General features: G+C 48.3%; 2 protein-coding genes across 3 annotated transcripts; one reads left to right on the forward strand and one right to left on the reverse strand.

Annotated features, from left to right (window-relative positions):
- Positions 1-21,115: 21,115 nt before the first annotated feature.
- On the forward strand, positions 21,116-43,570 carry LOC146232797 (ras GTPase-activating protein 1-like). Its single transcript, XM_084690318.1, has 25 exons — positions 21,116-22,339; positions 33,698-33,850; positions 35,305-35,440; positions 35,739-35,809; positions 36,634-36,751; positions 36,955-36,986; positions 37,242-37,294; positions 37,618-37,768; positions 37,960-38,038; positions 38,170-38,293; positions 38,412-38,568; positions 38,653-38,740; positions 38,977-39,057; positions 39,172-39,329; positions 39,546-39,622; positions 39,851-40,023; positions 40,227-40,386; positions 40,633-40,775; positions 41,088-41,203; positions 41,343-41,429; positions 41,540-41,607; positions 41,716-41,804; positions 41,929-42,006; positions 42,115-42,249; positions 42,633-43,570. The coding sequence occupies exons 1-25, from the start codon at positions 21,810-21,812 to the stop codon at positions 42,714-42,716; spliced, it is 3,141 nt and encodes a 1,046-aa protein (XP_084546444.1). The 5' UTR covers positions 21,116-21,809; the 3' UTR covers positions 42,717-43,570.
- Positions 43,571-43,754: 184 nt separating this feature from the next.
- On the reverse strand, positions 43,755-48,689 carry LOC146232798 (cyclin-H-like). 2 transcript variants are annotated; one of them, XM_084690319.1, is made up of 9 exons: positions 48,306-48,689; positions 48,072-48,194; positions 47,911-47,984; positions 47,401-47,614; positions 46,962-47,125; positions 46,516-46,586; positions 46,208-46,316; positions 44,114-44,177; positions 43,755-44,001 (listed from the first exon to the last, which is right to left on the reverse strand). In XM_084690319.1, the coding sequence occupies exons 1-9, from the start codon at positions 48,420-48,422 to the stop codon at positions 43,972-43,974; spliced, it is 966 nt and encodes a 321-aa protein (XP_084546445.1). In that variant the 5' UTR covers positions 48,423-48,689; the 3' UTR covers positions 43,755-43,971. The 2 variants fall into 2 exon arrangements, with proteins under 2 accessions (XP_084546445.1, XP_084546446.1); XM_084690320.1 differs by lacking the exon at positions 44,114-44,177.
- Positions 48,690-70,994: the final 22,305 nt, after the last annotated feature.

The following is a 70,994-nucleotide window of genomic DNA, read 5'->3' on the forward strand; positions in this document are numbered from 1 at the left end:
TTCTTTGTCTCTCCCCCTGGTGAGATGCTCTCTCACAGGAGATGCGACCCACAGCAGCGTCTCTCCCCCTCACGTCTACAGACATCCACCACACAAACAGACAAACACACACACAGTTCGAGACGCGGTGTTAGACAAACAAAAAGCTTTCTTCTCAAGCTAAGCAAGAACTAGAGCTCAGAAACAGGCCTTCATACAGTAAGGGAAAGGAACTCATTAGACACCCACAGTCTAAGGGCCTACAGAGAACATTGCGATCCAGCCCAGAAGAAACATCCGGAGTTCTCAGAGGGCATCTGGGCTGAGGATATTTGTCGAAATTATGGGAACAAACCAAGCAGACTAAACGCTGCTGTTGTAGAATCAGAACATCCCCACAGGGTGATGCTGAAAAGAGTCCAAACATGCAGATTGGGAACGCCTGCCACAGTTTTTTGTGTAAATGTACTGCAGCATTTCCCAGGATGACGTGAGGTCAGGTAGCAGAAGGGGTTACAGATCCGGGTGGCTCGATAGCTCCACCAGCTGGTCAAGTGGCTGACCTGCCAGTGACGGACATTCATCCAGAAAAAAACTGTTCCTGTATATATGAATATGTCAAGTATTATTACAATGTGTTGGGTAGAAGTGGAAAGCAGAAGTTAGCAGTTTGTGTCTAGGGAGAGTTCTTTGGGACTTGACCGCGGTCAAGACAGTGGATGAAAGCCAAATGAATGTTTCCATCAGGGAGAGATATAGGGGATGGGGTTAAGAGGGGGAAGGGGTGGGAGATGTATGTGCACAAGGTGGTTTGGATCTCTGCCAACCGATGACTTCCAAAATGTTCATTGATGAAAGACACAGACTTTCTTTGGGTTACCCGTGGTTCAGTATTGTTCTGATCCTACCTTTCAAAGTCTATTGAGCACAAAAGCTGTTTGGTTTTGTATTTGTTTTCCCACCAGTGTGGGCTATGACGCCCTACATGAATCATCTTAATATACTATCCGATCTCTGTATCCTTGCTGAGTAATGATGGAATCTGGGAGAAGTTGGCTGGACACCATTGAAGAACCCTAAACCCTCTAACAAACTCTTGAACTCAGGACATCGCAACCCTCATGTGAAAAAAGGTTCATTTCTGTTTAATGCAAATAATTATACAGGAACTGAAAACGCAAGTTTAAAGTATTTCGTTATCTTTCTTTAAAATACTGTGGTGTCCATTTAATGAGAACATCAACTCTCTCTGGACAGGAACTGTTCTTTTTGGTGAAGCTGCATGCTTTAAACCTTTTCCACAGTAGAACTTTCTTCACACAAGTGACCCCCAAAACTAATAGATTCAAGCAATTAACATTTTTCGATGCAAGGGATAATATTTGAGCTGAAGATGTTGCTCTCAATCCTCCAGGATTTATTTTTTTATCTAGCATTCCCACAGATGTGAATCAAGGTTCTCCTTTTCCTTTGCTTAATTAAAAAAGATATTAGAGTGAGACTGTGCTGAAAAAAAAAAAGTTCTCTCATGGAATCTGAAATGAAATCAAGCAACTTGGCTCTCTAATCAAAACCTGCTGATCCGCAGACAGCAGTGGTCCACCACATACAGCAAGGATCCACTTCATACTGCCTCAAGAGTTAGTATTAGTATGAGAAGCCCTCAGACCAATTAGAGGTGATAGGTCATTTTCCACAGCCTTGGCAAATCACAGTAGGTGCCGTGGTAAATTGAAACAGTCACCGGGTGAACAAAGTCCTGTTCGTTGTGGGTGTCCAGGGGGTAAGAAAGGAGTAGAGAGAGCAGAAGAAGCAGAAGGGAAACCAAGGAACAGCTAAAGGAGAGACAAGGACAGCCTTCGAGGACAAAAATAAATAGATTGGCGACATCTTGATTTTTCTCCATGTTGTGAATCATTTCTTTCAGCAAGTCTGAAAACATCCCCCCCCCCCCCCACGGGGTCCTTGAAGTCCTTTTTATTCAGCGTATATTTTTGTGTTATCTATCAACTCCAGAGAGGCGTGTGATCTCTGTTGCTGTGATCCACACAGGGGGCCATTGTCATCTGCATGTTGGCACGAAGCAGCAAGCCGTGGAAAGCATCTCTCTGAGGCCTGATGTGGCTCTCTTTCCCCCCTCCCCAGACAGCCTCACAGGAGCCCATTCAAACACATCAGTCACTTGACTTTACACCAAGAAAAGCTCTCGCCTATCCATCCCCACCCCTGCGCGCCCGCTCGATCCCGTAACCCCAAAGTGAATTCTCCCGCGTGCGTACGAGGCTGATGGATGTGACAGTAATGCTCTGTGTCACTTTGTCGACGCTGAGAGCGGGACCCTGCTCGTTGGAGAAACAACCGCGGAGGACGTGCGAGCACACCCACGGGCGCCACGTTCACAGGCCGTGTGGCATCTGCGGTGTCTCGCTGCCTGACAAAATATTCACGCCTTACCCTCTCCCCCTCCTCTCCCCCCTCTCTCTCTCTCTCTCTCTCTCTCTCTTTCTCTCTGTCTCTCTCTCTCTGTCTCCCTCTTTGCCTCTCTCTCTCTTTCTCTCTCTCTTTCTCTCCCCCACTCTCTCTCTCTCTCTCTCTCTCTCCCCATCTCTTTCTCATTATCTTCTTTACCCAGCACCTTCAGGTAAATCCCTCGCATCGCTCACACTTTGAATTGTAAACCCACGCCAATGGGAGGTACCAACTTACAGTAATATATGGAAACCTTGCATGCAGCACACTTCCCCTCCTGGAGAATGTCTGGACCAGGAAGAGAAAGACAAATGCACACAAAGTTTCAAAGCATATGGTTTGATGACACGCACATAACATAGTGAGATTCCCGGATCATAATTTAAGCAAACACATATGGCTACAGAAGAAAACAGGACTGGAGAAGCAGACAGACTGAATGCTACATTACCATCTTTTTTTAAAGTTCTCGGCAAGTTACATTTTGGTGTTTCAGCTCAACTCCAGCAGCAGCTATCCTCTTACTGGGCTCTCTGCCTTTTCTTCTTCAAAGCAGTCAAATCAGTTCATCACAGTATGTTCACGTCACCTGCAAGTGACCTAGTTCTGCACAAGTTTTCTCTCAAATCTAAAAGCTTCCTGCAGTGCAATATCTTATCGTTTCATAACTTTGATGTTATTTTCACAGAAACGAATTGTATAAAAGTATAGACTTAATTGAATGTTCATAAGCTCTAAGACTTTGAAACAGAATTTCAATTACCTTCAAAGTCAAATATCATTTTGAGGCACTATACAGTTCAGTTCTTTTATCTCAGATAAGCTGTTCTTTTGAGTCTCTTTGTTTGAGAAAATAAAACTGTATTCTGAGTTAATTACTTTTCTATGGGTGCAATATTAAATGCCCATTTATGATTGTGATGATGATTATCAATCTAAATTGTGTAATTTTAAGAAATCTTCACAATCATTGAAATCTAGGATGGAAGCCCCTCTGTTGTGACATGTGACCATTCCCTTGGTTTGACAAAAATGGAGTCTGTCCCCAAAATGGGAGATGAACATTCCACTTTGATAACTACATGAGTACAAAACTGACAATTTCCTTTAACTAAGAATAGTAAATGACTTGTTGCTAAATGTAGCTTTTTGTTCAAGTGTGGACCCTGAGGATTCCAGTAGTCCTTCTCGACGATGAGGCTTTAATTTGATTGCTTTGGCGTCTGGCATTTCAAAATTGGCTGTGTTTCCCATAACATAAAGGAGAGGTAATTGCAGTTTATAAAGGTCTACGGTAACTCTGCTTTCCCTCGGCACACTGAATTAACCTGTGGTCTACTCAAAGCAAATTGCTCACTTTGAACAGGTTCAATTTATAATACTATCAATAAAACATTCACACACAGATGTGAAAATGTGGGGTTAGTCATGTTGAAAAACATAATCCTTGTGTATAGTATTTTGCTCCACAAAACTGGAAGAAAACATGTGCCATATGCCTCTGTGGAAGAAATTGGGATTTCCTGTGAGCTTACATTATTCACTGATCAATCATTAGTCACTGGATACTAGTTAGTGTGTTCTCATGTGAGCTTGCTATTAATAAGAGTAGATTGTGTCTATGTGTCAGGGTTAATAGTTCGGTGTCAGGAGAAAGTATTGGGTAAGCGTCCCATGTCATGACTACAAGGAGAGCTCCAACTATGATCTCTCTAGTCTGAGAGTGGTCATGGGTTGGGAGCTGTGAATCTCTTTCTCTGAGACTTTTGTAACGTCATTACTGCCTGACTGTCACTATCTATATTTACATTCTTGAGCCCTATAAAAGACGGTCCTCCAGCCTTCAGAGCGGGGAGAGACATGACTGAGACACAAGACTGGGTTGTGTCGTCATTTTTTGTCTGAGGTCTGGTTTTGTCTGAGGTCTGGTTTTGTCTGAGGTCTGGTTTTGTCTGAGGTCTGGTTTTGTCTGAGGTCTGGTTTTGTCTGAGGTCTGGTTTTGTCTGAGGTCTGGTTTTGTCTGAGGTCTGGTTTTGAGTTCTGGATGTTATTAAGTTTATGCAGTATTATCAATCTGCAGATTGATAATACTGCATAAACTTGATAACATCCAGAACTCAACTGAACTTAGTCACTCTGTTTTGAAGAGATGGACAAAACACTTTCTTCATCCCCTCTTAACTCTTTAGCATTAAGAAGACATAGTGAACACAAGCTTGCACATTCAAATACGAATGACTGCATCCTTGACTTCCTTCATCAACAAAAACCTCCAGAGACAAATGGTACTGGAAGATTCCCCATTCACTATCTTTTTGGGGGGAGAAAACAATGGGTGTTGGATGTCAAAGTGTGTTTCAGCATCATCTGGAGCAAAAACACAAACATCGACACTGAATGAGAGAGAGAGAGTGTCTTTTATGCAGTGAAATACTGCAGAGAGGGCGGATGAGCCTTTGTGAATGCACCGCGGTCTATCCAAGCCAGTGTCCCGGGGGGCTCTTCTCCAGCCATCTGCAGACAAGAGAGGGGAGAGGGAGCGAAGGGAGACCAGAGCCCACTGGAGCTCTCCAGAAACGCTGAATCAAATCAGCTCGACCAGCTGCGAGACGAGGAGGGGAGTCGGGGAGAGGGAGAAGGAGAGGGAGGAAGAGAGGAAATAGCGGGGTGAAGAAAGGGCAAAATCGACGAAGGGTGAGGCCGTTACAGGCCAAGGGATGAGAGGAAATGGTGCATATATAGAGGAGCTTGGACTCACCTGTCCCGATGGGAGAAAAAGGCCAGTCAAAAGAAACAAAGAGCTTCTCCTGACATTAGGCAGGGTTGTTATGTAACCCACTGAGGGCCTACTGAACCAGACGTGATATTAACCATATTATTTTACCCCAGACTGGAAGTGTAAAGTCATAGACCTTCAGCAAGATGAATTATGACTTTACTTTTAAGTGGGTCACCTCAAAAACTCTGAATTGTGAAAAAAAAATGGAAAAAAATGAGAATAAACTCACACACTGCTGAGATTTTTATACATGCGAGAAAAGTTCAGCAACCAATTATAGCGAGGGGTCTAATTGCAGAGACGGGCAACTGATGAAACATTGGTGTTTTTAATGTACATGTACACATGTTAATGGATTTCTTTTGGAAGCCATCACGAATAGCAAACAAAATAATTGCTTTGTTTTCCTCCAGCTGAAGAAAGCCTGGAGCGAAATCTGAAGAAGGCAGAGGCAGACAACGGTGAGGCGAATGAGGTAGTGGAGGAGGAGGAAGAGGAGGAAGAGGAGGAGAAGAAAGAGGGTGCAGGCAAGTCTGTAAGTAGCTTAGCTGCCAGATGAAATGCTGACTAACAACACCTGGGCTTTGAGGGACGCATCAAGGTGGAGAAAACAAGCTCTGACACAAGAAAACAAACAACTGACGACCAGCTATTCACTTTCACTTAGAAACATCCCGGCTCAGGTCAACCCACGGTCAATATCTCCGGCTCCAAACCATGAAGTGCTGGAAAAAGATTCAACGTTGTGGGCAGAATGTGGAAGGTGCACACAGTGAGACCACACAGTGAGACCAAAATGGCACTGCATGGGGTATGTATCTCTTTAAGAGAGTTAGCACGTTTGCTTGATGGACCGGGCACTAGTTCTGTCACTGTGGTGTGCATTGGTCTCTGATCTACACCATTCTAGACTTAAAGTGCCTGGGCACGCCTTCGACTGGGAGCTGTAGATGTATTGCTGGTAAAGAACTATTTCTGGTGGTGAATAATTCATCTGTTACATTAGTGTAGAAATGATTTAGAACTTCATAGCGTTTGCAGCAAGCCATTTCTACCTGTGAAATTCCACAATCAATTTGACCACGTCTGCGCCTGGGCTTTTGAGATAGCTTCGTGGCTGCAGTTCACATATATTCAGAAAAAGAAAAGCTATGGACAGAAAGTCCACAATTATTCCTCTTGGTCTCAAGTTTGTGTTGATGAATGTCCGTCGCATTGGTTGAGTGAGCTGATCACCTGCTTGGAGACAAGCGCCTCATCACCTGTAAGAATGAATCACCGTCTTTAATCAGCTTCAGACTTTCTCGACAACGCTTATTCTGCATGTGGGGAGAATAACACAGCCCTTGATGGAGCTCTAATGGTCCACAGCTGATAGCCTAGGAACTAGAAAACCGAGGGAGAGACGCCGCCGCGTCCTGTAGTATCACTAGAGAGCAGGCTCCGGTCGGTTCAGTTCTGCATCGTGAGCACGTACATTAATAAACGACAGTCTCCGAAATGACTTATGAGGTTGTGTAAAGGCATCATCCCCCTGAACAGTGTGCTGTACAACATAATCAATTTCAGTTGCGCACAAACACATGCCACTTCATTATACAAATAATAAATGAACATTAGGTTGTTGGTAATGCAACCAATTTGTCTTTCTGAGTGCCGCTAATGGCAAGAGGCACACCGGGGTGAACTCGAAAGAGAACTTCAGTTATTCCAGCACCTTCTATAAAAAAAAATTGAAATACAATCAGTGTTGTAATCTCCGAGTGCAACTCTGCTGGAGTCAATGGTGCTGAAAGAACAGCCAGTTCAATCTAATATCAATCAATCACAGGAGCTGCTCTCACTGAGTAAAACTACTAAGAACAGGCCAGAGAGACAGCGATGTAAGGATTTCCATAGCTATACATTTGGCCCACAGCTCAGTTGGTTTGATGAAGCAGGCCTCATATATGCCATTTCCTTTCTAAAAGATGGATACCAAAGAATACGAACTGTTCTTCTAAAGCATACTGAGTTACAGCTAAGATAAACTGCTGTATTGACTCAGTTCTGGACATGTGACTGTTAATCACCAGAATGTCACCCTGACCCTCCACTCCATGATTATTAGCCTACCGCCGTTTCAGAAACTACTTCATAACCCCGGTATAGCAGGGATTTAGCTTCACTTCAGCTGAGTGTCTGGAATTTGCCCACAAGTTCTTGGAATAACATATCATTTGTTTCCCGCGACTACTAATATCCATTGAAAGGTCATAAGGACACAGAGAGTGGGCTGGTGGTGCGACAACTCTGAACTCTGTTCTGTTCAGGTCTGTGGTTGAGTAATCAAGGCTACTATAAATCCTTAAGAGGCAAGTTTTTGCCCATGTATTATTTCCATAGTGTGTTTTCTTTCATGGTTGTGCAGCCTGTAACTCACGTGTTGGTAGCGACAGCACTAGGCATGCAAAAAAGCAAACCATATCGAAAACAGTATTCACTCTGTGTGCAGACAAGATTTGCGTTTGGTTTCTCAATAAAATCAATGCGTGTGTGCGAATGGGTGTGTGTGTTTGTGTAATTCTTTACCCATATGCAGGAGAATGCCAGGTGGGTCAGAGAGCCAGTCCCTGAGGCTGTCCCCTCCACAGGACAGTATCTCTGGACTAGGCAGAGCTGGGCTTCCCTGGGCCAGACAGAGCTGGGATTGTGCTGGGCTGGGCTGGGCTACACTGGTCTAGCCTGATCCTGCCCAGCCTGGCTCAGCCCAGACCTCCCTGCTCACTCAGCAATTGAATGAAACTGATGAATCATTGCTGTAAGTCCCTCGTGTATCCAAGATGCAGAACTCAGCACAACATAAGCCACAGTGAAGCCAGCTTTGCCTCAGACAAAAAGAGAGAGGGAGGGGGGGGGGGAGAGAGAGGGAGTAAGATATATACATACACATATAGACAGAGAGATAGAGGGGGAGTAAGATATATAAAGACATATATAGAGAGAGAGAGGGAGGGAGAGAGACCGATCGACACACCCTCCTTGGCTGGTCCAGTCCAGTGGCTCTGGAAATGTTTCCTGTGCCCAGGCAATCGTAAACAGGATTTATGTCATTTAATTAAGCATTTGTACAATCACCTTTATTTACAGCTGCAGACTGCCTGCATGCTGCGCCTTGGAGATCAGGCCAGACCGACTCGACCAAGAGGGTCGTAATTTCTGCCCTCTACCTCTCATTGTTCCCGGGATGGGAGAGTAGGACGCCTATGTCTGTATACTCTGTGCTTGCTCGTGCATTGTATTTACATTCATCAGAATGGATTCCTTTTTAAGGGCGTGTCTTGTTTTGTTTGATTTGAAAGTGAACGACCTTTTAAGGCACTGAGATATGCAGACAGGGGATGTGGTCTTATCGACATGGATGTTTGATGAGCTGTGACGTTAATTGCTCTGTCACGTGACTGTGCTCTTGTACTAGTAGTACTAGCAGTGGACTGGTCAGTACACATAACAGTGTGTGTCCTTTCCTGGTTCTGGAATAGCCTACTTGTTTATTGTAGCATAATATAAGTCGTTAGAGGCAAGTTTTGCTCTATGTATGTTCTCCATCGTGTTTTCTTTCACGCTTGTGCAGACTGTTTTGTAGGGGGTGTTTGGAGACACAGAGATGAGCCATTGCATGTCCCCATTGTCTGAATGTTTTAATACTGCCCTAAATGGTCAATCATGCCAAGGGAAGACGATCGCCATCTCTCTGTGCTATAGTGACCTCTACTGGACAAACTCATTAAATTGAGAAAGAACGGTAAAGGCTGTAATACAGCCTTTATCCTCATATATATATATATATATATATATATATATATATATATATATATATATATATATATATATATATATATATATATATATATATATACATTTAGGTATATATATTTAGATACATAGATATATATTTAGATAGATACTTTATTAATCCCGTGGGGAAATTCAGGTATCTTATCACAGCTCTTATACCAAAAACAACCACAGACAATATGCACAGACGACACGATACAATACAAACAGACGACACAAGAAGGCCATGTACAGTGTAGATAAGATGAAAACGTAGAACGTTTTTGAGCTGCCCGCTACGGAGGCTGCTGGACTGTGCTGCCAGGACACGGTGGAGGGGATGACCGACACGATGGCCACGATGGCCCAGAGCTCGCCCCGCATCTGTATCTTCACAACAACAGCTACCGCCTTCCTGACCAGTCGCTCCAGCCTTAGTGTATCTTATATTTATATATATATTGGCTATATTAGGATCATTTTTTATATTGTATATACATTATAAAAGATGATCCTAATATAGCCAATATTTGTTTATTTTTTACTACTTGTCATTACCTCCAGTCTAGCCTTACAATAACCATTTCAGTGAATTTTAAGCTTGAGAGTATGCACACATGCTGGTGTTGCTGGTGTTTTTGTCTCGTTGCATTTCAACAGTTGGCCCTTTATTTGATGGTAAGTCCTCAGTTGTATGTCTGTTTCCCCCATCATGGCACATGACAATCCATGTGTCCGGGGCTCGATTCAGTAATGCACAAACACACTGTCACCATTGTCACTGTTACAACAGGACGACAGGGTTCTCTATCAACACCCTCATTGTCAGCCAGTGGCACACATCAATACAACTATCTACTGTTCCTATAAATGGCTGCTGGTTACCATACTATTTCATTAGTCACATGTTGCTGAAAACGGAGGTCTCGGTGCTAACTTAATAGGCTGTTGGTAAACCAAAGATATGTCAGACCTTGAATTGCAATGAAGATTGTTATTTCTACTGGCTGGATTTTTGGGGAATATTATGTTTATGTGGAAATGAGTATGATAAGGATATTGTGATCCTTATCCTTATTGTGAGTCCTCACTGTATCGTACAACATAGTGTAGAATTGGATTAGTTCACTAGAGGGTGCTCTAAACACATTTCCTTCTTTTGTCGCCTGATGCTCTAGCATTCAAATACTATAGCCAAAGCCGTTTTCTGAAAACATTTTAATGAGTTGGCCCTGGGTTGTGAATCTTTTACAAACTAATTTAGACAGAAAATAAACAGTTGTTTTTTTCTGAAATAAAATTGTAGAGAAACAGTGCAACACATACTGGGCAAAAGCCATTATTTGATGGTAATGAAAATTCTATTTATTGTTCATAACGTTCACGGAAGCAACAGAAATGCACCTCGTGTTAGATCCGAACTAACATCATTACAGTCCACCCAGCCTTCCTCTCCCTCGCAACAAGCCCTGCTCCTGGCTCCTAAGAATAGCCCTGCCATTTCACTTATTTGTTTATGTGCATCATGTCCCTTTTCCGACCATTTGTAAAGGATGATGGGAGACGAGTCTGAGCTGGAACATGCCACAGGCCCCGAGGCTTGATGGCTGAATACAGAACTCATATTCTTATTATGGCTTCTGTGAAGAGGCTCTTGGTAGCTCTAGCCTGAAGAGCTCTGCGGGGGAAAAAAGAAGACCGAAAAAAAGAAGAGAAGAAGAACTGAAAATGATGTTGTTGCGGACCATTGCGCTCGGATTAACCAGTCACGAGACCCCACTGGCACAGAAACAAAGTGATGGGGCCACAGAAGCAACGTAAACAATGACAACAGGTCAGCTACGGGACGTTTACTCTCATTTACTGCCAATTTGAGTGCAGTGATTCAGCCTTTCGAAATGTCTGCCTTTGAACTAATCGCCATGCGTGTAAAGTGAATAGAAGTGTAATGGGTTTTAATGATAATGTTAGTGGCAAACCGTCTGTGAAGAGTTCAGTGCGCGGAGCAGACTGCGAGCAGCGCACGCACCCCGCCCATCGATGTTGAACAGACGGCCTGGGCAGCCTTCCCTCTTCATGGCTCCATAACTTCCTTCTCCACAGATGGGATCTGTCACCTGCAGTCAGTCTCACAGGCCTCACGGCTTTGTCCATTTGAGACTGATCTCACACACACACACACACACACACACACACACACACACACACACACACTATAAACCTTATGTCTGCCTCACACACAACACATCCATCCTAATACTTAAGACAGTGACATGCTACATACCATTACATTTTCTCAATAAGTCAAACCTCTGCTCTAAATAGTTTCAGTATGTGGTGTTGTGGGATGGTACACATTGAAATTGGTACGCAAGTTGACGCTGTCACATGTACGAAACACTTATTTGAAGTCATAATGGAGTAATTCTATTAACAATCCTGTCCTTTCATGGTGCGTTTGGAGACAGTGAGGGTAAGAATGGATAAAAATAATTCCTGTCAAGTCAATAATGACAAAACCAAACCTGCTCATCCAGAAGCTAACCTTCGTAGAAGACAGACAGCCAAGAGCAACATCAAGGATTTCTGGTTCATTCAGGGATGTACTTAATACTGACTCCCAAATCTGGGGAAAGGGCTTCAGTACAGTTCTGTCCTTCTTCAATTCTTGAGTACTAAAGTGAAGGAGTACCTTGAAGAAAAATAAAACTGAAATTGTATTTAATTATGTAAAAACGTTTTTCAATCTAGAAAGCAAAGGGTAAGTGGGAGAAAGTGATCAGAAGACAACCAGAAGTACTCACTCATGAATTAATTCATTCACACCCCAAGCTAACAAGTATGCCCAAACCCTGTTATCAAAATAAGTTGCTGGAAGTGCCTTTGGGGAATTACTTGTACTGTGCCACACTGCAAAGGCCTCCTCCGGCCTTTTTACAGTAAAGTTGAGACCTGTCCAAACATCATCACAGGAGGTAACTATCATTACAATAAGTACCAGAGTTCACGAAGAGTTTGCATGGCTATTTTACGTCACCGTAAGTACCAAAGTAATCGTTGCTTGCTTACATTTTTCACGCGCACGCCTTTCTTTTATCTGGAATAAGTGTAATTACACTGTATATGTTTAATCATTGTGTTAATCAGACTGTGTTTAGTAATTAGACTGGACAATGATTTGTTAGACAATAGATATTTCTGTGCATCAAAGGGTTAACACATTAAAACGTCATAGTAGCTTGAAAGTAATCCCTTTTTTGTTCTCTTTAGTGTCTGTATATGCGGAAACTATTTAAAGGGCAGCCTAGTTCTTTTGGCTGGAATGTGTTCAATAGTTAGATAAATATCCAGCCTCTTCTAATGGCTTGGCCTAGATTTTCCACCTGCAGAGCTGATATTTTTGAACCGTTTTATCTAACCGAAAACATTTTCTTCAGTTCACGCAGAACTAAATCTCCCTGTGTTTTTCACTCTAGGCTACCCTTGAGAGGCCCTTTGAGTTGAAACGGAACTTGATCATGTTGAAAGACACTGTAACAGTAGTACCTGTGCTCCAGGCTGCTTTTACATCCTCTTCTTCAAACTTATTTTGCAGGTGGTCACCTTTTCGCTTGAGTCTAACGGGAAGGTTTATCATTCATGTGTACTATGTTATTGTCAAAGGTTCTTGAATACCTACTTAACAAGTAACCTGATCTGTATGTGAAATATCAGAACATAGCCTAAACATAATTCACCGCCCTTTGACTCAGGTCAGGTTTACTAACATAAGAGCCCTTCCTGACCTCTCTCTCTCTTTCTCTCTCTTTTTCTCTCTCAGTCTCTCTGTCTCTCTCTCTTTCTCTCTCTCTCACACAAGTCAGCGCAGCATGTAAGCTTCCTTGCTTGAATCCCTATTCCTTGGGTGGCTGGTAGCCGCAGAGGCAGATCAAGCAGAATGAATCAACATTCACTTCTGCGTATGTCGAGCTGCAGGGGGCTGAATAGGTAATTGGAAAACAATGTCTGCGTAAGTGAAAGGTTTGCTAAGCTCAGCGCAGATCAATTGAAGCCACACGGGAGGTGAGTCTTGTCAGTCCCATTGGATGTTTGTGCCAATCAGCTCAAAACAGCATGACATTTACACTTCTCTCTCTCTCTCTCTCTCTCTCTCTCTCTCTCTCTCTCTCTCTCTATATATATATATATATATATATATATATATATATATATATATATATATATATATATATATATATATATATATATATATCTCTCTCTCTATCACACAGCATTGCACTTAGGATTCACTCACACACAAACATGCACACTGCAGTGACAGTGACAACGAACGCATGGCAAGGACAGTCCCCTCCAGAGGGTACTTCCTGCCGGCACCAAAGTGCAGCCACACCAGCGTCAGTGGACACCAACCCTCGCGGTCCAGGGTCCTGCTGGGTAGCATGACCTGGTGGGGGGGGCTTGGGAGTGGGTGGGGCTTGGGAGGGGGGGGAGGGTTTAGGAGGTTTACCTCCTCTCCATCGTATTTATGTTCTTTTTTTTTTCTCTCGCTACAATTGATCTGTGAATCTCGTTAGGAGCTTGATTGGAGAGAGCCCACGGACAGTCATGGATGGCTTGTTCTTAACTGCTCCTCGTTTTTTTGGATGAGGTCAGTCGGATGCTCTGAGGTGATCGATGGCAGCGATTGGGGGGTCAGGGTGGAGGGAGGGACCCGGCTGTATTTGATTTATGCATGTCTGGCTGGGTCAGGTGACCAGGGCAACGTCAATGGTAATTGAATTGCAGGAGGAGGTTTGCAGGAGAAGGGTCTAAGAGATCTGGAGATGTGTCGGTGCCTTAACTCACATGTGTCGGTCACGACCGCGTTAGGCGTGCTTGCATGCATTCGGTTTTGCAATCACGTCAACGTGTGTGCGCATATGGGGGTGTGTATGTGCACATGGGTTGGTGTCCTTCTTGACGCCATATGCAGAAGAATGCCATGTGTGTCAGAGAGCCAGTCATCCACCCCCCCCCAACCCGAGGCTGTCCCCTCCACAGGACAGTGTCTCTGGACTAGGCTGAGCTGGGGCTAGGCTGGACAAGCCTGGGCTGGGCTGGGCTGGGCTGAACGCAGCCCCATGCTGGGAGGCCCAGCCCTGAGCACGTCCCTTGGGGACTCTCCATTATTTACACTCTGCTTTCCTGTGGCCCCGATGAGAGTTGACAGGAGGAGCCATAGGAAGCTCATGAATAAAACAGCCGGGCCTAAGAGCAGGAGGGGGTGGGGGACGTCGGAGGCGCTCGGGGGGGGGGGGGGGGGGGGGGGGGGGGGGGTTAGAGGCGCTGATTTACAGCGCACGTGCCAGGAGGTGCCAGAGGGAGGAGGTGAGAGGGAGGGAGACGCCCTGTGTGTGAGAGAGCGAGAGAGAGAGAGAGAGAGAGAGGTTAAGGGTGAGGGAGAGAGAGGGAGAGAGAGAGAGAGAGAGAGAGAGAGAGAGAGAGAGAGAGAGAGAGAGTGAGAGAAAGGGGAGAGAAAAAAAGTGCAAAGGACTCGAGGCCACAGGACACAGAGAGCGAGACAGTAGGGGAATCCAGAGGGCGGAGTGGCAGAGGGGAGGAGGTGAAAGCTGGCGGGATCCAGGGAGGTGTTGGAAACAGACGCCCGCTGTTGTATCGTACCACAGAAGAAATGACGATGACATCATCGGCCAGATGCAGGGGGTCTTTGTTATTGTTGTGCCTGCTCACGGGCTGGGTGGTGAGCCAGGCAGGTTCCTGTTGACAGTGCCTCCGGATGAATGGCACAGGCTCGTTTAGACTGCTGCATGCTGTGAGACCACATTTTCTCCATCATCCTGTACAGTGTTCATGACATTCTCTCAAACGATGCTGAAGTCACGGATGACCGACAGTCTGTGATGGCCCCTGCTTTTTGCAGCGTGTTGTATGACATCATCTTCATGCTTCCACTCCTGCGTAACCTTTCTTGTCTTTGACGAATGACACACTTTTCCTCTCTCGGGTAAAACCGTTGCCGTTGCCGTTGTCATTGATTTTAGGTGACTGCTCCTTTCCAGGGAAAGATTCTCTGTTGCGGCGTGACTGATATTCGTGGTGACTTTTAACAGGAAGTGGAAGTACCTTTCATAATAACTTCTCTCATCACCAGCCCCCCTCCCCCCCCCCTCCCCGGAGAGTCTCCGTCCATCTCCCAAGGCAACGCCCTGGCTGGCGATACCCGATGACATCATCCGATGAAGCCATCATCCTAAACGTCAGCCGGATGCCAAGCAACAGACTGCATTTTTATAGGTTGCCTCATTATTTTGTGTGTGTGCCTCACTCGCAAAAATCGATCTGGCTAAACGAAGCAAATAACCTTGAGACACGAGAGAAGGAATTACGAACGCCTCCCAAACGAAGCGCGATCCCCTCAAGAGCAGTGGCTAATGACAAGCAGTAATGACACTAATGAACTTGGGGTCCACATGCTCTGTCTTTGCTTGCCTTACTCCATTAGGTGGGGGAGGTAGCGGGCTGCTTGTCTGTTGTATCAGATGTCATTCACGATGCGCTTGAGTGCTTCTGCTCCCACTGGGGTCCATCTGGACAACCATCTCTCTCCAAACAGGATAGAATATGACAAGGCCCATTGACAATACACTCGAGCTCGTGCACATATTTGAAATCCCCCTGGTTTGTAAAAAAAAAAAAACGTGTCTAACAAACAACAACAGACAGAGAGCACTACAATACATCATCATAATCACGGCCGTAATCATCCCAGCGCTTTAAACGACTGATACTGTGCAAGAAGCAGAAGCTGTTTCAAACAATTGTCTGTTGACGGCTCATGAAGTCTTGGCACAGGAACCGTTCTCACACATGCTAGACTCTGTTTGGTTCTCACAATCGTGATGTGCACGTGTGGCTGGTAAAAGGGATAAATGAGATTATCACACTTAGCTTGTTTTCCGCCCTTCCTCTCTGCAGCCCTTTTCAAGGGAATTCCGTGAGAAAGAGAAAAACGCGGCTGGGAAATGAGTCTGCGTGCGGGAGAGATGGGGGGGAAATGAGGAAAACACAGGGCTCATATTTACTGACTGTCTGCCTGCACTCTTTTAACTGTAGATGATGATGAGGGATGTTAAGGTTTGGCTGTTGTCAGTGGTGGCCTGAATAAAAACGTAATGTATTTCATCTTCTCATAACCCATGGGCTTCACTCAGAACAGCAAGACTACTGTAAAAAATATGTTGAATTTAATTTGGGTCTTGATCTGTTAAAACAATTATGAAGGGGAATAGTATTTGTTGAAAACACAAACTCTGTCACTTGCAGCTAGACACACACACACCACGCACAAGCACTTTCTGCCCCTCTCTCTCTCTCTTTCTTGCTCTCTCTCTCTCTCTCTCTCTCTCTCTCTCTCTCTCTCTTTCTTGCTCTCTCTCTCTTACTCTCTCTCTCTTTCTCTCTCTGTCTCTCTGTCTTTGTCTCTCTTTCTCTCTCTATCTGTCTCTGTATGTCTCTCTGTCTTTGTCTCTCTGTCTTTGTCTCTCTCTCTCTCTCGCAGAGACAGTGGGTATCAACCCAGTTCTCCCTTCGTCCCTCTCGGAGGTCTGGGGAGTGACTGAGGGAGCCATGTGCGCCCTCCTCCACCGCCCCCACCCCACCACCGTCCCTCTCATATGTGCCATCGAGTGGCAGCTGCAAACTCCCCCGCTCCCCATCCGATAAAAAACAAAAAACAGAAACAGCCGTCCAGGCTGCCCACAGAAAGTGGATCTGTTTTACAGCTTTGTGTTATGACCGACAGCGGACAAAATGGCTGAACGCTGAGTGCAGGAAGACGTCGCACAAAGGTTAAGGGTCTGTCAAGGGTTGGTTCAAGTGGGAACTTTACATGCATGCATGCTTGGGGTATTTCCTTGCTCATTTGCTTGTATGAAATATAAAATGAACACAAACAACAACAGTTTTGAAAAAGGTAGAGTGTGGATGGATTTGTTAGGAAGGCAGACCGTGGATTGGTTTTTAGCATTTGTGCACTTTCCCATCTGCCTGCTGCCCTCAGGGAACTGTGAGAGGTGTGGAGCAGCCTGTGCCATACGTTCTGCTACACATTAGTAACTCCCTGACACAAAGAGGGCAGGCCCTTCCCGGAAAAAAAAACAACATCCAATTAGAGAAGGGAAAAACAGACAGCTACGAGACAAATACATGCGCATCTGTGTGAATGTGTTTGTATGTTTATGTGTGTGTGTGTGTGTGTGTTTGTGCATAAAATAACAGAATGAGACACGTACTTGCACACAAACAATGTGTGCATTTGCACAGACACGTACAGTATGTACACAAATACACACGTCTCATTGGCTTGTCGTCTCACACATGGGCACTTGCACATCATGTTGGTCCACAGTGCTGTGGACAGACAGACCTGTTTACCAGGCCAGAGGAGCGTTACCTATGTGTTTTAGATGAGAGGGAGGCTCAGGCAGCACACAGGAAAGATCTTTATCAACATCTACTTGAGAGAAGTTGGTGGTGCCAAGCGGTAATACCCACATTTAGTTGTCAGGAACTTGTTTTCATTTACACATGGGCCTGCGAATGACCTGCACACGTCAATTACAATAGCCTGCTCACGGAATGGAATGCTGAATTCAATTATTGAGTGCTCATCTCAAACCTGTACCACACAGAAACAAAGTGTGAATAACATTTTGAGTATTGTTGTCATGGCCGTGTGATTGTGTGCGCAAGCTAAATAAATGAGCGAGGAAATTATGCCATGTCATCCTAGCATGCTCCCGTTCAAAGAGAGTATTCAGAGAAACTCATTCCTTTCAGTTGGTTGATGGAAGGCTACTTAAAGATTTATAGCGGTGAACCTGAAAAAGTGCATTCCATTTATTTTTAAGCAAGAGGTTAAGATTCAACATGGTGTGATTTCATAGTTCCTTGGATGTCAACGTTGGACAGCCAAGCACAAAGTCCCAAACAACCTCTGCCCATCCCACTCCTGATATGTCACCCTGTTTGTAAATGTTTTATGCTAATGCAATCAATTATTAAAAATGCTTACGCATCCATCCCCAATTCCTTCGGGGAATTAAGAGCCCCTCTGTTGAGTACAGAGGTCCAAGGACTTGTGTAAATGTGTGGTTCGAGGATTTCACCTCAGAAGAGCCCACTTAGGCACTTAAATAACACGTCCTGAGCTCAGATGGACATGCACCAAAGTCTGGAGAGAGAGAGAGAGAGAGAGAGAGAGAGAGAGAGAGAGAGAGAGAGAGAGAGAGAGAGAGAGAGAGAGAGAGAGTCTAAACTTTGTTCTGACATCCTCCCTGCACTGTAATGATCCAACCACATTAATGAAAAAAAATGCGCAAGCTCAAAGCTCCAACCTTAGTCAGAGGGATGACTCAGTAGCCATGGGAAGAATAAGGTCACATGACAGTCCACGTCATTGGTTACAACCACAATGCGGAACACAGGACCGGGGGCCAAATTAGGCAAAGGGGTGAAGGAAGCAATCGTGTGAAATCACTGTAGATTAAATCATCATCGAGTATCCATGATGTCGACGTCAATGGTTCACTGCTCTAAACCTCATCTTCGAAAAAACGGGTTCATAATCTTCTCAGGTGTGTGTATAGGTTGATAAAATGAATTTCTGCTGAAGAAGGCACTATGATAATGTACCAATGAATATGAATGTGAACGCATCCATATCCAGTCAGGTTGTTCCAGCTCTCAAAGATGAGAACGTATGTTTTCTGACATCCCCGTTACCGTGAAGGCGGGCAGGGATTTTGCCCTCTCGCTCTCCTTCGCACACCCTTCCACCCTCAAGTTGGCTGTCAGGCACACACACACACACACACATCCACCCCCACACACACACACACACACACACATCCACCCACACACTTCCATCTCCGTCCTCTCATCCCTCCTGGTCCTTGCTCTCTTCCATCCATCAGAGAGAGCGAGCAGGAAGTTCTCCTCCTCTCGGCAGGTGTGGGTCCTCTGCCGGTCCAGCGTTTCGTCCAAGGAGAAGCGATTAGCCTTATGCTGGCTCAAATCTCATTACCTAGAGCCAGGAGGTTCCACCACAGGATGTGGCCCCACACACAAGCATAGAAGCAGGGGATGATCTCACGCTCCTAGATTACGCCACCAAACAGAGCCAAAATACCACAGAGCTGGCTGGCAGGACTGCCAGATTTCTCCCCCCTATGGCGTTAGCCCTCGTGTTAGCCCTAGCGTTGGCCTACAAGCATATGAGGAGTGACAGCTGAGGGAAGCTCAACCTCTCTTGCCTCTACCAAGGATCCAGTTACAGTGTCATGTGGAACATTCTAGATGTTGTGTGTGCGTGTGTCTTTGTGTGTTTGGCTCCGGCGTCCGATTTGTCAAATCAATGTGAGACGTCTGGTTTACAGTTCACCGGCCTTCCGTGTCAAGGAAGGTGGGCCGCACCGATGTTTTACCCATAAACGCAGGCGGTGTTTTCTTTAAGTGACCCGTGGAAGAGAGAGGGCAACCTCCCTCTGAGGGGCCCAGCGTGGCTCTCCACGCCGTTCCGGCCACCTCCGTCACAGCCGGCGTCCGGGTCGGCCCCCGTGTAACGGGAGCGCTCAGAGGAGTCGCTGGAGTGGAGGTAAGATGGGCCAAAGAGGGGCCAAAGAAGACGTCCGTCACATGAGATCAGAGAGCGCAAGGGAGCGGGGGAGGGGGGGCGGCAGTGTCCGGTGCCTGGAAACCGACGGTAACCGCAAATGTCAGCCTCCCTTTTGTTGACGCACCCCTCCTCTTTCCTCTTTCTCTCGCTCACTTCATCTCTTCTTTCAGGCTACTGCAGTGAGGCCGTTATCAGGAGCGCTGTCGCAGTGAGAAAAAAAAAAACAAGTGTTTTTAAATATTGGATTAAATGTGGCTGACAGTATACCTTCTCACATCCTCGCCTGCGGACAAAAACATGCTGGAACGATCCATTTTGAAAGAGGAAGGAAGAAAACCATCAATACGGAGAACCTGGAAATGTTCTATCATCCAAATAGTCTTAAAAGTTAACTGTATGTCAGTAGGACTAGCTACAGTGCGTGAGTAGGGCTCTGTCAGCGAACGCCCACAGGGAATAACAGGAGGGAGTGTGGGGGGGGGGGGGGGGGGGGGGGGACAGCTCCACAGGAGTCCAACACCCACCTGCCCAAGTCTTCCATTTCACCTCACAGCTATCCTGCTCCACTGTCACAACCATTCTTATACTCTGACTGGCATCTTCAAATCTTTTGTCTGTGTGGGATAAGTGCCATATATATACAGTATACTGTATAATTTAGATACAGGCCTATGTAGTTGGGTTTGTGTCTATCTGCATGTACCTTTCATGCGTCCCACCTTCCCACTGTAAATGCCTGAGTACTGACTGATGTGTGCACAGTCTGACGTGTTCTGTAGCTAATGTGTATTGATGGTCATTCGTGAGATGACTGGAGAGGGAGAGGGCCGTGTTATCAGATCAAACCCATGGGTTGAGCAGATGCACACAGGCAGCTCCCTGGTTACTATGACTACATTGCAGTACTGTGTTATTGGTCACTTCCGGAAACATCCAAAGGCAAGTCAAGGGCAAAAGTAGTATTGGGAAGCATAGGTTGTGGGAAGCAAAACGTGGATGTGGCAATGTATACTGTATATACTTTTTTGATACACTTAAACTATGATATTCTACAACCTCTAGTCTTCCATTGTTATAGACTTACCTGAAGGCCAATGCATAAATGAGTTAGAAAGTGTATTGCTTTCAATTATTATATTTTGGGATGAATGAAATGGCCACATATTTCATGTTCACATTCCTTTTAATGAATATACCTGTCAAAACTATAACACAATACATGTTAAACATGTGCAAGTCCAAAACAGTAAACCTGTGCCATTAAGTCGATATTGCAATGTACTACTTTGAAATATAGCTTTTTAAAATGACCGATAGCAGATATCATGGATTAGACTTGGTTCTCTCTGTGTTCACTTGGCTAGGCCTGCGCGTGTGCGAGCACGCGTCCCAAAGAGGAGTGGGAGAGGGAGGGAGATATCAGCAGAGCCAAGCAAGCCACCAGACCCTGGAGCCGAAAAAGAAAAGAGAACTTACGCAAGACAGAAATATAGCAATCGTATCCCTTTATATGAGCTATCGGCTAATTAAGTCCAACTTAGGTTCGGCTGATGAAGGCGAGCGGCGTGTGCGGAGGCAAACCGAGGGGTTTAGGAACTCGGTGGAAACAAAACAACAAGAGCGGAAAATACGGGATTTGAGAGTGACAATAAAACAACACTCCCCGACAAGTGGACAGATGCCGAGGGAGCAGGCAGAGCAAAGAAAATAGGAAATTAATACATCATCTGCCTCACCCTTCTGCTATTTGACTAGCCAAACGTTGTCAGTCAATTCTGACGGTAACTTCTAACTCAGGAAACAATGAAGACCTAGAAAGGCAGCGAGAAAGAACTCATCAAGTGTCCGAAGAAGCTAGCTAGCAAGCTAGCTCCGCTAGCAAGCAAGCCTAGGCATTTACAGCGAGAAGCTAGCCAGAGCTAGCTTCCGCTAGCCAACAAGCTAACGTCAGCTTGAGAAACGTGTTGTTTTCCAAACAAACTTTTGGTGTTGTTCCCGTAACTCAAAACAGTGAGGGAGTGTTACAGCACTAGAGGGGAAGGGCAGGTTCCCTTTTTGACTTTCCCCCCCTCTTCTCGTTCATCTGAAATGATGGCTGCGGAGGTCAGTAGCGATGAGACGGGTTCGGTCTCGGCAGGGACAGGGGTGGCAGGCAGCGGAGGGCCCGAGACAGCCCTTTTTCCGTTTTATCCCAAACCGAGCAGAGTGCGACTCCCTGATTTGGGACAGGGAACAGGATCAAACCTCCTTCACCCGTCGAACACCTCTCCAGACGCTCTCATCGACATGAGCATGGTTTATTCCGTATCTGGAGGAGATCCTACTGGACCTGGATTATCCGTTACAGGGAGTGGCGGACAAGCAATTATTCTAGGAACAAGCTCAGGGACCGGTGGTTCAATATGCTACTCCCCAACCTCCGAGGGACACGGCAGCCGGATGTCACCCACCTCGGCTGGCTCAGACGGGCCTACAGTCTTCCCCCCATTGCCACCACCACCTCCACCACCCCCAGGCTATGGTGGGCTCGGCACTGTGGATGAAAGCGACTTGCAGGATGGACCGGAAAACGAGGAAGAAGAGGTGGTGTTCCCCCTCTCTGCACCGCCCACGAACCAGTAAGGACATAAATTACTATTACTAGGAGTTCTGAATTGCTCTATTCTATTGTGTATCATGAAATCCACACCTACCATTCATCTGAGTGACGTCTTTACTTGGACCCATTTCCATCATCAAGTTCTATTCAACTTGTTGACTCCAAGTATCTGGCCAGATATTGTGGGGTAATTCTGGCTGAAGTTGCCTACTACAGTAGGTTTATGCCCTACAAGATCCTCCACCCAGTGAGTTGCAAACGCCACACAAAGGTTACCCTGTAATCTGTATACGTTCTTTCACTTTAAATTACTGTGGTATCACGCAGTAAAGTTTGTTTTGGCAGGTCCGCTCATTTACAACTCCAGATGAGTTTTATAATCGATTACACTTTAAAGCAGTGCTGCATTGTCCATTGAAATGAGATATTTGGGGTTCGTTCACAACGTTTTAAATAATTTATACCTGTTCTTTAGCTGGTCTGTTGCATTTTGATCAACGTGCAGGCCTTAGCCGTGTGTGTGTGTGTGCGCACTGGTAAGAGAGAGCATGAAACTCGTTTGTCACAGTCTCATTAGAGAAGTGCTGAGCTCTATCATTTGGGGCCCCATGCTGTGAGATATGGAAGTGACTGGGGCTGGAGTGTGGATTCAGCTCTTATTTTAGCAGCTCCATATCTCCCTGTCAGACTGCAGAGGAAGGGGGAAGGTCCGGGCGCCTCCCTCGCCCTCACAAGTGATGAGCCGCTCCCCTGGATGAGGAGCCCGGCGGAGAACCATCCAACTGGCCCCGCTCCGCCAGCACCTCCGCCCTGACAAACAGGCTGAACACTCAAGCCTTTCCACTCCGTGACTTTTTCCCCCAGGTTTCTTCATGTCTGCCTTTCATTCCACCCCCTTTAGGAAGGGTGCTTATCACCATGGTACCATGTCTGGTTTGCGTACCATTAGCGTCGTCTCACGCTGCAGTGAGAGCCCAGCGTCTCTCAGCCCGCTCCATCAAAGTGGGGGAAGTTTCCGCAACTCTCCGGCTGATGCAACTCGATTGCTTCCTCTGGATGTGTTGTCACGGGGCTTTTAAAGGTGCCTGTGGTTTGTGGGCAGCCGACACAAGGTCACGACCAATTTTGCGACAAATTCGTGCGATTCGCCTCACAACAAGCCATTTGTTTTCAGGTGACCTCATTTCCAATCAACGGTAGGCTAGCCTGTGTTTTGTTTCTTTTGCCGCACATGTTGTCATTGTCATTGCCGGCTTATTATGCGTGTGAGCGTACGAAGAAATAACATTGCTACTGTTCACTCAGGTCTGCTTGCCTAGCAGAACCAACCTGCGTTGTGCCAACATCTACGGAGTCTTCATCCGTCTCCTTGCCTACATAGCAGCCTTTGCTAGCCACTAGCCGACTCTTCACAAGTTCTAAGTTGCTGCCCACAGGCCTATCTGGCACTTCCAGAGCCGGACTTCCTGGCTTCCCTTCACAGGCAGTGTAATGGACACCCCTGGAGGACAGTGTTCACTTGCGAGGACCCCGCCCCTGCAGTGGAACGCTGACCCAGTTAGGGCCCAGGGTCTCCTCCTAGATCTACTCTGACAGACAGGCCTGCTGACTGTAGCCTGGTCTGGGAGCCTGGTCTGAAGCAGTGGTGCTGGCCCCGCAGATGACGCTTAATCTGATTCTACAGGGAGACAGGCAGGCAAGCGCTCGATGCCTCCCAGGGCTGTGTGCTCGAGTCAGCCTGGAGTGAGTGAACTTCACCCCCCAGGGCCAGAATGAACCCAGTGGGTGCTAACATATGATTTGTGGACTGATATGGAAGCTTTCTCTTAGTCTGCCTTCGCCCACTTATTTGTTGAATAACTACATTTGTGGCTTTGTTGTGTGTGTGTATTTTGGCAGGCTAAGAGGGCACCAATGATGTTTTATTGGTTTATTTGTCGACGAAAGTGCTAAAAATTCTCAGTAGTCGGTTTGAGGCGGATACCGGCTTAAGAGGTTTATCAGATGGATTTGTAGCCGCCCCAGTATTCCCCCCTGTGGGTTGGTCAGTAAGAGCCCCGAGGTCACATTCAAGTCCTGGACACATCGAGTATTCCTCGCTGTCGTGTTAGCGAGTGCCCACAAGCAGGGTGGGAAAGCCAGGTGTCGGAGATGGAAAACATTTCCAAAGCTGGGAAAGGGATTCCTCGCCGCTCTCGCCCAGAGAGTGTGACTTTGTCGAGGCTAAACTTAGCCACCGTTGTAGAACGCTCCGAGAGAAGAGAGATTGAGAGGGAGAAGAGGTCCCGCAGTAAAACTCATTTACACCTCTCCTCTATGCAACAGAGCCTCATTCATAAACAGGGCTGGGGATAAGCATTTCACGACTAACGGCCGCTTAGCGGAGAGGAGAGGGGGTGGGAGGGGGGAGACGTCAGGTAGCCTAATGCTGCCCCCTCCCTCCCTCCGCCTCTTAGAAAACACCATCCCTTCGCCGCAGCTAAAACAAACAGCGCAGTGGGAAACGAGCCGTTGATTTCGAGTTTCCACGAAGATTAGAGAGGATTTTTGAGCCGTAAACGATTTCCCCCGAGAAGCAGAGGAAAGGGAGGGAGAGGGCAGAGGAGAAAGAAAAGGGGATGGAGTTGGATTTGAAGATTAGCCCCTCGGCTGTGGGGCATGACGGGGCGGCAGGCTGCAGTGTTCATTGAGCACCCCCGCTTCCTAACGGCCTTTTCGGAGGGACAGGCGGTGCCCGTCAAATCTGAAACGCCGCAAGGAGACGCAGGTGACCTCACTAGCCTTTCACCAACCGTCCTACACTGTCACCTTGCACTTATTAAAGGCAGGATTGTCGTCCCCCCCCCCCCCCCCCCCCCAAAAAAAAAAAAAAAAAAAAACTGGTGATCCCAACAATTAGAATTAGGGGCTTGGAGTGGTGTAGCCTAAGCGTGTGATTTCCTGGACCTAAGTACGATGACGAAATGGCAGCAGTGCGCAGCCTTAACGACTAAAAAGCCAGATTGGCTACTGCCACTCTGAAACAGGATTACCTCTGCGCCCTACAGGCCTGGGACGGCCGTGCCCCGGTCGAGGTGGCGTTCCGGGTGCTCAATTTCCCTCGTCCCAAAAAATTCAAATTGTGACAGTTGGGCCTATACTCATGCCAGCGTCTTGAGTCTGCGACCCCGACCGTCCCAGTCATGTTCGTGCGAGGACACGCGCACCTCTAATCTTTTGCCGTCGCGTTGATAAGGCCCAGCTTTGGGCTTTCCATGCATTTTTCTGCACGTTATGCAACGTCCTGTCATGCCCCTCCAATACCCACCCTGCCTGGCCGCCTCTCTCCTGCATCCTGTTTTCAAGACTCCTGACTTGGGCTCATTGTGGCCTTTGCAGGATCCTCAGAATACTCCACAATGGCTTTGACGACAGGGAGTTGAAGGAATTCTGACAGTAAATAGTGGACCGGGTGCCTGAGGCCACATATTTGCGCTGTCGTCGCAGGTCGGCGCGCGCTTTGGCGCAGTGAAGCCAAACTGTCGGCGCGACGGATTTGAGTTTTGTCGTGCGAAAGAAAAGAAAAAAAGAGATGCGTTAGCGCGGAGGAGTCGGGGCATATTTCACGCTGTACGTTTCAGAATGCTGTTTGGCTCCGTGGCAAGCTGGAGGCTGTCGCAGGGTTTTGGATGCAGATGTAGAGATCTTCGCCAGCTGGGAAGAAGGAACGGAGGAGGCCCGAGGGTTAGCTTTCCTCATTAGCCCTCAATCAATTCCATCTGATAAGAAATGAATGGAGTCCTTTTGGAGGACACGAGTCATGATTCCATGTCTCGTTAAATGGGTCAAAGTGTCATGGAAACCTTCCATGGAATTTTGAGTGTAGAGTTAAAATGACTTTGGGGCAAACATTGCCTATGTTTTTAGTCGTTTTAATCATGTTTCGCTGTGATAATAGTAAAGACTATCTTACCCCACTAAGGCATTGGATTTCGGGGGGGCCTAGTTTACAAGATCTCAAAATTGGATTACTGATCCAGGATCAGGTCCATACCTGACCACATGATCTCATTCATAAAGGTACCACTGATTCTAGATCAGATTGTAGAGTACTGGCCCTTGACTTAAATACACACTGCTGGACTGGAGGCCTATTACACACGACTCTGAGAACCTTACAGTCACTAGAGGGCTATAGTGGGGCCCAATTCAGTGGACGGTATCGCCTGCACACAGAATCTTCCAGAAGCGGTGTTTCTCTGCTTTGGCCCAGTGCCTGTGTGTCCCCTATTACTGTTGTCTCTCCCCCGCCCCGATGGGGGTAGGGCAAGCTCTGACACTCTGTCATGTGTGAAGAATAACAGTTATTTCACAGCTGCTCCTGCTAGCCCTCACTACACACACACACACACACACACACACAAACACCTTTTATTTTCCGCTGTGGAAAGTTTGCTGGAAACAGAAAGATGTGGCTTAATGGGTTAGGGATGTTACATTAGCATAATGGTCGGTTGGTGCATTAAAGCCATGCCGTGTTTTCATTTGAGGCTGTAGTGTTTGTTCATTTACCAAAAGAATGCTGGGGGGGGGGGGGGGGGTTAGCCGGTAAATGAATCTCAGGGTGAAAGGGCTTCACAGCAGGAGGTGTTTCTGTCCATGTACTGGGCTACAAGTGTCTGTGTGTGTTTGTGTGTGTGTGTGTGATGTTTTGAGGTCAGTTGTGTTTGTACATACGGTGAGTTTGTTTCCAAGATGCCACTCCCTTCCCAGCCGGCTCCTAAAACCAGTGTGCTGGATACTCGTGATGCATGGCTTCATTTTAGACTCAGAGAGAGAGACAGACGGAAGAGAGAGAGAGAGAGGGACGGAGAGGGAGAGAGCGAGGGAGAGAGAAAGAGAGAGAGAGAGGGGCATATCCTTCCCCGAGTTCCCTCCTGGATCACGCAGAACGACTCCCGTCTTCTCATCCTGAGAGAAGGAAGCTCTCATCCCTCAGAGCACGCGGACGAGAACACGACGGCCGAGTCCTCCGCGTAATAATCCACAACTCGCTCGGCAGCCACCTCGACATATGGGAGCCCGGGCCAGGCTCCCGGCCAGCCGGCGCTCTCCCCTCACGGACGCTGCTCGCTGACCCCAGACGACAGGGATGACCGCATCGGGGCGGCACGCTCAGCGCGCGGCTTCCGACTTGCGTCCGCTCCGCTCCCCTCTCCCGAGCCCAGGGTCTCCAGCCTCGCGTTTGTCCCAGCAGCAGCAGCCGCAACAGTGGGGAGGAGGACACTCCTCGTGAGAGAGCGCAGGGGGGGGGAAGAGAGAGAGAGAGAGGCAGACCGGGGAGGAGATGCAGCACAGGGCCGACTCAGCGTAAGTTTTGTCTCCCTCCCTCCCTCCCTCTCCCGGTCTTAGGATGGAGGGAGAGGGCGAGTGGTTCTTTGCCCCGTTTTCTCTTTTGAATTTCCGAAGCTCGAGTCGCTTGTTTCATAGCGATTCATCTCAGGGGCCGCGTGTTTTTTGTCTGGCTTCTTTAGAGTGAGGTAAAGTGTTGTTTTTTTTTTGTTTTTTTTAAAGGCTCGTTTGTTTGTTGGTGTATCTGATGATCTGCTGAGGGAAGCCGGAAGGGATAACTGTGAAGTGTATGCACAGTTTTACGAAGCCTTTGTTGAACAAGCATCGTTTCTGCAATGCCTCAAGATAACTTTAAAACGTTTCAAGAAGGCTCCTTGTTAAATTTGTTTGTCATTTTTATTTGTATTTTGAATGAGGAAGTTGTGGTGCAATATTGAACATGTTGCAGTTTTTTTTCTTCTCGGTGAAGAGAGAGACAGTGAGAGAGAGACATAGAGGCACAGAGAGAGAGAGGGAGAAATGGGCTCTGTGTCTCCTGGTTGTCAGCTGGCAGCCCACCTTGGCGCAGGGCTAATGTAAAGCGGGGCCGTTTGGTTCCAGGCTGACTGTGATGAAGAGTGACTCGACGTCCTCCGAGATGTCCCCAACATGGCAGCCTTCATCAGGAGCGCAGAGAGAGGGAGAGAATAAGGGAGGAGGAGGGGGTCCCTTTCAATCAGGTCTCCCTAAACAGAATCTGCTCTCTCTCAATCCCTGAGATATTCCCTGGGAAAACTAGGTCAATTGCTCTGTCTCTCTCTCTCTCTCTCTCTCTCTCTCTCTCTCTCTCTCTCTCTCTCTCTCTCCTTTCATTCCTTCACGACCCCCCCCCCTCTCTCTCTTCCATCCATCCATCCGTCCAGGGCTAAACCACAAACCACAAAGGTCATGTCCTGGGTGCCCTGCAGGCTCCAGTCTGCTCACTGGAGCAGACACTCGGGGCACAAGTGAATTAGTTACTGTCTGGATGTGGCATGCCGCATCTCATGTTTCTTGTATTATAATTCAGGGTGAACAAAATGCCAGTCAAACTCCCAAAAGCTGTTCTGTACATCCTTCTGTGTCACTATCAGTGTCTAATTCCAACAAAAGTAACCATCGTTTGTTCTCCTTAATATGACTTATGATGGAGTGGGATATTTTGGGGATAGTTGAACAGTCCTGTACCGGCCAAATTTGACAGATAGATATTTATACCGAAGACGAGGCCGATTTGTCTTCAGAATACGGCCGGGATTTGCACATAAAGCGATATGTCTTTGCCAACATTCTCCTGAGGTGAAGCGGTGCTCGGTTGTGGCGTCCAGACAAAAACAGCCGTCTGCCAAACCCGTCTGGACAGTGAGCGTGTGAACGGCAGCGTCCTGGGAATAGCCTCGACATCCACCGGATCACGCTTTCAGCCGCCAGCTATTGCCTCGAGCACCGAGGAATGAGATTTGAGTATAACCACAGTAGGGATCTATTTGCATATCTACCTGAAGGGTTTTCTTTCTGTGGAGATTTTTTTTGCTGATTATCGCGCAGGTGCGTTTTGGTGTGACTCTTGACGCCTGTTTCGAGAGGTGTTAATGTCGCACCCCACTGAAGAGGAAGTATCCCTGCTTCTGTCAAATCCGGTAGCTTGTATGACAACCAGTCTCTGTTTGTCTCAGGTTCACCCCCGCCCCCCCCCACCCAGCACCTCCATCCTAGAGACAACCCTCGCTTCCCTCCTCCCCTCAGCCTCGACAGAAAGCGAGCCGCGTTTCGTGTCTGCGCGGCGGTCGGCTTTTAAGTGCATCCCCCCCCCCCCCCCGCGCGCGTTTTCGCTCCGGCGGAAGCCTTCTCGACGCTTCGCTGAACGAAAAGGGCTCGGTTGAGTTTCCTTCCTCTTCTGTGGCATCCACGCTGTTCAGTGGGGAATGCCAGCCCTCAGACTGTGTGTGCGTGCGTGTGTGTTTGTGCAGGGGGGATGCCACAAAGGTCTGCCCCCCCACCCACCCTCAACAACACTGTTACAGGCTGTTAGTTGATAAGATCTGGGGCCTCACAGTTCGATGCGCTCGTCTCTATATCGAATCCCCTCCCCTTTCACTCCGAAACATTTGGTGTCGTCGAGCTTGAACCTTTTTTTTACTATTCAAATAGCTCCACCCCAACCTTCACTTTGTTACTCTGCTGTTAGAAACTTCCGGACCCCTTGACGATCTGCCGCGTTGACTTGATTCGCCACACTGCGCGGCGAACGCTAGAGGAGTCCCGCTCCGGCCAAAACACGCCGTGTCGGTCGGTGCACGAAGGGGGCAGGCGTGCACCGACACGACCAGGCATTCCTCAGCAGGAGAAGAGAACAGCGTCAACAGTCTCTCGTCTCCACCCCCCCCCCACCCTCCCTCAGCACTCACCCTCACCCAGACCTCCTCAAGATACCAGCGAGGCTCCTCACCCATGTCTCTCAGGGCCGCCGTGCGCCCCGTAATGTTGAACCGGTTGGCGGTTGTTGTCGCGCACTGTACGGTTGACTCGCGCCTCGCTGGTTGGTTTGTTTTTTTCTTTTTTTTGGGGGGGTGGTGAGGATGTGTTTGTTCCGCTGCTAATCTCTTTTTAGAAGTCTCTCGGCTTGTTGAGTTACCTCAGACGGGTTGTTGGTAAGCAGGGCGGTGAAACGTTTTTCCAAAAACGTCCACGGCACTGCAGCGCCCAATTTCAAACGAGGACAAACATCTCGGCTGAGTTTCGAGATGTGTGCGATGCAGGCCTGCAGCCCAACTGATGACAGTGCAGGATGCCCAGCGTTTAAACCCAGTTCCTGGACATCTGTCCAGCCCAGCCCAGCTGGCCAGCCCAGCGCACAAAGACAGCCGCAGGGAGATTCCCTCCCCTCTAGGAAGCAGATTTCTGCTCGCTTAGCATTTCTACTCATCTTCCAAACTTTCCCCGTAAATCTTCACGGCTCTGGAGGAGAGAGTCTGGCTCTTTCCAGTGGCTCAGTCTCTCGTTCACAGTGTGTGTGTGTGTGTGTGTGTGTGTGGGGGTGGCCTGGAGCACTTGGGCTGTGACCTCCTTCCCCTCACTGTCAGGCTTAATGAGGGAGTCTGCTAATACTCGGAACTGCTGTAGAGGAGGCCTGCGATTACCCCCACGGGCTGGAAACACGCTGTCACTGTCAGCCAGATGTGGGGTGTTTGGAGCAAACTGTTTTCATCCAACATATGGTTTTCCGTGGAGCTTGTTTTTCAGATTTCAGACGGCCGTGAAGTTATGCGCATTGTGCTGCGTGCCTTAAACAGAGCAGATATGGACTCGACGGAGTGTTGGGAAAAGGCGGAATCCCCTGACAGGTGGAGAGAGCGTTTCCCCAACGGTCTCGTCGCTCTCGCTTCACACTCTTTCTGGCCCTCTCCCCCACTCACTTCATGTTTCCTAACACATACTCTCTCACTGTCTCTCTCCGTCTCTGTCTGTCTCTCTGTCTGTCTGTCTCTCTGTCTGTCTCTCTGTCTGTCTCTCTGTCTGTCTCTCTGTCTGTCTCTCTGTCTGTCTCTCTGTCTGTCTGTCTCTCTGTCTGTCTCTCTGTCTGTCTCTCTGTCTGTCTCTCTGTCTGTCTCTCTGTCTGTCTGCCTCTTTCTCTCTGTCTCTCTCTCTGTCTCCCTCCTTCTCTGACGGCCTCCTGCCTCCCTAATGAATCTAAAGCGCAGGGCCCAGAAAGCAGCAGAGTGAGCGACACCAGAAAACAAACCGCAGCTGACTGACTGACAGACGGAAGGGAGATGCACAAACAGGATGAGGTTGTGGCTTGGATTCAGGTTAGCCTGGTGGGGATGTGAGAGTCTGTATCCTGCTGAGTCAGTGCCGATATTGACAGGTGTGAGCAGGGCACACACACACACACATACAGACAGGCAGGTCAACTGTGAAATATCAGTCATTGTGTACGCCTTGATCGAGATGGATTTCAATTTGGAAAAATCGCCATCACCGTTGATATTCCGTGGTGATGCATCAGGAATGTTTTGCATTGAAAAGGATGTTTGGACCTCGCGTCTCGGGGTTTCTTCCCCGCGTCCATTCCCTTCACGTTAACTAGGCCCCCTCAGATTCTCTGCCCCCGCTCCCTCCTCCCCCGCTCCCTCCAGGTCTCTCCGTCTCGATTCTCCCGTCTACCCCTGAAGCCTGTCTCCACCTCGTCCAAGTCACACACTCCCCCCCTCGCCCTCCTCCTCCATATTCTCTCCATCGCACGCATCCTTCAGCCAGTCCCCGAGCCCCTTCGCAGCCTCTCGCCCAGGGCCCTCTCTCCTTTCCTCTCCTCTCGCCTCTCCTCTCGCCTCTCCTCTCGCCCAGGGCCCTCTCGCCTCTCCTCTCCCTCTCGTCCTCCCGCCTGCCTCCAGACCACTCGACAGACTCCATCGCTCTTATGCTCTTTTTTTTTGTTTTCCTTCTTTTTTGTACTTTGTTTTTTTTCCCTTCTCACAAGTGCAGCCCCTTGCTCCGCTAAGCCAGATGGGAGCCCTCAGAGCGCTCCTGTGAGAAGAGCTTCCGCGGCTCCTCATTCATCTTGCCTCGAGGTGTCCCCCGTCCTCCGCACTGCGCGGCGGCGCCCCCCCCCCCGGCCTAAATCTGAAAGAGCGTGTTAATTCGTAGCCCTCCCTTCCTCCCCTCACCCCATCCGGCAGACCCAGGCGGTTGTTACCTGCTGAAATTTTAACCAGTGTTGTCGGAGGGGCTTGTGTTCAATTCAGGCCGCGGCGAGATTTTAATGGTGAGACGGGAGGCTCTTAAAGGCTTTTAGCTTCTTTTTTAGCTTTATTTTTATTTTTTTACGCTCGGAAGCTCCGCTTTCCGGCTGTTTTAGACGGAATGGCCCGCTCTCTTTAGGGTAGGGCTACTCTCTCACTGACTCTCTCGCTCCTTCGCGCTCCCTCTAAAATCTTAGAGAGTGCCATTTCCCCTGCCGACTCAATATTTTAGAGGGCCTCGGTAATGCTGTCCTTTCCCGCACCTGAAAGACTTTCGAAAGGACGCAATATGATCCACAAAGACACGTTAGGAATAGGTCCTGTTTGCACTTTTCACCCACCGTTCATTTGAGAAGACACGGCCACCGGTCACATTGGCAGGTCCGTCTGTGGCGCTGAAATCCCCAACACGTCAAAGGCCCATACACAGAGGGTTGAGCATGTCAAGACTGAATGTTAGACTAACCACTGAATGACTAGGGGTTGCAGTTGGTAGTTGATAGTTCACTCGGGCTGCAAATGTCAATCAGTGGACGGTGTTCTGGAATGGGCCAACGCAAGGACCAAACGGGATTCTCGAAAAGGTGTTAATGTTTGACTGTGAACGGAACAATCCGGCAGTTTAATGATAGACGGGAGGAGAGGTGGAGCGGGAGTGGATGAGGGAACGCACTTCTGAATGACAGAGCAAGAGGCACGGATTCACGAATTCCGCCGCCGTGCGACTGAATTATCCATGAAGTTCTGGCGGCGTGGAGCGCATGCGACACTTCCGTGGGTGTCCGGGTGATTGTTTCTGGAGCGCGTGGGGGGTCGCCTGGGTGTCGGGCGTTCCAGAGTGTGCGGGCTTGGCTGTGGGAACGGCACGCGCGTGTGTTTGTGTGCGTCTGCCAAACTCTCTCTGTCTTCTCTCGCATGGATAACCTGAAACCCAGCATGTCAAGATTTGTATTAAACATAGCTGTCTTTCTCTCCATCTCTCTCCTATTCCCCCCCCTCTTTTCTTCCCCCCCCCCCCCTCTCTCTCTCTCTCTCTCTCTCTCTCTCTCTCTCTCTCTCTCTCTCTCTCTCTCTCTCTCTCTCCCTCTCTCTCTCTCTTTCTCCCCTCTCTCTCTCGCCTCTCTCTTTCTCTCTCTCTCTCTCTCTCACCACTCTCTCTCTCTCTCTCACCACTCTCTCTCTCACCACTCTCTCTCTCACCACTCTCTCTCTCACCACTCTCTCTCTCTCTCTCCCTCTCACCACTCTCTATGTCTCTCTCCCTCCTCCCTCTCTCCCTCCCTCAGGTGGTACCATGGGAAGCTGGACCGCACCATAGCAGAGGAGCGCCTGCGGCAGGCGGGGTCCCCGGGCAGCTACCTCATCAGGGAGAGCGACCGGCGGCCCGGCTCCTTCGTCCTGTCCTTCCTCAGCATGACCAGCGTGGTCAACCACTTCAGGTCAGGACGCAGCGCGCGCCTCCACACACCACACACACACACACACGCTCGCACACAAAGCAGTTCACACAGACGTTAAAGAGGATATGGATCCTGTGGCGGGGGAGGAGTGTGGGCGGCGAGGGGGGGGAAGGTGCTCTCTGACAGTGAGCTGTGTGTGTGTGTGTGTGGGCGGACCTGAACCAAAAGGGAGAGAAGACGGTGACAACAATGCCCCGTGTCTTGTTACCCGCACAGACACAGACAGGATATTAGACCCCCCCCCCCCTGCTGCTCCCCCCGCTGCTCCCCCGCCCCCTCATGTTGGCATTCGACATCCCACCAGACACTCATGTTCATGTTCGCTCCCATTAGCCCCACAACAGCGCTCGCCCACGCACGACACCTGGACGCGAGCTCGGCTTTCCTCCTCCCCCTCTCTGTCCCTCGTGTCTCTCTCTCTCTCTGTCTCCCTCTCTCTCTCTCTCCTTATCTGTCTGTCTTTGTCTCCTGTCTCTCTGTCTCTCCTTCTCTCTCTCTATCTCATTCTCTATCTCATTCTCTATCTCATTCTCGCTCATTCAATCTCATTCTCTCTCTCCTCCTTCTCATTCTCTCTCTCCCTTTCTCTCTCTCTGTTAAAATATCTTCACTCCAACAATGCGACAGCGTGATGCAGCACGAGGGATCCCTCCCCTCACCCAAGCCTTCCCTCGCCGCCTCATCCAGGCCTGTTCGTAAGGCCCAGCCAATGGTGAGAGGGTGACATCATCTCCCCCTCCCCCCCTGGCCGGAGTAGAAAGGTGATCTCATGGAGGGCTGGGAGGAAGAGACCTCGTCCGGAAGGTCACAGGAGCAGCCAGGTCGCTCCTCTCTTACGGACGAAGGAAGAAACGTCCTTGAGCAACATGTCAGCACCAGCGCTAGCAGGGCGCAGTCAATTACGCCGGAATCCCAGTTCCCACTCAACAGATGAGCAGGGATTTAGGATTATGGACTCCCTCATCGCTGGCTGCTTTACTGGCTGTCTGGCTGGCCTGCCTCACTGGCTAAACCAACCCGAGTGCCAGCCAATCACGTCACCCTCATCATTTACTGGAACAATTTCAAGGAGCTCATCTGCAGCACTGAAGAGACTATTATCTGATGAGTCACGGGCATTTAGAGCACGTCTGCCTTTGTTTCATGGATCTCAGGGCAATGCACAATATTTTATTGCCCGGCCGGCCCTTTTGCCTCTCGAGTGCTCTCGGCGCGTGCAGTATTGTGTTAGCCTAGCGCCAAGGCTTTGACCTCCTCACCGTTTAGCCTTATCTAGAGAGGGGTTTTCTCCTCCCAAATACACTTCATTGTCACAATGTAATTACCTCTCTTTCTCTCTCTCTCTCTGTCTCTCTCTCTGTCTCTGTCTCTCTGTGTCTCTCTCTCTCTCTGCCTCTCTCTCTGCCTCTCTCTCTCACCCCCCACCCCGACAGGATCATCGCCATGTGCGGGGACTACTACATCGGCGGGCGGCGGTTCTCCTCCCTCTCGGACCTGATTGGTTATTACAGCTACGTGTCGTGCCTGCTGAAGGGCGAGAAGCTGCTGTCCCCGGTGGCGCCGCCTGAGGTGAGGCCTCGCCCACCGACTCCCCGCAGCCCCGCCGGGGGCACAGACTCCCACAGCGGCCCAATAGCTTCTCTTACTTCCCGTAGGCCGCGGTTTCTAACGAGAAACAGCCCCTCCACACCCGAATGAACGCGCGGAGGGGGGTGTGGGAGGCCGGAAAGATCTTCAGATGAATGATATGTTGAGGACGGGGCGGGAAGGGGAGATGCCAATTACTGTGAGACTTTGGTGAGGGCCCGTGGGGGGTATTGAGTGTGCTGTTAAATCTCTCGCTGTGCGTGTTTCTGTGTGTTTTCAGCCCGTAGAAGACAGGAGGAGAGTGAGAGCCATCCTTCCATACACCAAAGTACCAGAAACCGATGAGATCAGGTGAGACCTAATATCTTGGCTCACATCGCTGTGTGTGTGCGCGCGCACGGCGCGCGCCTTTAATCCGACATCTTCTCTCTTGACAGTTGCTCATCCAACCAGTTAGCTTCAGTGCAGAGTCCTCGCTAGTTTCTGGCACTACCTTGCCTCATGCATGAGTGAGCCGGATCACAAACTGCATACCTGTAGGAGAAAAAAAGAGGCGGCAGCTATTCCTTTTGCCCGGAACACCAGGGAGCGCATCGCTCGCCTCGTTCCCCGTTCCCTTCCAGAAACATCCTCGTCAAGGCGGATCCCTGACACGGCAGCCTTGTATCCTTCCTCCCAGACGTGAGAAACATCTGCCTGAAGCCAAGTCTTCCCTCTGAAGCATGACCCCGCCGTCACTTAGAGCGCAAGCTTCTTCTCGGGGAGTCTGGTCACGTGGAAACGCCTGTTTCTCACAGCTCTGAAGAGACACCCGCTGGTGGAGCTTGGGTACTGCAAGAGCCGCGAGGCAAATTCCCCCCCCCCCCCAAACGGTTGAGTTGGAAGCTTATGCACAGTTGACACGCGATCTTGAAACATTTGAGGGGCCCGTGAGGTTTGTCGACTGAAGCCCCTTGCTATTCGTCTCGTGTGAACACAAACTCAAACGGTCTGTGCCCAGCGTTTGTGTGCGCTCACCCCCGAGGTCGGTCTTTTGAATAGCACATCGGAAATTCTTCACTGGCCGTGTCTGTTCTGTGTATCTGGCATCGGTTATTTATACTCCTCCCCGTCATTTCTAAACCCTAACACGTGTGCATGTGTGTACTCTGACCCCCCCCCCCCCCCTCCTGCAGCTTCCTGAAAGGGGACATGTTTATCGTTCACAATGAACTGGATGACGGCTGGATGTGGGTGGCCAACGTACGCACGGAGGAGCAGGGCCTCATCGTGGACGACCTGGTGGAGGAGGTGGTGAGTCCCTCCGCCTCCGCCCCCCTGCCCCCGGCCTCCTGTCGCCCTGGCCTCAGGTCACCGTGACGTCAGGCTCTGGTCCCCGGTCACCAGGTTCACTTTTGGCCTGTGGGGGTTTTCGAGATGTGCAGATATTTGTTCAGCTGGTAGCATCCGTATTTGTATAGTTCATTTATTTATCTGTTTTTGTTGTTTGTCTCCAGGGGCGGGAGGAGGACCCACACGAGGGGAAAATGTGAGTCCCGAGCATGCTCAGTTTGCTCACTAATGGGGGGGGGGGGGGGGGGGGGGGGTTAAATGTTTGTGGATTTAAATCATCTAGCTCTCCTCAGTAGGACAGACTCATGAATGGTAAAAAGGTTTGCTCATATTTTGTCTGTCTCTGTCTCTCTGTCTGTCTCTCTCTCTGTCTCTGTCTCTCTCTCTGTCTCTCTCTCTCTCTCTGTCTCTCATGTTTCCCGCTGTCTCTCTCCCTGGTTCTGCTTCACAGCTGGTACCACGGGAAGATCAGCAAGCAGGAGGCCTACAACCTGCTCATGACAGGTACCGCTCCTGTCCACCAAACATCCACCTGTCCAGCAGTCCTCCATGTTACCACTGGCACTGATTTCAAACCTCTCTCTCTCTCTCTCTCTCTCTCTCTCTCTCTCTCTCTCTCTCTCTCTCTGTATCTCTGTGTCTCTCTCTCTGTGTCTCTCTCTCTCTGCCTCTCTCTCTCTGTCTCTCTCTCTCTCTCTCTGCCTCTCTCTCTCTCTCTGCCTCTCTCTCTCTCTCTCTGTCTGCCTCTCTCTCTCTCTCTCTGCCTCTCTCTCTCTCTCTCTCTCTGCCTCTATCTCTCTCTCTCTCTGCCTCTCTCTCTCTCTCAGTTGGCCAGGTGTGTGGTTTCCTGGTGCGTCCGTCTGACAACACGCCCGGAGACTACTCCCTCTTCTTCCGCACCAATGAGAACATCCAAAGATTTAAGATATGCCCCACCCCCAACAACCAGTACATGATGGGAGGGAGGTACTATAACCGGTAGGTGGTTTACACAGCCTGTGGCAGTACACTTTCCACCTTCCACTATGTTGAAATAATGATCCAAGTATTTTTGCAAGTGTCATTTCTCATGACCAGACATGCCGATGATCCTTGTTTACGAGATAGGACTCTCCGATAGGATTGTAAGTTGTGATTAAAAGCTTTCTCCTTTTTCCTGTTCCCGGCAGGGTCGATGACATCATAGACCATTATAAGAAGGAACAGATCGTGGAGGGATACAACCTGAAGGATGCTGTCTCCGTGCAGGTACGCCCAGGGTCCTAGCGCCTGCCTGGTCCAGGCCTGCTGGATGGGGATGGGAACAGGAGGTGAAAGCGCGGCGCAGCGAGCGTGTCGCGGTGTTCAGTCGTAATCGTTCTGTTTCTACCGGTTTCCAGCACCAGGAACAAGTCCTCTCTGACCTCGTGGACGGGAAGGAGATTTATAACACTATCAGACGGAAAACGAAAGACGCTTTCTACAAAAACATCGTCAAGAAAGGCTACCTCCTATTCAACAAAGGTCAGCCCCCCCCCCCCGCCCCCCCCATGTCTTTTTGCTTACTTTTGACTGTCTTTCGACCTCCCTATCAATGACTCTCTCCCTCACTCACCCTCTCCCTCACGCCCCGCCCCGCCAGGCAAAGGCAAGCGATGGAAGAACCTGTACTTCATCCTGGAGGGCAACGACGCCCAGCTCATCTACTTTGAGAGTGAGAAGCGTGCCACCAAACCCAAGGGGCTGATCGACCTGAGCGTGTGCTCCGTCTACGGCGTGCACGACAGCATGTTTGGCAGGTGAGACGGCCCCCCCACCCGCCACAGACGGAACACGGGCTGGATGATGGGACGACGTGAACTTCTCTTTCCTCTGTCTCGCAGGCCAAACTGTTTCCAGATTGTGGTGCAGCACTTTAGCGAGGAGCAATACATCTTCTACTTTGCAGGGGAGACTCCCGAACAGGCTCAGGTTTGCATTGACCTTCTCTCTCTTGCTCTCTTTCTCCCACGCAAACCCACACACACACTGTCTCCCCTTATCTCCTGCAAGGTTTTAGATTGATCAGAGCCTCCCAGTTTCACCATGCTCTCTCTCTGTCTCTGTCTCTCTCTCTGTCTCTTTGTCTCTCTCTCTCTGTCTCTCTCTCTGTCTTTCTCTCTCTCTCTCTGTCTGTCTGTCTCTCTGTCTCTCTGTGTTTCTGACAGGACTGGATGAAGTGCCTGCAGACGTTCTGCAGTAACCTCCGCAAACCAACACAGCCCACGCCCAACAAGAGACTCAGACAGGTACGCGCACGCGCCCTCGCACACACACACACACACACCGTGCAGCTGCTCAGCGAGTCATCCCTGTTGTGTGTGTGTGTGTGTGTGTGTGTGTGTGTGTGTGTTGTGTGTCAGGTGAGCAGTCTGGTTCTGTATGTGGAAGAGGCCCACAAGCTGCCCGTCAAGCACTTTGCCAGCCCCTACTGCAACATCCACCTCAACAACGTCCAGGTGGCCAAGACCCACCCCCGCGACGGCCAGAACCCCGTCTTCACCGAGGAGTTCATCTTCGAGTGAGTCCGCCCCCGGCTCCCGCCCCCTGGGTCAGGGACGCAGGGTTTCAAGCTGGAGAAACAGGACGCCTCTGTGGGCTTTGGTCTCAACTTTGTCTTTGTCTCTCTCTCTTTCTCTCTCTCTCTCTCTCTCTCTCTCTCTCTCTCTCTCTCTCTCTCTCTCTCTCTCTCTCTCTCTCTCTCTCTGTGTGTCTGTGTCTCTCTCTCCTCTGGCAGTGACCTGTCCAGTGAAATCAACAGGTTTGAGATCAGCCTGTGCAACAAGACGAAGAAGAGCAAGGAGTGTGACATCCGTGAGTCCTCCGGTCCTCTCTCACATGTCGGCCCAGTACTCCCAACGACCGGTTTCCAACCAACTCACAACTATCCCCTCCCTCCCTCCCTCCCTCCCTCCCTCCCTCCCTCCCTCCCTCCCTCCCTCCCTCCCTCCCTCCCTCCCTCCCTCCCTCCCTCCCTCCCTCCCTCCCTCCCTCCCTCCCCCCCTCCCTTCCCTCCCTCCCTCCCTCCCTCCCTCCCTCCAGTGTTCATGCGCTGCCAGCTGAGCCGCCTCCAGAAGGGCCAGATGATCGACGAGTGGTTCCCCCTCAGCTCCTACGTCCCCCTGAAGGGCATCGAGCCGGGGAGCCTGCGGGTGCGCGCCCGCTACTCCATGGAGAAGATCATGCCCGAGGAGGAGTACAGCGAGTTCAAAGAGGTGCCACGCCCAACCCCCCCTCCCCCTCCCCCTCCACACGCACGCACGCTGGTGCACAGGGGACAGGGGGGGGGTCGGCCTTTCTAGACTTAACCGTGTTTTCTTCTTTGTTCTGTGTGTGCGTGCGTGGGCTTGTGTGGATTCTTGTTTGCTCTGCGTGTGTGTTTGCTCTGTGTGTGTGTGTGCGTGTGCGTGCCCCCCAGCTGGTCCTGCTGAAGGAGTTCCATGTGATCTACGCTCTGGCCCACGTGTGCGGGCAGGACCGCACCCTGCTGGCCAGCATCCTGCTGCGCATCTTCAGACACGAGAAGACGGAGGCGCCCCTGCTGCGGACCCTCAACGACCGGGAGATCAACATGGAGGGTGGGTCGCGCGCACACACACGCACACCAGCGGGCACGCTCGCGTTCACAAGCAGTACACACACCCCCTCTCACACGGAACGACTCGCAAGAATCCGCCCCCGGGCTGTGTACACGTGTTCAACACACACCCCAGGCCGAATCCCGAGTCTCCGAGTGACGCGCACACACACACACACACCAAGCGAGCGACAGGGTTGTGTGAGAGGTGCGGTAGTGTGTGACTGTCCTCCCCTCCCGATTCCAGACGAGGCCACCACTCTGTTCCGGGCCACCACGCTGGCCAGCACCCTGATGGAGCAGTACATGAAGGCCACGGCCACGCCCTTCGTCCACCACGCCCTCAAGGACTCCATCCTGAAGATCATGGAGAGCAAGCAGTCCTGCGAGGTACGGCGACGACCACGACACACACACTGACACACGCGCGCCATGTCGGATAGCAGGTCTTGACGTTTTTCCAGTTTCTTTTTCAATGTTTTCAAACACAACTTCTGTGTTTGTGGGCACTTTAGCGATGGTACATTCTGTTTTTTTATTTAAGTATTTCTTATTTCTGCTGCTCCTTATAGGATAGCACGTTGTGTTAGAAGGCATTGTGTAACTTGTCAGCGCTGCAGAAGGCCAGTGTGTGGACAGAGCAGGAAGGTGTTTAGTGTAACCTCTCTCTGTCTGTCTCTCTCTCTCTCCTCCCCTGTGCAGCTGAACCCCTCCAAGCTGGAGAAGAACGAGGACGTGAACCTGAACCTGGCCCACCTCCTCAACATCCTGTCTGAGCTGGTGGAGAAGATCTTCATGGCTGCTGAGATCCTGCCACCGTAAGCAGTCTCTCTCTCTCTCTCTCTCTCTCTCTCTCTCTCTCTCGCGCACACACTAGTTCTAACATTGCAACATATGCAGGACCCTAAAACCCCTCATCATCCCATTCCCTGCCCCCCCCCCCCTGCTTGTCTCCAGGACTCTGAGGTTCATCTACGGCTGCCTGCAGAAGTCCGTGCAGCAGAAGTGGCCAGCCAACACCACCATGAGGACCCGCGTGGTCAGGTAAGGACCGGCCGCCTCACTCCGCCACGACCGCGCACGCCGCCGCTTTCACACCGGGCGGCGCCTGTTCCCCTGACTTTAACCTTTGACCTCGTATGAACCCCCCCCAGTGGCTTTGTGTTCCTGCGCCTCATCTGCCCCGCCATCCTCAACCCCAGGATGTTCAACATCATCGCCGGTGAGTCTCCGCCCCCCCTCGCGGGGGCGCGTCAGGTCCCGTTCGAATGCCGCGGCCCTTTTAGAACGAGCCGAGATTGACGCGCCTGTGGCGTTCCCCTGTTCCCAGACCCGCCCTCCTCCACCGCGGCCCGCACCCTCACCCTGGTGGCCAAGTCGGTCCAGAACCTCGCCAACCTGGTGGAGTTTGGTGCCAAGGTACGGACCCCAGGACTGCACCCCTGCTTCAAGTCGTCTTCACGAGCAGGGTCCTTCACCTGTTTCCGAGTGGAGGGATGTTAGCGAGTCACATGGTGACGGGTGTTTGTCTCTCTGTGTCCAGGAGCCCTACATGGAAGGAGTCAACCCCTTCATCAAGAACAACAAACACAGGATGATCATGTTTCTGGATGAGTTAGGGGTAAGGCGGTTTCTCTCCAAGCGCCGCCAAGCCGAGTGCCACACCTGTGATATTTGTCAATCAGGAGAAACGTGTGTGTGCGATTCACCCCGCTCCTCCTCCTTCCAGAACGTTCCGGACCTCCCAGAAGTCACCGAGCACTTTAGGACGGACCTGTCCCGCGACCTGGCGGCGCTGCACGAGGTGTGCGCCACGCACTCGGACGAGCTCCGCACCCTGAGCAACGAGCGGGGGGCCCAGCAGGTCAGTCTGTCCCCCGGCCCCCGCCAGACCCCCCTCTCCCCTCAGAGCCGGCCGAGGGGACCTTCAGTGCTTCCCATTCCCGTTTTCCTGGGGACTATTTCCAACGCTGCGGCGCCCCTTCTGAGAGCTTGTTTTCCTGTCACACCGTGACGGAGGCCTTCGCCAGCTTGTGTTTTCTCCTCTGGGTCTTATTCCCGTGTCGTCGTCCGGTCATTCCTTCCTGTTTCTGACATCCTCGTTGTGTCCCCCTCTCTCTCTCTCTTCTTCTGTCTCCCTCTTCCTCTCTCTCTGTCTCTGTCTCCCTCTCTCTCTCTCCTTCTGTCTCCCTCTTCCTCTCTTTCTCTCTCTCTCTCTCTCTCTCTCTCTCCTTCTGTCTTCTGCAGCACGTGTTGAAAAAGCTGTTGGCCATCACCGAGCTCCTGCAGCAGAAACAGACTCACTATGCCATGTCCAACAGCAACAGGTAGTAGCACACTCCTCCTCCCTCCCTCCATCCCTCCTCCGTCTCCCCGGGAGACGCACGGCGGGACCCGGCATGCTCCACCCTCATCACCATGGCAACACCCCCACTACCACCGCCGCCGCCCCCCTCCCTCCCTGCCCATCCCCCGTCCCCTCCTTCACCATCGCCACCAGAACTATGCAGCAGCAGGATGACGTTTCTTTCGCTTCTCGGTCGCTCCTCCTCTCACCTGCACCGTGTTCATGATTCGAACGGCACGGGGGCCTTGTATCATTCCCTTCCTCATGAGGGTCCAGGAATTGCTCGAGAAAATAAAGAATAATTGCAACTCTTTACGTACCCAAGATGTGTGTCCTGACAGCACAGGTTGCCAAAGTGTCCCCCCCCCCTTCCCCCTCTGTTAAGTATGATGTCAGCTCACTGACATAAAGCTAGTCCTCTGTTTTCTTATAACTGGATTATGAGCAATAATGCTTTTTATACTGTAATTTGTGACTGATTTATTTGATGGTCGTGACAATATCCACCAAGTGCTGAAACTAGTATTTCCTTTGTTTCTTTATTTTCTCCTTTTCTTTGTATTTTAGATTGGAAAAATTCTTGCATAAAGTATGGTTATTTTATATCAAAAATAAATTCTCTTGCTGGAATCATGAGTATATAATTGAGACAAACAGAATTTTTCCAATTTATCACCCATTTTGATTTGTTTGTTTGGTTCAGTCTTCCTTCTCAATGCCAGACAAGAGACATAATCACAGAAACCAAGTTAATGAGTGTTTACAGCAGTGGCTCTTTGAATAGTACAGACATGTATCAGACATGCATGCACTTATTAAAACGTTCTTTTGTAATGTAGATGGAGTCATTTATTTTCCTAGGGAGAGCAGTTCACATTGCTTCTTTTAATATTACCATTGTGGTTCCATTATGACTGCAATCCCACTGCCATTTCCCCATCAAGCACAAAGTCATCATCCATTTTATACAAAACAAGTTTCTACTCATGAGAACTATTACACGGTTCAATAAGGACAGTTACTTCTGTACAAAAATATCTTTATTGTTTAACAGAGGCAGTGGATAGTAAGGTCGTTGAGGAGGGAAGGCCTCCAGTAGGACCGTAAGTGATGCTCGCTGAATCAATGTCTCCCCTCTGAGGGGGTTGAACACTGGGTGTCTGTCCTGGATCGAGCCCTGGATCAGTGCATGTTCACACCCTCTGGAGTAAGGGATGCTGGCCCGTCTCCCTGGGCCAGTCAGAGCAGGTCCTCATCGGTCCACTCCTCCTGGGAGGGGGAAGCGGGGGGGGTTAGTGCCTGGAGGTGGAAGGGATCACGGGACGGAGAGAGCGAATCTGCAAAGCCCGTCCGGATCGGAGAGGCCGTGTGTGACTCTCACCTCCTCGGTCATCCGGGGCTCTTTCACCACGTGGTCGTCGTCCTCGTATCCTCGCTTTCTCTTCCTGCCGGGACGAGACGTTTTCTTTTGGTTTTCACACAGACGATTCAAGGAACGACGAAGATCTGTTTCTCCCCCCCTCCCTCTAGAACGTCCCAGAGATCCCCCCCACGTGTCCTACCCTCATGTTCCACCCCCTCCAATCCAGTCATGTAGTCTAGAACCTTCCCACCATCCAGGTACTGTCTATTCAACCACCTCTCAGCACTCCTCCATAGTAGACCACATAGGCCTGCATAGTGGGCTCCATAAGTCATGTCATTCAGTAGCTGCACACTAGCTGGGGGGGAGGGGCTGACCTAGGTTCATGGGTTGAGACAATGCTGCTGAGTGATCCATGTTGACCCATTTACAGACCAGCATGCTATGTGTTGCAGGACCGAGTGCACCATCATGTCACTGGCCGCCGCCATCCAGGTGATGTGACCTCGTTAACCAATGAGACGACAGGGCAGAGAGAGGTCCGCCAATCAGCCGGCCAGAGCCCGTAGGCTGGCGCAGGGACGTGCGACAGTCTTAAAATGTAGCTTTCAGTGGGTTTTATTGCAGTACGGCTGGCTAGGCAGTGGGGTTGGGTGGATGGACTGCTGGCAGGACGAGCCACAAGATCAGACCTCTCTACCTGACGCTAACATGAACGATTGTCAACCTTGGTGGTGAGGTAACTTGGACAGAAATGGAGAAGGGGGGGGGGACATGTTTTCATTGGACGGGACCTGAAACGCTGGACACAGCTAGTCAACCAACCACAGAACACTCGCAACCTTCCCCCCCACACCCCTCTAGGGTCAGCTCCGTGGCTGATTGGCTTTTCCTTACGCCACTCGCTACGACCGCGTTTACAGGGCTGGGGGCGGCCTCTGCAGTCACCCTGACGACTGCTCCGTCGCCAGGGAGACGGGCAGTGAAACGATGACAACCATCATCAGGGAAGTCCTAACGTAGCACCTGAACAAGCCTTAACTCACTTCCTACAGGAGGAACACACCACCACACTTGATTTTCTTTCTTTTTTTTAACCCAACGAGAAAACTCCTCTCCAACCTCTGCAGTTTACAATTCACTCCGTAGCCATGACGCTGAGTCAACTTTTTTTCCTTCACTATTACTACGCTGCTTTGCTTAATATAATACACTTTAGCTGGTATAAAATGAAAGTGTTTGTGGTATGATAGCTTAAGAGTCGTACGGCGGTAGGCCGAAAAAGTTGGTCTGATTAGACATAACGTTCTTTTCTGGCTTTTTGTAACCTTTGCATGTGTAAACCAATGGAAACTAGCCCTGTCGTGTACAGACCAATATGCTGCTCCGAGGAGGTGAAGGGACTGGCCCTTTAAGCGGGCCTACGGCCAACAAAGGAAGCTTTAGTGGACTTGCAACATAGCGACCGTTCAGCCTGCTTTGGTTCCACCCCACACAAGCCGCACTGCCCAGACTCAGACTCCCCCGGAGCTGCAGACAGACACAGACCCATCAGGTTTGGAATTATCCAGGAAATAGTTGTTTTTTTTCTGTCTGGCTTGTGTTCAAGTTTTTTTCTCTCCCAAAGTGACAAACGGGGGGGATTTGAACCTCCCATCTGCAGTCAAACACTCTACCGCCGAGCTATACCCACCACCCTTATGTTTGCCCCCCCCCGGTTCTAATGTGGGGGGGGGGGGGGGGGGGGCATTGTTGAGTTTTAGTTACTGACCGTTCAAATGCACTGAAGAAAACACAGACCTCACCAAGACAAAGTGGAGTGGAGGTGTGGATGGATGCGCCCTTCCTCGCTTTCATGTAGTGTAACTGGACCTGTTTGGTTTTTTTATTTTTTCTACCTGATAATACTGAACTTTGAATCTTTTACATATACAAGACGACTCTTGATCGACCTGGCTAAATAAAACTGTTAGTGTGTATGAGGAGATGTACTGTCTTTTGTACAACGTCTTTTTTTGTCTCAAGTGGGGGGGATCTAAGGTGGTCATAACTGACTTACTAACTAAGCCCGGCTAACAGACAGGTAGCAGACAGGTGAGCTGGTCTACGTACGTGTTGGAGTTTGAGGAAAGTTCTGCATGGATCTTCTCCAACTTCTGCTTGTAAATGTTTATTTCCTCTGGCTTGGGAAGTTCATATTTCTTCATGAGGTTTTTCATTCCTGTGAAAACATATCACCCCCCCCCCAAAAAAATTAGATATTATTTCATTGATTTATTATGAACAAAATAGGTCATATTATACATAATCGATCGCTGAGCCTGATCAGAAGTTGAGCACAGCTGGAGGTGAAGGCTGCCACCCTGTGGTTGAACATGGTAAGTGCAGTCTGTGGCACAGGGGGGGGAGGAGGGACTCACGTCTCATTCCATCGTACATCTTCAGGAGGGTCTCCTTGTCGTCCTTCAGCCCCATACACTCTGTCAGGTAGCTAAGACATCATGGACTTTAGTTTGACAAAATGCTCACACAAAATGTAAACAGTCAAGTTATATTAGGGAAGTCAATCTGCCACAACGACACCCACCACCACAACCCCCTTTAGGAGTTGGAATCCAAGTATTCTAAACCCGACACTGAGGGGGAACTGGACATGCTCTGTTAGGTAGCCTTAGCCCTGCGTTCTGGTTGTCCATGCTCTGTTACATAGCCTTAACCCTGCGTTCTGGTTGGGCCATGCTCTGTTACATAGCCTTAGCCCTGCGTTCTGGTTGGGCCATGCTCTGTTACATAGCCTTAGCCCTGCGTTCTGGTTGGGCCATGCTCTGTTACATAGCCTTAGCCCTGCGTTCTGGTGGGGACCCACCTCTCCATGTTGAGGCCGGCCCGCGAGGCGCTGTTCAGGATGGCCGTCAAGGCGATCTGCGACGGCGGGAACAGCAGGCCCGTGTCGGTCATGGCGGCCCGCGTCAGGAAGTCGTCGGCGCTCTTCCTCAGGGACTCGGGGTTCTCCAGCACCGGGTACCTGGTCTGAGGAGGGAGGTCAACGCTTTAGACAAGACGGGCCGGACGCTCAGCACGCGGCAGGCCGTGCTTGTGGTTCCAGCCGGAAAACGCATCGCGTCATCTCTTACAGAGACGAGAGCAGCCACACATCATTCATCAGAGGCGCAAAGTAAAATTGCATATCAAATGTAAAGAATACCGACTTATATTAAGGCCTTCCATTCTACCGGACATGATAATGGAGTTGTGACATGTTTGTCCTCCTCCTCCATACGTCCCTCCCTCCCTCCCAGTTGCACCTTCAGGTCTATGAGCAGGCCCTCCATGGGTCTGTAGGGGGTGTGGACCACCAGATGGAAGTTGAGCTGCTGGATGAGCAGGAGCTCAAGCTCCAGGATCTGCTCCAGGGCTCTCTCCTGCCCCGCGGGACTCTCCTGCAGCAGGTTGCCCACAAACTGGGTGCTGGACACGTTGAACTCATCCACCTTGCAGGACAGGTAGGCACAGATCAGCCTGTAACAGCGAGGGAGACGGCGCGGCCGATAGATTGGATGAGGTGTATCCGATTAAGGAGGGGAGGAATGCTTATGAGCAGGTGAGAAACCACAAGCTGAAATTGTTTTTGAATAGCCTACACCATTATTGCTGGTGGGTATGACTAATTATATATATATATATATATATATATATATATATATATATATATATATATATATATATATATATATATATATATATATATATATATATATATATATGCAATTCATACAATTAGTTTGCATCACCAATCAAGGCAAAAGTATGCTCACATTATAGTCCTGGGGTGGTATTCCATTAGAGAGTTGTTCAGGTAAAATCTACGGAAATACATGATGGCAGTGCCCTGTAGAGATAAGAGTAGGTTGGCTCAATAAAACAAACCAACTTAAAGCTACATTGAGTTCAGTTAAAAACCAACAGTTCTACATACCACCACAGACTTGGGCATGACAGGCTTGAAAGCATTGCAGAAGTCGAGCAGTCTTTTCTCATAGTGTCTGTAAAGGACAGACTCCTCTTGAGGGTCCAGGAATAAGGATTCATTAACTCCCGGCTGTAACAGAGAAAAGTAGGGAGAAATAATTTAAGAAATATTATGTACATGGGGAAAGACTGGTGGAGCTGTAGCAGAAATCCACACAGCTAGCAAATTTGTCTTCCGTACCTTACCACTGGCAATTATTTTGTTGCGGTATTTTTGGTTAGCCTCATATCTTATCTGTTCAAGTCTTTCTTCGCTGTCAAATATCCAAAACTTTTTCTGTGAGCTATTGTGAAACATGACAGCCTCTTTTGGGAGAAGTCCAGCAGTAGAGACCAGGTCCACTAGCAGCTAGTTGCTAGCGTTGCTAGTTAGTTCGTTTTAACTTAAGCTGTCAAAATATTACCTTCTTATGTGTTCACAAACAATATCCAATTAACATTATATGCGGGAGCAATGGAAAAACAATCAATGTTTCAACATCTGCGAAGATGTTAGTACCAAAGGGCTGCACTACACAAACATTCACCACCCACTTCTTCGGCCATGTCAGGTTGTCTGCTAATGATGACGTCGGCAAAGTACGAATCCCGTGTAGGGTCAATACACATATGCGTTTCGGTTTTACGAGAAACTAATTTTAGAGACCAGTATCATTTTTTATTAATAACTATTCAAATAGTGACTTGTCTCTGTTTTGGTATTTCGGCAGTTGAGTCAGCTTGTAATTTTCTTACTCCTAAATACTTATTTTATCAACAATTATGCATAAGGTATAGGCTAATTGAGGGTGTTCTCACAGCCGAAGCGAAGCCATAGATGCCAAGGTTTTCTTCTTTTGGCCTCAATTGGCGACCAGTCCATGCCTTCGACCAACCAGTGCTAAATCGATAGACATAGAACTGTGCATAACCTGTTAGGCCTATTGGAATACTTACTAGCAAACACAAAAAAAAATGAAAGGCTACTTGTATAATTATTATTAAAATCTCCGTACACTGTTGATTTTTTTTTCTTCACATAAGGCCTACTCTAAACAAACAAGAAAAAGCATCATGACTATGAGTAAAACTGAATGCCTATTAAATTTGCACAATATTGGTATCACTTCTGGAATCATTGTAGGCGTATCTGTCAGATAAAATATATATAAATATTAACTATTATCATTAAGTTGATTTGTAATGTTATCTCATTGTGTATTAAAAGATGCTGCAACAGAAAAGGCAAAGACTACCCAACCCCCACCCAGTCTTTTCCTTATACCCTGATTTGCATAAACATGAGTAATTTATGAATAATAAATGTCCTCGCATTCAGGGGGAGCCATTAATTTGCATATCACCATGGCACAGTTTTATTTTCTGAGTGTGGTGTAGTTTAATCACGAAGCCCTTCAAGACTGCATAAACCAGAATCAAAGAAAAATCCCTTAGCAGGTATGTAGTAGACACTTTTATCGATCCGTCTTCCTGTTAAAAGACGATCAAAATGTAGCGGATTTTTAACTTTTATGTAAAAATGTTTTCTGAACGGTTTAACGTTTGTAGACGACCAAAGCTTGTATCTACAGTACCGGTCGCTAGTTATTTGCCCTGTGAATTGCATAAACATGAAGTGCCAATGTATTATTGATGAGACCATTGCAACAATTTTGGCTATGCTGTGGGTATGTGCTATGGGCGCGCGTGTGTGTGTGTGTCTGTGCGCGCGTACGTGTGTGCAAGCGTGAACGTGTGGCGTGCGTGAGCAGCCTAAAGTTTATTGCAACGTTTAGTTTCTTGTTAGTCTGCAGTGGTAATAAATGTCATAACGAAAACCAAATATTTGTAAATAAAGTAATTCAGACTACACTCTGACTAAGACGACAATCTAAGCGGTCCGTGTTTTGATCCACTAAATCTGACTATTAAATGTGCTAAAACTGCAGATTATTTTGTAATATTGTCATCGCATTACCAAAGTAACGCCATTTCCCACCCGAATATCAGGATAAATCGAATACAAATGCGTAGTTTGTGTTTGCGTTCGAAGGCTCCAGAATAGCTGAGAGGAACACTATTTGAAATAAATGATATTGTACATGCATTAGATCTGCAGTCTTGTGTAACTTAGGGGACAAAGAGAGACAGAGACATATAGACATCGATAATTTATACAGACTTATTTCCACCTGAGTGTCTAAGAGTCATGTCAGTGTATTTTGACTGTCCATGTTGAGGGAAATCAAACAGAAGGGATTTGTGGCATCACCAGTTTTGCCAAAGGATCTGAGCATTGCCCTGATAGAGTGAGAACAGGGCTGCAGCCTGCTGCATCTTTGCAGTGGGATGTCCAAATATTGTCTCACACAAAAAGCTTTAGTGCCACTGTAGACACACATACATCATGCTTTTCCATTCACCACTAATTTAAACCCTAACGCATGTGTGCATGTGTGTCTCCAGTCATTATGAGCAGAACAGACTACATCTATACTGACCATTTGAATCATGATTGGTGAGAGATTAGGATTCACATTTTCAAACGGAATAACGTTCTGTCAAAAAAATCCAAATTTTTAAAACAAATGTTGGTCATAGACTGGAGCATCATTGGCTAATAATATTGTTATTCATCTTTGGTAAAAATGTATCGAAGGGATTGTTTTTACTTCGGAATAATAAAACACACACATTTACCACATGCTTAGTTTTCATAGAGTGTATTGCCAGTCTGAATAAACTTCATATTTAAAGACAGACACAGACATTTGATTTAAATTAATCAAATTCTTCTCACATGAATATTCATTCTCCCTTGCAAAAAACTGCCATTCCATTCTCTGCTTTTTACATTTCCCTGCATCCCCCCACCTCCCCTTTGCTCGTTGCCATGGGGACGAGTAGTGGCTGAGGTGATGTCAGTTGTGCCGGCGCTGGGTCAGGTGACAAGCTACTGCTGGGCATCACACAGCACCCTCGTGACGACAACAGAGACGGTGCCGTTTTGACGTTGTAACAGCACCGACACCACCAACACCGCCACCAGGCCATCGCTGTATTGTGTCAACCATCTCCATGTTGTCATTCAACAGAATCGATTTGGGCACAGCCAAAGTCAGTGGATGTGAAAGTGTGCTCCGACACGTGTTTGTTTGTCTGCGGCTCTGTTAGGTTGGCATGAAGCGGCAAGGACTCTCCCCTCCCCCTCTCCCTCCTCCCCCAGACGCCCCGCACCCCCCACCACCCCTCTCTTTAATTGAGCTTTGTGTCTGCCTCCTCCCCCCCCCCAATCGAATCCGGCCACATTTGCATGCGACTCCGCACGCTCCCCAGCTGTACAGTACGGCGCTAAATGAGGAACGCAGACCCACTTTGCGTGACGTGCATACTAAACAGGGAGGGAATCAGACCCCCTCCTTTGAAAACGCATCCACACAGGGAAAGGCTGAGGGAAGGAGGGGGATGATGGCTGGAAACAAAACATGGCCGGGTTGTTGCAAGGTGTTTGGTAGCTGTACTTGCAGATTTTGAATGCAGACGGATACGTTACAGTTCAAATGTTATTAGATGCAGCAATGTTATATGTATTTTGTCATGGAGTGACATGGTGTGTTTTATGACTGTAGCTTGATTTTGTGATTATATGGATCTGTTGTGTTTTACGCGTTGGGACGCCTATCTTACAGGTTAAGAATGATATAAGGAATACTATTGTGCTACTACTAAAGTGAATGAAGGCACTTGCTCTCTGTCTTTTCCTCAATAAGAAATATGCGAACAAGGAGACATTTTTGTAAAGGATGTCTCAGGATGTGTGACTCAGTTCCATCAAAGGGCTGAATTCACAATTGACAGGAATAGAAAGTTCCATTGGTCAAATAGATCCAACCTTCACTTAAATGCACTCAAGTACCCTGCCACACAAATGACTGACAACAAAACGGAATTCAAAAACACTTTGCTCTAACCTTGCACAGTTTTTAAAACTGTCAAGTCTGGAAATGTATGTCAAGTGGACTTATTTCTTAAATGCGAGTAGTTTCGGTTAGAATTCAGTGTCATTGTTGGTTAGTTGGTGGACGTTGGCATGTGGTATTTTGTAGACACAGGTACGGGTAAATGTTTCATTTTGTGCTCTGTCACTCACAGTGTCACAGGTGAAAAGGAGAGAGAGAATGGATGGAGGAGTGAAGGTGCAGGCATTCAGGTGGGAAGCCAGTCCTTCACAGTACACAGCCCCTGCAAAGTCTTCCAAATGACCCTTTACATCAATGTGCCATGTCTGCACCTTTCCCAATAGCCGGCCTTTCTGCAGATATGGATGCATGTAGGCTGCTGGCTGAGTAATGTACGAGTTGTCTGTGCAATGTTCTGTCTCCCTGACCCCTTTGTGTGTGTGCATGAGAGAGAGAGAGTGAGAGAAAGAGAGAGAGAGAGAGAGAGAGAGAGAGAGAGAGAGAGAGAGACAGAGAGAGAGAGAGAGAGAGAGAGAGAGAGAGAGAGAGAGAGAGAGAAACTTACCAGTCAGCCATTGGAACAGCAAATGAATCAGTTAGGTGATTTAGAAGTGATGATTTGGATTTTTATTAATATCAACTTCGAAAATGTGATTCATGTTTATAGATTAGTAAAAGGAACTGTAAATGAATGATTTTGGCTGTTCCTCATAATTGTATTATATTTAATATCCTGAGATATGTGTTATCTTAGTCTTAAGAAAAAAATCGGATCATGTTCTTACTTCTTCAATAAACCACAGCCTACTATGGGCCTACACTGAATTGCTGCAATGCAGCTCTCCATCTGGAAGGGGCTTATGAAATAATTTTCAGATTGTACATTAACAGAAAAAGACCAAGGATAGGCCTGCAGTAAGATGGGATAAGCTGATTGTACAGCAGAAACAAGATGTAGCTCTCGCACGTCATTTAAAAAACGTGTTTTAAGGAGGAATAACGGTTTTACGTTTATAAGAAAAGGAATCATTTCTCACGGGCCTCTTTTCAGCATAGACGCATGGGCATTTACCAACGCGTCCCGGATATTGGATAAACCAATTGCTTCGATTTATTAACGGCTGCATATTTACTTTTGATTGGCTATTACGTTAGTGCGTTATTTTACTCCGCTAATTTCGTTCAACAGGCCAAGCCAATGAAACCATTTGCTGTTTGAATAGTGAATCATTCAATAAATGTATTGAATGTGGATATGATTTAAAGCTGTTAAGGTCAAATATGCTATTGAGTTGCTAGTGAATTGGTCAATTTATCTATTGAATAGATTGCCCAATTAGACTAAATGTAGGCTTTAATTTGCCATTGCATGAGGGCATTAGGCTGGCTAAATTCTATTTTTGGTTAAATAATACATAGGCTATATTAGTCGGTGTGTTTACACTATATCCTGATACATAATCATACATTTTGTGTATATCTTAGAACATCATACTTACACCCGTTGACAGACACATTTCTTCATTTAAATGTAAGCAAGTAGAAGATGAATAGCCTAGCTCACGAAACAGCACATTTTCGTTTTTTTTTAATGCTGTTTTAAATGATGTAGTACTATTGAGTTCTGTTGGTCACACTGCAGTGAAATGTGATTTGTTCATACGAATACTAATCAGAATAATAATTATGGGGATTGTGCACAAACAGTCATGAGAAAAAGAACATTGTTTCAGTGGTGTGTTTTATCAGACAAAACATATTTAGTCTTTTTTTTGTTGTTGTCAATACTGAGCCTGTATGTTTTCATCAATAAAATGTGATGCAGTCAAGTTAAAACCAATTCAAGTTAACACAGTGACTGCCTCCACTGTGCCAGTGTGTTTAACAACGATATAACCTACATTTCCCGCTAGATGGCGCCACTGTATTATTTAAAGATGACTTTATACCAAGCCCTGGAATGCGTAAGGGGGTCAGTCAATTTCTAACTCAATTCTGTGTTATTTTTCACACACTCATATCAGCTCTCGAGAAATTTGGAAATGTACATTTGAGGAGGCTCTTGTTGGATGTCAGATATTTATGATGTTTATTCACTGTTCATACACAAAAGAGTTGGATGGTTTGTTGGTTTAACTTCATAGAAGAGTTATTGCACACACACACACACACACACACACACACACACACACACACACACACACACACACACACACACACACAGAGAGACACACATATACCATTTTAACCTTTTTCCTCTCTCGCTTTCTCTTTCCGTTTCTCTGTCTTTCTATCTGTCTTTCTCTCCATGCCTCTAGACCTGTCCGGCACAAACTAAAGCAGCATATCATTAGCTCACGGTTTCGTTTGCGGCCTGCCCGGTCTGCCCCGTCCCAGGTTCTCTGTGGGTCCAAGGTTGCCATGGGAAAAAGAGAGAGAGGGGTGGGGGGGGTGGGGAGAGAGATTTAATGGTCCTACAAACCTCCAGTACTGAGAGGCACTATGGAGATTACAAGGAGTCCTTGATTAGCCCATAGCCCTGTCTAACGGATCCTTTTGCCTGTGTTCTTTATTCATTTCCCTTGGCCTTTTCTTTCGGAAAGAGACCCAATAGGGCCCAGCAGGTGAATGTAAAGAAACGCGTGAGGACTCCCCTCCGTCGTCCCCCTTTCACATGCTGACAATGCTCCAGCCCCTACTTCACGTAGCACCAAATTCAAAAAGCTGATTAAAGCTCATCCTGTTGGGTATTGATTGAGGGCGCAAAACTAAAACCAACAAAAGCCCATGTAAGAGCACCCGTCAACCCCCCCGCCCCTCCACCCCCCCCCAGAAAAAAAGAAGAAGAAAAATAAGACGGGGTTCTAACAATGACAGGACTTTGAATGCTTAGCAAGGTTGTTGTGTTCTCCTTGTATGCGCATGGGCATGTGGTGCACATTCATTTATAATTGATTTGAGGTAAAAGGAAGAAACTCATTGACGAAGCATATTTTATTGGTGTTCATTAGCCATGCTACACAAACACAGTGCTTTGTGGTGTAAAAATAATAATAATTGGATTAACTGAATTGAATAAACAGACTACTGCTTTGTGTGTTTCAGGTCACAATATCAGTTTTCCCTTTTTGGATGAATTAATTGATAAATAATAGAAAATACGTATATGGTCGAACATTCATCTATTTGACCTATTTTCGGGATTACGACTAGCTTTAAGGTATTAGATAGATGGGTACATCTTCTCCTGTAAGTCTTTGTCCCAGACTGTAAATGGAAGTGGAGCGGGTCATTAGGCGTGTGCTGTACATTCTCTGTCTTTTTGACGTCATTAACAAAACACTTTTTTTGCGTCTGCCTCAGTAAAAGAAAAAAAAAGAAAAATCATTTTTGCCACTGCCCTATTGTAATCTAACCATATTTATCATAATAACCCTTTGTGATTTATTTTTACTCTTGTCATTGTCATGTAAACAGCCTTTTTTGCATGTTAATCCTTTAATGAGGAAAATTAGCAAGCTGCGTGAGACATGGGAAATACTTTGGATGAAAGAGGAGAGTGTGAGATGTTCACTGTGTATGTGGGTGTGCATGTGCACCTATGTGTGTGTGTGTGTATGTGTGTGTGTCTAGAGAGATTCTTCAAGAATCCATAAATATTGCATTTCTTTGTTTGACGAATGTATGACATATATTCATGTTTCCCCAACAAATTCCAGTGTCACATTTTTCCTTTTGTCAGCCTTATTCCAAACAGTGAATCCTGACAATTATCCTAGAGACATTTCTCACCAAACCCCCTTGTTCCCACTGCTGTGCTGCACCACCATACTCTGGGCTCAAGCACTCGTCCTCCTTCACAATGTTTGAGCTCATCCTATTACTTCATTCCTCTAGTTAAATGATGCATTGATACACATCTTATGTGCACTGTTTATGTCCATTGAACTGAATGTCAATGGGAAGGCCTTGTAATTAGACCAATGTGTTGAAAAACCAATGATCTGATTCACCATTTCAACAGAAGAGGGCATTGCACGTTGGCTTAATGTATGTCTCAACCCTGTACTAGTCAGTACCAATGGCAAAATATAATGGGGGATTGTGAATATATATTGAATGGACTTGTTATTGGTATTTTATCCTCCGAAATTTTGATTGTTTAAATCACGGGGCTTGAATGTGCATTGTGTTTATACTTTTTTTGCATAAACGATTTCTCAATGGAGATTGTGCACCAATAATTGAGACAAAATAGCTTGCTCTAATGTGTACAAGCATTCGCCATCAGTCATTCCACTGTGGTTAATACGGTTTGCGAAATCCATTTGAAGAATAAACGGCTCATACACAGTGATATGTCCAGACCATTGAACGACCAGGGAAAAATAAAGGACGGATCGAAATGGGCATGTTCGAAAACAAGAGCGGAAGAGGGAGACTTAGAGAAGGCGTCGGAGGAAGAGGATGAGAGGCGCCCTCGGGCTTTTATGGTAAAAAGTCCCTGGGCTCCGGCTGAAGTGTGCTTAACACTACCCACACAGCCATCAGAGAAGGGTTAGGGTACCACCACGCCTACACACAGACCTTGCCGTTTCCTCACACACACATGCACACGCACGCACACACACACAGTCTCCTTGACACCATATCCCCTCTGTTTCTTTGCCTCCCACGCAGGCTATTAGCCACAGACAATCAGACCACCTGACGCTGCTGCGCATCTCGGCATGTGTGAGTCAGACCTGCGGTCTCGGTGCCTTCAAAAGTCTTTTTTTTTTCCAGAGCGTTTGTGCGTTTGGCATATCCGCGTTGATTCTGACGCGCAGACTTGCCGAGTTAGAGGACGGCCATTGAAACGGTTTGGTCTGGCTGAAGCCTATTGTCATTTTCACGGTTAATTCTCCGACATGCCCTTTGAATGGCTCGCTCTTTGGCACCACAGGAGGGGTGGCGTGCTGGCTCACACGAACAGAGGGAGAGGGAGGCAGTGGGCAATCAGGACTTTCTGATTGACCAGGAGTGGAGACCGGTTGAGAGGGCGAGGACCAGCACGGAAAGAGTGGGGGTGGATGGGGGGGGGGGGTGGCAGAAGGGACGGTCACAGTGGCACTCAGTCTGACGCTGGTAGAATGACAAGCAGTCACGATATGGCCCCCATCTCCCCTCATGTGTGTGTTTGTGTGTGTGTGTGTGTGTGTCCCTCCAACTCACAGACAAACCGTAAACAGCGGCACGCTGTCACACATTTGACCCCCAGTGACAGTGCAGGGGCACACAAGGGGGGTGGGTGTGTGTGTGTGTGTGTGGGGAGGGGGGGTCGACCACCGGGTGCGGGGACCTCAGAACGCCCGTGTCAGAGTGAAGGGGGGGTGTCAGTGTGTCACCAACTTCTCTCCGCCAGTCCTCACATATCTGTGTCCTGCCCCCCTCTGATCCCTCTGGCTACGGATCAGTGCCGCGGCTCTTCCCCCAGTCGGGAACGCCGCCTCCAGCGTGCCGACAGGTCCGGGCATGGCCTCGATGAAGTGAGCCTCTGAATTAAAAGTGTGTTGGATGCCAAGGAGTGGCTCACTTCATTTGACTGGCTAACTCAATTGGAGTGCTTCCTGATGGGGAGCCAGAGTTGAGCCAGAGAGAGAGAGAGAGAGAGAGAGAGAGAGAGAGAGAGAGAGAGAGACAGAGAGACAGAGAGACAGAGAGACAAAGAGACAAAGAGAGAGAGAGAGAGAGAGAGAGAGAGAGAGAGAGAGAGAGAGAGAGAGAGAGAGAGAGAGAGAGAGAGAGAGAGAGAGAGAGAGAGAGAGAGAGAGAGAGAGCAAAAAAGAAACAAAGATAGGAAGATATAAAGAGAGAGAGGGAAGGAGAGCAAGGGGCCGGAGATAGTGATGTAGACATATGGACGCGAGCCAGTTTGGCTTTTATTTGAGTTGTTTATGGAAGCAAATGCAATCAAGTGATCGTTGGGATAATCTGAACGGTTAACAATTGTATTTGCATTCATGCGACGACAAAGTTGACCATGATAATTAGCTAATGGTGCCTGCTAAGAGTATGGCAGAGGTTTAGCATTATGACCTCAGTTACTTTGTCCAAGACCAAGGCTGGCTGGCTTAAGATTCTGTACTCGGCTGCAGTAAAAAAGGCGATATAAGCATCTAAGATTTTGCATGAAACATTTGGACGCGACAGAGGCTTCTGAGTGCTATTTGTTTATTTGGGGGCGCTTCAATGTCCACATTCATCTACCTCCCTATATTTCGTCACCCCTTTTAGTGCGTTGTGGAAATAGCTTGCGCATCCCATACTGTGGCTAATTTGGTCTGGAGAAATGCTTTTGATGAGGGGGCACCAGGTTGCCGAGGTGTTTGCTGAAGTGCGAGCGTGTCAGGGGACGGCGAGATGCAGAGCGCAGGGAGTGTTGATTGGGCAGAGGTGGGAGGCCCCTGGATCTGAGGTAGAGAAAAAGAGCCGGCCATTAGGAAGGCCATTTATCTCCATGAATACGAAGTGCCCGGGCTGTACGTTCCTCCATTCCCGCTTCCCAAGATGCATTGTTGCCTGTGTGGAAAACAGCCCTTTTTTTTTTTGATGTTGCTTTGTATGTAAAGAAGGCGTCATGTTCTTCCCTCTCGTCTTGTCCTCAAAGAGCATTAATCAGTGGTAGTCAAAGACGAGCCCCCTCTCGGAGGAGCAGTCGCTCACCTCGGAAGGAAGAGACGCCACATGAAAGCCGGCGAGGGGATTCGGAGGCGAGGCGACGGAGTCGGAGCCCCCCCCCCCCTCTCATTAGAGATCAACCGATTGACGCTCGCCTAACGAGGCCCTTCTCGCCGCGCCGAAAGCAAACAAACAAACAAGCGGCGAGAAGGTAAAGCAGGAGACGGAATCCCCCCCCCCCCCCATCCCTCCCCCGGCGTTATCATTCAGGCGTTATACCTTGAGACGGCCCCCCGGCGCGGAGGGCTTTTCGGGGAGGCGGCCAACGGGCTGCCGCCGCTAACGAACCCTGGCACTGGGCGCTTGGAATGTGACGCGGCGGTAGGGGGAGGGCGGGGTCAGAGGTCACAGGTGGCCTCAGAAGAGGGGAGGGATGTTTGAGGAGCGCGTCTATCTCGTCCTCACCTCGTCCTCCGGGTCTCCTCGGGGGCCTCCAGGCGAGAGCCCCGACTCCCCAAGTCCCCCCCCACCCCCCCGCTGTGCCTCTAATCCAGTCTAAGGAACCTGGAGGACGGCCTTTCTGCGCTCTCCTCTGAACTCTGGCCCTTCTCAGTGCGGGGGGGGGGGGATTAGCTGAGTAGGCCCCAAGAATCCCTCCCCGTCACAGTATGTGGCCGACCCACTGACCCTGGACCCTGTGAGGCCAGGTGGAGCCCCACCAGAGGTGTCCACGTAGCTGGGCATTAGCCCGCCCCCCCCCCCGCCCCCCTCCAAATGAGGCATCCTGACAGGCTCCAGGTAAGGCGGGTCACGCGGGGCCAGGGGCCCCCCCGCCGTCAGAGACAACAGGAGAAGGATCAGGACCAGAGGATCCCCTGTCACTCGGTAGATCAAATGAGAGCTTAGACTGGGGGGGGGTGGGGGGGGGGTGGTGGGGGGGGGGATGGGCTAGTCTCTTGTCAGCTCTACCCATGAATACTGAGGGCGAGCTGGGGCTGGAAGGACCGTGACCGACCCTCCCAACCACAGCCTGCTGCCCAGGACCCTCCACTCCCCGTCCATCCAGCTCCTGCTCCTCAGGGCTGCCACCAGGCTCTTAATTCCTGTTCTCAGCCAAGTCACTAAGTGCTACGCCGCACAATGGACCTATAATCAGGGCAACATGACCGATAGGTCTTTTTTCTCCGTGGCTGCTCTCGTGTTGAGCTGGCATGTTGATTCTGCAACGAGATGCTAATTAGCCCTCATAGCTACAGGCTACAGCTAATCTGTGTGTTTAGATGCACGGGCCACTCGATCCATTGAATATTTCAGGCCTCGCTTTTAGATATGACCGTGTTTTGGGAGAAGAAGAAAAAAGTCACATTTAATAGATAAAACCAACTGAGGTCTCGGCTCACAGTAGGTTGTCGGTCACAACCTGTCCTCTCTCTCCCCCTAAATAACCTCATCAAACGTGCCCCGTGTGACAGGGTAAATAAGGGGTGTGTCGATCTGGATGCCTCGCACAATGTCCCCTGTCAGTCAGACCACCTCCCGGGGGTGAGGAGGGGTGATGTAGGGGCGGCCAGCGGCCCTTGGGTCTCTGCGATTGGCCTTAATCCGTCAGCTAATAAGTTCAGAGTGGGGCCATATGCTCCAGTCCAGTGTGCGGGAAGGGGAGCGTTGCCCCATGCTACTTACACCAGGCCGCTGCATTCTCAGGTACCGCCCCCCCACGGCCCGGCCCTTTGTGCCCGGGGATCAACCCTCTCCACACTGTGAATGGGCCGAATTGATTAAACCCCACCGTATAATTGTCAGCAAATCCCACCGAATCATTTCCCATCCATTTGAAAAGCACAATACGCGTTTCTTCTTTTTCTCCCTCGTACGCCCTCCCCCTCCCCTCCCTCCCTCCCTCCCTCCCTCCCTCCCTCCCTCCCTCCCCCTCCGTTCGCCACCCCCTCTTTTCACGGCGCCAGGTTTGTCCGTGTGTGCCTGGGCTCCCTAACCCCCGCTTGAGAGAGAGGTAAAGGCACGGGGGGGGGGGGGTGAGGAGGAGGAGGAGAAGGAGGGGAGCGAAGCGGATCCTTCTCTTGTCGGCGCTCGGCTGGTGAGCTGGCCGGGGATGAAAGCAGGCAACAGGGGGACGTGTTTTAATCTGTGGGCCTGGAGAGAGAGTGGCGTGCAGGCCTGAGCGCTGGTACCTGCCTCGCACAGCCGGGGCTTGACTCTGGTCACAGCACAAACACCAGACTGGGTTTACTGGACGGAGCAGGAGAGGGGAGCCACACAGAGGGATTACGCAATCATGCCGTTTGAATGGAAGCACTGCCGTTTCTCATGATTGGCCTGTTCCACGATTGACTCTAATGCTGTCCATTTCTATGGAGATAATGTCAGATTGTTTGAAAACATTAGGGTTACGTTCATTTCCATATAGTTGCATAGCAACACCTTTAGAAACAACACAGGCACATAGGAACATTATGTCTTTTTAAAAATGTTGTATTATTTGCACAGTGATCCCCATGTATCTACAACTTTTTTACTAATAGGTATTGCTTTGCATGGAAGTTAAAGACCTTACTTAAGGACCTTACGTTTTTTATGCAGTCATGAATTGACGTGAAAAGTTGTATCCAAGTCTTAATTTTTTACCAAACAAAATCATCTTCTTCATCTCCTGCCCATTCATCTTCCCTTCAGCGTACACATGTTCAACACCCTTTTATTGATCTAGGAATTCCCTAGACAGAGATTCACAGGCCCCAGCTTCACATAATGAACCCCCAACCTTTCCTACCCAGGAAAAGAAGGCTCCCAAAGATAGCCAACCATTTTATTCTAATTGGTTTATTGCTCTAAAGCAGATTATCAATTGTTTTATTCTGGGTTTTTTTCATTGTTTGTGTTATCTCTTTGACTTAACGTAACATGCTGACACCTTCTAGGATAGAAATAGACTTTATCTAAAGTAAACTGATGGTAGACTAATTGTAGAATATACTTTTACAGGCATTAGGGACCTACATAAATGGATTATCAGCGCAGTAATCTACATTGACACGTTGATAACTGTTTTGAAGAATCCTCTATTCTTGGTGTCTGTACTGAATCTACCTCGGAAATCAGGTTCCACACCTCCCCCGATTCTAACTGTACAAACTCAGATAAGCAACTCACTTGACCTGTACCCTGGATGTACTTAACTCAGCGACACACCTGCAGCAGATTTAAATTGGATGGCACAGCTGGGTAATATTTCCACAGAAGGTCTATTCAGTTGAGCTGCGTGCACACAGTGGTCAGCATAGCCCCTCTCGCACAAGTCGAACCCTGACATCACGGATCTCATGGGCTGACATTGATGTCTGAGTTGGCTTTCATCACTGGATGAAGGACGTTGTTTGTGAGAGCAACGCTTGTGTGTGCCAATAAAGTCCTGCAGGTTCTGAAGGGGAAATGCGTTCCGATAGGGGGTTAAGGGAGAGGTGGGGAAAAGCATGACCTCATTCGTGCTGCTTTATATGGCATGGTGTTGAAGATGATGATGAGGATAAAAATAAGAGTCAAACTGGCCCTGATTAATGTACTCAAATCCATGTTTATTCCTATGAACGTGAACAGCATAATTATGAGAGTGCTGTGCTTTGTGGCAACGCTGTGAAAGCTAAGGTTTCCTCGTCCCGTCGGTCGTGTGTGACCTTGACGTGAAAGAAGCTGAAGGTCTAACTCTTCTATTCAGCTGTCTTGAGCAGAATGCATCAAAATAGGAGAGAGCTTTCGTTGGCCTTCAGAAAGCTAGGGTCATCGAACAGTCACTGTGAAATAACATGCTAGTTATCGAAAATTGAAAGCTTTGCTGAACTTCTGTTGATCAATAAACAGCATTCCTGACTGAAGCGGGAACGTTTCAGCATAACTCCCAGCTTATATATTTATGAATATAATATCAGACATCCCAACGTAGAGCGGTAAGTGCTTTTATGACCAAGACAATCCTGTGATAAACATAATGAACACACATTCATTCACTAAAACATAATAGACAACTTGGAATTGAAAAAGAATCATATGTAATTATGGAATCATGTTAAAGTGTCACCGACATCTCAACGTTTTCCCCTGGTCCAACCCCAGTCCTTAATCACATCTATCAACTGTCCCTGGAGTCCATTAGCAGGAGCCTCCTGGGAATGGGGTCATGAGGAAGAGTTCACGACCCTTGGCGCTAGTTACCGCACTGACTTGACCGAGACATGTTGCTGTCCAGATGAGGTCACACGACGAAACATTGTCAAGGGCCTTGAGCGAATAGACAAGCTCATTGTCTGCCCAGGGAAAGACCAACCGCCATCTTGTCCAACGCTGGCCGACCTTTGACCTTTGAGCACACACAGAGTGTAGTGTTTATCTTCCCTGGTGTCTATGATCACGTTCGATGATGTTCGCCTGTTCTATATTCACACCCTCAAAACATTTTCAAACCGAAAAAGCCAGAAGAATTACAGTATAAAAAAAAAAAAATTATTAAGTTATTTACCATACACTACACCACACTTCTATAAGGGGGTAATGAGTGACAAACAGGTAGGTGCCCCGCGCTACTGCAAACCATTTGTCAAAACGACTAAATGACCAGATAAGTTGTTTTTCATAGACACAATGACCGACCGGGACAGGGGGCTGATGGGGGGGGGGGGGGGTCACCATACGTTTTGCTCTCTGGTCAAGCCGTAAGGGTCAAACGCCCCACAAAGAACTGGCGTCCCTCCCTGTTCCTCGCACATCAAATGACCATGCTGTTAGATGACCTACATCCACATCCTTTTGTATGGAGAAAGTCTTGCGGGTCAGAGGTTAAATCACCAGGGCTGTTTACAGGAAGATGGGATTGCAAACAACTGACGGCAATCAACTATTGTACCTCTCCTTTGTGGATGACTTCATTAAACATTCTAGCCTATTACCTTGGGTACTGCTTTTGCAAGCCCTGCAATTCAGGGTGCCCATATTGACTGAAGGTTTATTTAGTTCAAAAGTTTCAACAACATTTGTATCTGTCTAGTTTCTAAGACCATGGATGCAGAACTAAAAGGAAAATGCGATGGGCAGGGTTCTACTTGATTGGACAACGTGAATTGAAGAATTTGATTTGACGTTCAGCACCTCCTGAAGCGGAACTTTGTATGGTCACCTGCTCAGACTAGTATTCCCCCTTTTCTGTCACACTCCAGGGTGAAGTCTCTATCTTCAGGTGGTCAGCAGCCCATGTCCACCCTCACCTCTCCATCTCCTCAAGGGTTATGAATCTTATCGACACGGGTTGACCATTGTCTGGCCAGCCTCTGTTTACATATAGAAACCCCATGGGATCAGTCTCAGGGGTCAGGGGGTCCCCGTGCGGCTGTTAGACAGCCCCATGGCATTTCTTTCCCACGTTCTCCAGCCCCCATTGTCCTGGGCGGGGAGCCCACGTTAACGTTTGGCCCTGGGAGGTGGTGTGGCGTGAGATGGGGCCCTGGAACCGCGGGCCCCTCGGCGGGGCCTTGGGAAACGGGCGTAACCAGGCGGGGCTGAGCCGGCCAGCGACAGCATGGGGTCATTTTCCGGCTTGCTGCCCCTCTAAAGCACTCCGGAGCACAGGATTGGGCCCCAGAGGAGTGCTGGTGTGGGAGAGAGCACAAAGGCTTTTGTGTGTGTGTGTGTGTGTGTGTGTGTGTGTGTGTGTCTGTGGGTGTGGTGTGCGTGTCTGTGGGTGTGTGTCTGTGTTTGCTTGTGTCTGTGTGCGTTTGTGTGTTTGCATGTGTGTGTGTGTGTGTGTGTGTGAGGGAGACAGGGAGAAGGATGAAGAGAGAGAGGTTAGAGTGGTTGTTTCTGCCTTGACGTGTAGACTATCAATGTGAAAATAAAGTGTGGTGTGTGTTACAACAGTGTGGAGACATAAAATGATGACCTAAGTATGGGCTGACACCAAGGAAAAACCAGTGCAGTGTGTAGCAACTGCCTAGTTGTTTCCAAGACAGAGATGTGATGATGACAGTACTGTGGTGATGTCATTGCTGCATGGATAAGGTTTGGCAACAGGCTGACTAAGGTTGTGATTGGTCCAAAATCATTTCAAGCAGCCAATGGTAAGGAATCCTGTGCATTCTAATCTCAGATTCAGTCAAGGGAGTCTGGTATTTTTTTCTTTATGTAGAATTTGTGCTAATATAAAATTAGCATTTTTGCTCATGTTACATTAGGAATAAGATACAAATAAGAGATCCATATGAATTGTAATACACTTAGAGGATAAAATGCATCAACAATTGTAACTCTAAATAACAACTGTCTAAATAATAATAATAGTAGCATTAAAATCCAAATGAATTACAAAATAATAAAGTTGATTTCTTAATCATAGCCGGTGATGGTAATTAATTTGAAATTCAGCATTGTTTACAAAGTAAGTATATCCATGTGAACGTTATGCAATATGTATTTTGAGAGGTTACTAGACACACAACTATCATCTTGCAATATTAATACTGTGAGTTACAATTTTTTATATGCAGCCCTGCTAAAAAGATATGTATTACCATAACCTCTTGTAGTCATTGGACGTTATTTGAAGCTAACTTAGTGAGCTATTGAATAATGAATAGAACTCAGCAAAAGGAATAAATAAAACATTTTATCTTGCCATTATCACCTTTTCTTTGTCTACACGCCAAGGAAAATATGAGAATTTTTTTTTCTTGCTCGTAATCAGTTCATCCTTTTTTAATGTGGGCCCACTCGTATCTTTAGGGTCTGTGACAGGTTTGAACTGCAACGTGTGACTTGGCTTTGTTGATCAGAGAGGGGCACGCTCGCTAGCTTGGAGAGATGACAGCAGCAGGAACCTCCCTCCTCCAACTGCTTTCACCCCGTTCACATCCCCTTGGAGAGAGAGAGAGAGAGAGAGAGAGAGAGAGAGAGAGAGAGAGAGAGAGAGAGAGAGAGAGAGAGAGAGAGAGAGAGAGAGAGAGAGAAAGAGAGAGACAGAGAGAGACCGAGAGAGAAAGGAGGAAAGGAGGCAGGAAGGCACTTGAGGGAGAGGAACACTCCCATGTGTGTTTGTGAGAGGATCAGTGTCTCTCCGTTTGTCCTCTTGGAAGACTGCTGAAGACTGGCAGCCATTTTGGTTGTTTTTTTTGGCATTGAAGATGCCAAGTATACCTTCCTCTTGTGGGAAGAGTTTTCTCGGAAACATACACAAAAAAATGTACAAAATACTTTTATGTTTTGTATTGTTGCTGGCTGTTCTACTTCCTGACAGAAAGGTTGCTAGGATTAGATAGACTGCTCAACTGGACTACCTTACTTTAAATGGACAAGTTTTGAGCACAAACAATTAATAACACATCAGATTTTACATTGATGATTGCAGTAAAATGACCTAAGATCCATGACTACCTGGTGTTAATGAGCAGATTCTTTACATAAAGAATGCACTATATCTCTTATAGGCCCTATCTATTAAAAAAATAATGGGAATTGTGAGACTGATGTTGACTATAAGTATTGGCAACTGCATGTCATGTAAATATATGTCTGTTTGTTTATCTTCAATTGACCATGTGGGCTCCTCTGTCTCTCGTATTAAACCTTCTACAGAATGTGTACCCACTCTAGAATAAGTTTACCTGTGCATTACCTCCAACGCAAAGAACTTGCCTGATGGAATCTTTCCACTCTTCTAAATCACAGACAAAACATTGCTATCTAGCGGTTGATTGCAGCTATTTTTTGTCCCCTCGTTCAGTTGAATTGTGTCCTGGCCTTGACAATTGAGTTTAACACTGTTCCAACAAATGTAAAAGGAGGGGATTTAACAGGTCACAAATTTCAGCGCACTACAAACACAACTTTTTCTTTCCTATTATAATTTTTTTTTTCTTTCCCCTCTTGCAAACGCCCCGTGTTGCCATTGTGTAGGAGGGTGTCATTCGATTTTCAGATGTATTTATTCATACATTTGACCTGCAGACACAACTATTTTCTGCACTGGAATTACAACGCAGGCAAATCTTCAATGTTTGTATATAGACAGGAAGACCAGGTGGAGACAGGAAAGGGTTAGCCTTAAGTCTCATGTAATTAGCTGTTAGCGAATAGCAGAGCAACTCCCACGCACTGTCACAGACAGGGTTGTGGTGTGAGATACAATGTAGCTGTGTATGGTTCTGTGTACACCTGATAGTCTGACACAGAGTGAATATTGCTCCTGCTTTTTCTCAGTAAAAAGTAGGCTATACTGTTTTCATAGCCTTCTGTAACAAGTCAAAGGTGCTTACAATGGGTACCATTTTCATAAAAGATTTCGGTTTGGCGGCTCAGCTCCGTCGTGTTTGGATTGCCTCTCCCCATCATTCCCTCCCACGACGAGCCTGCAGCTGTTACCGTGTCGACGTGGCTTGTGCCCCGCACGCTAATCTCCCCGCCATAGATGACCATCACCACTCCATCCTTCCCTCTCCCGCCTTCTCCTCTCTCCCTCTCATCCACCCCCGTCCCCCCGTCCCCCCCAACCCTCTTTCGCCGGTCCTGAGCCCTTCAAGCACGGTCCGAGATTGATATGCAGGCCCCTCCCTTTCATGGCAGGGTAAATATTCACACAGACAGCCAAGGTTCCCCTGCCCATTACCGGAGCCTCCTGTGTTTGCCCGCCAGTTAAATTCTTAGGGGGGCTGTTTGGCGAGATGAATGGGGCCAAACTACTGAAGGGCGCCCTGTAAGTTCAACAAACAGAACCTCTCCCGATTGGCTCAGCGACGCCGCTCTGCCCAATAGGCATGTCAGGGGGGTAGAGTGTGAGGATGGGGGTGGTAGTGGTAGTGTGCGGGGAGGGGCTGTTAGTCGAGTTTTGCCTGTCAATTACGGCAGCTGTGAAAGCCTGGCAGGTGGAGAGTGTTAGGCCGTTCTCTCCTCGTTTCCACTCGCCCCTCTTCCGATCTGCTGTGAAAGCCGAGCTGCCGTTCACCTCGGTGGAGGAAAAAAAACCCTGTCAATATTCATCTATCTAATAACCCTGAATGTGCTTCTCGCTGTGCCTTTTGAAGACTGTGAGGTCTGCATTTCCCTTTGATGTACATTCATTGTCAGTCTCTATCTAAAATCTTGGGAGATGGAATTGGTGACATATCCTTTTTTTATTCATTCAATCCCACCTCAAAGCTTTCCAGCTGTATATCTGTGGCCAAAGATGCTTTGTTGTAAGCTAGAGGGGGCCGTTCAAGTTGGATGTAGTTTCCCACTAGGATTTCTATTACAGAGTAATGGAAAACCGTGAGATTCTAGTGAAGATGAAACCATCAAAATATACTGTCTCCTCTATAGCTCAGTATATCCAGATACTTCTGTTTTGGTTCTGACACGCACACACGCACTCCTGCTCACGCCCCACCTCACTCTCTCTCTCTCTCTCTCTCTCTCTCTCTCTCTCTCTCTCTCTCTCTCTCTCTCTCTCTCTCTCACTCTCACTCTCTCACACACACACACACACACAAACACTCACAGAAGATGCCTTTACAAGACGACATAAAGTTTTTAGCTGCCTGTTTAATTTCTATTCAAAATTTAAACAAATGGCTGTCAGGTTTAATAGTGTCACAAATGGACGAGTGGTATGTCAGTCAGACCAAGGGGTCAGTACAAGGCTGTTCCGAGTAATGGTCAAATCCTCCAGTCCTCAAGTTTAACTGTATAACTTTACTGTCCTAAAGCTATTCTACACAGTATTACTCATTGGATTTTGTCCATCCATCATCTATCCGTCCATCAGTCCATCCATCCATACAAACATCCCTACAGACATACAGACATGCACACATACATCCATAGTGCTTTGAACATAATTGAAATGAATAGGCTTGACTTTACTGTGAGGAATCTCTCAAGGTCTTTTGGAGGGAAGGCTTGTAAAGCTCCCATCACCATAACCCTACACTTCAGGCACAGGACTGTAATGCATAACAACCCCCTTCCATCTCCCCGCATATTCAGCTAATTTAGAACTTCCCATGTCCTCCCCCTGTAGGAGCACAGTCTATAGGCCTACATCCTCCCCCTCCGTTCCTTCACATCTTCACTCTGCCCACTCTCACTGCATGGAGGACCTATACACGCGGGCAGATAAGAAGGAAGCGAGTCTCGTCGACTTGATTTGAAGCGCTGCTTTGAAGCTGAATGTGGAATGGCTCTTACGCGCTCCCTTGCTCTGCGCTGTCTGCTGAAATAAGGGCCTCTCGTAAAAGCACTTTACCTGTGCGCTCTCCGCGGATCATTGCACTCATTAAACAGACTTAGGGGTTGCGTTCAAATCACAATTACGCCGAGTGCTAAGCGTTAATGGGCGCGGGAGTTGAAAAAGTGTGAGAAATGTTTCCGTCGTTGCTTTTTATACCGGTATTTGAATTAGCTTTGCGAAACAGTGAGAGATGTAACCCTAATCCTGAACTTGGCAAAGTTTGAAATGTTGTCATAATCTATGGCTTTTAAGGGGAACCATCCCTGGTGTTTAACTGCTAAAAAGAAAACACGTTTACTCTCTATTGTCTGTTACTTTGTTATGTTCTCACAATCTCCTGTGAACTTTTCTAGAGATATGTTGGGGACAGACGACGCGTGTGTTTCGTGTTGGCCGTCCTTAAGTTACATCCACTTGTAAACAACAATTTGTAAATGTTACAGGGGCCAGAGCGTCATCAAAGTTAGTCAGGATTGCTTTCAGGCCTCACCTGCCCTTTCCCAGGTTTGATCTTGAGGAGTGAGTTTGACCAATTTAACCGGATCACACAAACACGTATTGACCTTCTGCAACCTTTCTGAGATAACTGTGATGCTACTGCCATGCTGCTGAGCGCACGCCCTCGCGTGTCTGAACAATGAGAAACAGAATGTCAAGAGGTGGGGAAGGTACCATAACCTGCTAATTGCAGTCGTAATACTGTAGTCACGTTAGGTGTACGTGTGTGCATTCAAAAAGCAGAGACTGTCATTAAGACTAGCCTAGAAACCGTGATTTAAAAACACTACACACACGCACGCACACATCTTTCTTAGAAACCTGCTGACAACAGGGAGGAGCGCACATCATCTGTGATGATGCCCTTCCCTACTGTGATCTCTGTTGTTCTTCCACTGCTAATTGACCATCTTTGTCAATGATGAGCTCACCACGAGAAAAGGAGCCTGTGTGTGTGTGTGTGTGTGTGTGTGTGTGTGTGTGTGCAAAAGAGAACAGCCCCGCGCCACTCCTAGTGACCGCCTACGGCAACAGTGTGGGGTTCTAAGCCCTGATATAGCTCCCAGTGTCTTAGCTTCCTCTACTGATGTGCTGTAACGTTTTAGCCCCTGCGGTGTGCCGTAGGGCACGGCCCCAACGCCGCCCACCCTCCCTCCCGCCCACCCACCCACCCTCCCTCCCTCCCTCCCGCACTCCCTCCTTCCCTCCCTCCTTCCCTCCCTCCTTCCCTCCCTCCACGCTAGCTAGCCCAACACACACTGCTCCGCGACGCTTTACTGTATCTCTTTCTCTCTCTCTCTCTCCTCTCACTGCCTCTCTTTCTTTGGATCTGTCTCCCTGTCTCTCCTTCTCCGTCTATCTTTCTCTCGTTGTCACCTCCACCCTCTCTTTCTCCTTCTCTCTCGTCCTCTCTCCTTCTGTCGCTCCTTTTCTCTCTCTCTCTCTCTCTCTTTTGATCTCTTTCCTTCTTCTCCCTCCCTCTCTCTTGTCTCGCTCTCCTTCTCCCGCCCTCTCTCGCCCATGCGGTATTCTGACGTGACGCGAACGAGAGGCTGCTTAAAGGGAGGATATCGACTTTGGCCGTCATTATTTCACGAGTATTCGCTCTCATACACATGCATATCAGTGTCTAAAGGCTGTGGAGCACTCCACCCCCTGACAATCTCATCGTCTTATTCACGTCTGCCCTCAACTTGATTGGCACCTGGTCACTGAATGACCAAAGTGTATAGTTAGTAAAACATATAGAAGGTGACACCAGATGTACTGCGTTGATTGAAAAGGAAAGCTGAGAATCTCTGAGCTGGAGTCAGGCTCCATGAAGGGCAATCAAAAATCATTTGATGAATGAATTCAAGAAATTGCAAAGACACGTAGAAGTCTTTTCAGCGAGCAGATGGAAATCATCTGGTATCATATGCACGTCAAAGGCATTTTCCAAGTAGTTGACCGCTAAAATAACTGAATCTGGCAAGGAAGTGAGTTGTCGGCCCTGAGAATTCTCAAGCATGTG

This window comes from Hypomesus nipponensis, chromosome 24 (genome assembly GCF_054491055.1).
Source record: "Hypomesus nipponensis isolate SF chromosome 24, ASM5449105v1, whole genome shotgun sequence".
NCBI classification, from domain to species: Eukaryota; Metazoa; Chordata; class Actinopteri; order Osmeriformes; family Osmeridae; genus Hypomesus; species Hypomesus nipponensis.

Coding starts and splice junctions, on each gene's coding strand:
- LOC146232798 (XM_084690319.1), bottom strand. CDS start 48,422: ATGTTTCACAATAGCTCACAGAAAAAGTTTTGGATATTTGACAGCGAA. Junction 47,126..47,400: donor GCCTGCTCATAGACCTGAAG/GTGCAACTGGGA, acceptor CTCCCTCCTCAG/ACCAGGTACCCGGTGCTGGA. Junction 46,587..46,961: donor GCCGGCCTCAACATGGAGAG/GTGGGTCCCCAC, acceptor ATGATGTCTTAG/CTACCTGACAGAGTGTATGG.
- LOC146232797 (XM_084690318.1), top strand. CDS start 21,810: ATGATGGCTGCGGAGGTCAGTAGCGATGAGACGGGTTCGGTCTCGGCA. Junction 37,295..37,617: donor CTACAACCTGCTCATGACAG/GTACCGCTCCTG, acceptor TCTCTCTCTCAG/TTGGCCAGGTGTGTGGTTTC. Junction 42,250..42,632: donor ACGAGCGGGGGGCCCAGCAG/GTCAGTCTGTCC, acceptor TGTCTTCTGCAG/CACGTGTTGAAAAAGCTGTT.